Genomic DNA, 72,089 nt, shown 5'->3' with positions numbered 1-72,089 from the left:
AATCTCTTGTTCATTGCTCTGCTTGCAGTTTTGTCCTTTTATATAGTTCATTCTCTGCAAAGAGGTTAATTTAATGTTTTATGAGCATAAATCATATATTACTTTTCTGCTAAGAAACTGCTTAGAAATCTTCAATAGAAGGTATTCATGTCCCTGTTTGCTTGGGAGAGTCCTTGTTTGTTCCTATTGTTCTGAAATAATTATTAATTGAGCCTACTTTTTCTCTCAAAAGGTTCTGGTTTGGATGACAGGTTGTGTCGTTACCCTACTTCAATGGCTTCTCATTGCAATTCAAGTCAAGTAAAACACACCCTCCTCTCCTTAGCTTAGAAGGCCTGACCTCATTGACCTCTGCCTACCTCACTGACTTAAACTTTTTACTTTCATTTGATTAATTCTAGGAACACTGGACTTTTTGTATTTCAAACAAGGTCAAGCCAGTCCTTACTTGAGGCCTTTGCACTTGATTTTCCCTCTGCATAGAAAGCTTTTCTACCAGATCTTTACATGGTAGGCTCCCCCTTAGAAAAGACCTTTTTTATTACCATCTTTTAAAATCACCAATCAGCCCTTGTTTCCATTCTTATTAAACAGATCTTATTTTTTAATATAATTTTTATTTTTAATTGAACTTCTATTTATTTACTTTTCTGGTTAATATTTCCCTGATAGGCTACAGTTAACTAGAATGTAGTTGTCAAGAGCAGCTAATAGCTTTATTCCCAGAACTTAGCTTTAAACTAGTTCTCAGCACATAGTAGCTGCCCCATAAATATTTGTTGATTATATGAATTAGCTATGGAGACCCAGGAGCATAAATATGATGCCCTTTGTACAGAAACTTACTGTAGAATAAACTGATGCTTTGACTAAAGCAAACATTCCATGAATGATTCTATAAATTTTAGGCCACTAAGATCATATATTTGTAATTCAGTAAGAACCAGGTTAAACTTTGGTAAAGATAAAAATATACGCAGTGATACATTTTCATGATTTTGTTAAACAAATCTGTCAGCCTATCATGACTGTATGTTCTTGCAGTATTTAAAATGCTGCTGGGTTGAGGAAATCATACCCTCTCTTTACCACCAATTCTTTGATTCTATTATTATTATTATTATTATCAATTAGCACTCAGAAAAGGTCAAGTTCTTATACCTGAGATTCTATAAGTTTACAGATAAATCTTCACAAAATACATAGGTTATTTTCACTTCTATTAATTTCAAAAATCTTATTTTTCTACCTTATAATGAAATCAAGGCAAAAATCTTCTTTTTCTACCTTATAGTGAAATCAAGGCACATAGGAGTACTGGCGAATTATGAGGTTGAGTGGACATGGTGCAAAAACTTGAACTTGGTAGGAAACCAGCTTATCAAGCCAGAGTTATGCAACTTGGCTGTAGCCCATTAAGGAAGTCCATGAAATGGTGGTTCGTTTTGCCTTGGAGCCTCAGCATGTTTATTAAAAATATCAGTACAAGTCAATAACCTTTGTGTGATAACTTTGTAAAGTACTCAAAAATGGCCCAGCCCAGTCAATTCAAATTTCCTTTTCCTTTCCTTGTCTCCTTCAGCTAAATTCAGTTCAACACACATTTATAGAGAATCTTTCATCATTTTAGCCTGGTGCTAGATGCTGAAAACCAAAAATCAAGAGACTTCATCCCAGTCCTTAGGGATGCCTGTGTTTATAGGACATAATGTAACTATGGACTATAATCTTATTAAGATAATACTAAGTTCACTGAATTCTGTTCCCAGTTTCTAGCAAGAGATAAATATAGGGGGGCAGAGCAAGATGGCCGAATAGGAACAGCTCCAGTCTCCAACTCCCAGCGCGAGGGACACAGAAGACCGGTGATTTCTGCATTTTCAACTGAGGTACTGGGGTCATCTCACTAGGGAGTGCCGGACAATTGGTGCTGGTCAGCTGCTGCAGCCTGACCAGTGAGAGCTGAAGCAGGGCGAGGCATCGCCTCACCTGGAAGTGCAAGGAGGAAGGAAATCCGTTTTCCTAGCCAGGGGAACTGAGACACACAACACCTGGAAAATCGGGTAACTCCCACCCCAATACTGTACTTTAAGCAAACAGGCACACCAGGAGAATATATCCCACACCTGGCCGGGAGGGTCACACACCCACGGAGCCTCCCTCGCTGCTAACACAGCAGTCTGCAGCGATCTATCCGCAAGGCAGCAGCGAGGCTGGTGGAGGGGCGCCTGCCATTGCTGAGGCTTAAGTAGGTAAACAAAGCCGCTGGAAAGCTCGAACTGGGTGGAGCTCACAGCAGCTCAAGGAAGCCTGCCTGTCTCGGCAGACTCCACCTCTACGGACAGCGCACAGCTCAAGATCAATAGGGGAAGCAGCGGGGGCCGGTGCAGACGCGAACAACTCTGTCTGACAGCTTTGGGGAGAGCCGTGGATCTCCCAACACAGAGGTTGAGATCTGAGAACGGACAGACTGCCTGCTCAGGTGGGTCCCTGACCCCTGAGTAGCCTAGCTGGGAGACATCCCCCACTAGGGGCAGTCTGACACCCCACAGCTCACAGGGTGGAGTACACCCCTGAGAGGAAGCTTCCAAAGGAAGAATCAGACAGGTACACTCGCTGTTCAGCAATATTCTATCTTCTGCAACCTCTGCTGCTGATACCCAGGCAAACAGGGTCTGGAGTGGACCTCAAGCAATCTCCAACAGACCAACAGACAGTCCTTCTGACTGTCAGAAGGAAAACTATCAAACAGGAAGGACACCTATACCAAAACCCCATCAGTACATCACCATCATCAAAGACCAGAGACAGATAAAACCACAAAGATGGGGAAGAAGCAGGGCAGAAAAGCTGGAAATTCAAAAAATAAGAGTGCATCTCTCCCTGCAAAGGAGTGCAGCCCATCGCCAGCAACGGATCAAAGCTGGTCAGAGAATGACTTTGACGAGATGAGAGAAGAAGGCTCCAGTCCATCAAACTTCTCAGAGCTAAAGGAGGAATTACGTACCCAACGCAAAGAAACTAAAAATCTTGAAAAAAGAGTGGAAGAACTGACAGCTAGACTAATTAATGCAGAGAAGATCATAAACGAAATGACAGAGATGAAAACCATGACACGAGAAATACATGACAAATGCACAAGCTTCAGTAACCGACTCGATCAACTGGAAGAAAGAGTATCAGCGACTGAGGATCAAATGAATGAAATGAAGCAAGAAGATAAACCAAAAGAAAAAAGAAGAAAAAGAAATGAACAAAGCCTGCAAGAAGTATGAGATTATGTAAAAAGACCAAATCTACGTCTGATTGGGGTGCCTGAAAGTGAGGGGGAAAATGGAACCAAGTTGGAAAACACTCTTCAGGATATCATCCAGGACAACTTCCCCACCTAGTAGGGCAGGCCAACATTCAAATTCAGGAAATACAGAGAACGCCACAAAGATACTCCTCCAGAAGAGCAACTCCAAGACACATAATTGCCAGATTCACCAAAGTTGAAATGAAGGAAAAAATCTTAAGGGCAGCCAGAGAGAAAGGTCGGGTTACCCACAAAGGGAAGCCCATCAGACTAACAGCAGATCTCTCGGCAGAAACTCTACAAGCCAGAAGAGAGTGGGGACCAATATTCAACGTTCTTAAAGAAAAGAATTTTATACCCAGAATTTCATATCCAGCCAAACTAAGTTTCATCAGTGAAGGAGAAATAAAATCCTTTACAGATAAGCAAATGCTTAGAGATTTTGTCACCATCAGGCCTGCCTTACAAGAGACCCTGAAGGAAGCCCTAAACATGGAAAGGAACAACCGGTACCAGCCATTGCAAAAACATGCCAAAATGTAAAGACCATCCAGGCTAGGAAGAAACTGCATCAATTAACGAGCAAAATAACCAGTTAATATCATAATGACAGCATCAAGTTCACACATAACAATATTAACCTTAAATGTAAATGGACTAAATGCTCCAAATAAAGACACAGACTGGCAAACTGGATAAAGAGTCAAGACCTATCAGTCTGCTGTATTCAGGAGACCCATCTCACATGCAGAGACATACATAGGCTCAAAATAAAGGGATGGAGGAACATCTACCAAGCAAATGGAGAACAAAAAAAAGCAGGGGTTGCAATCCTAGTCTCTGATAAAATAGACTTTAAACCATCAAAGATCAAAAGAGACAAGGTATTACATAATGGTAAAGGGATCAATTCAACAGGAAGAGCTAAGTATCCTAAATATATATGCACCCAATACAGGAGCACCCAGATTCATAAAGCAAGTCCTTAGAGACTTACAAAGAGACTTAGACTCCCATACAATAATAATGGGAGACTTCAACACTCCACTGTCAACATTAGACAGATCAACGAGACAGAAAGTTAACAAGGATATCCAGGAATTGAACTCATCTCTGCACCAAGCGGACCTAATAGACATCTATAGAACTCTCCACCCCAAATCAACAGAATATACATTCTTCTCAGCACCACACTGCACTTATTCCAAAATTGACCACATAATTGGAAGTAAAGCACTCCTCAGCAAATGTAAAAGAACAGAAATTATAACAAACTCTCTCTCAGACCACAGTGCAATCAAACTAGAGCTCAGGACTAAGAAACTCAATCCAAACCGCTCAACTACATGGAAACTGAACAACCTGCTCCTGAATGACTACTGGGTACATAACGAAATGGAAGCAGAAATAAAGATGTTCTTTGAAACCAATGAGAACAAAGATACAACATACCAGAATCTCTGGGACACATTTAAAGCAGTGTGTAGAGGGAAATTTATAGCACTAAATGCCCACAAGAGAAAGCAGGAAAGATCTAAAATGGACACTCTAACATCACAATTAAAAGAACTAGAGAGGCAAGAGCAAACACATTCAAAAGCTAGCAGAAGGCAAGAAATAACTAAGATCAGAGCAGAACTGAAGGAGATAGAGACACAAAAAACCCTCCAAAAAATCAATGAATCCAGGAGTTGGTTTTTTGAAAAGATCAACAAAATTGACAGACCGCTAGCAAGACTAATAAAGAAGAAAAGAGAGAGGAATCAAATAGACGCAATAAAAAATGATAAAGGAGATATCACCACTGACCCCACAGAAATACAAACAACCATCAGAGAATACTATAAATGCCTCTACGCAAATCAACTAGAAAATCTAGAAGAAATGGATAATTTCCTGGACACTTACACTCTTCTAAAGACTAAACCAGGAAGAAGTTGAATCCCTGAATAGACCAATAGCAGTCTCTGAAATTGAGACAACAATTAATAGCCTACCCACCAAAAAAAGTCCAGGACCAGATGGATTCACAGCTGAATTCTACCAGAGGTACAAGAAGGAGCTGGTACCAGTCCTTCTGAAACTATTCCAATCAATAGAAAAAGAGGGAATCCTCCCTAACTCATTTCATGAAGCCAACATCATCCTGATACCAAAACCTGGCAGAGACACAACAAAAAAAGAGAATTTTAGACCATTATCCCTGATGAACATCGATGCAAAAATTCTCAATAAAATACTGGCAAACCGGATTCAGCAGCACATCAAAAAGCTTATCCACCATGATCAAGTGGGCTTCATCCCTGGGATGCAAGGCTGGTTTAACATTCGCAAATCAGTAAACGTAATCCAGCATATAAACAGAATCAAAGACAAGAACCACATGATTATCTCAATAGATGCAGAAAAGGCTTTTGACAAAATTCAGCAGCCCTATATGCTAAAAACGCTCAATAAATTCAGTATTGATGGAACGTACCTCAAAATAATAAGAGCTATTTATGACAAACCCACAGCTAATATCATACTGAATGGGCAAAAACTGGAAAAATTCCCTTTGAAAACTGGCACAAGACAGGGATGCCCTCTCTCACCACTCCTATTCAACATAGTGTTGGAAGTTCTGGCTAGGGCAATCAGGCAAGAGAAAGAAATAAAGGGTATCCAGTTAAGAAAAGAAGAAGTCAAATTGTCCCTGTTTGCAGATGACATGATTGTATATTTAGAAAACCCCATTGTCTCAGCCCAAAATCTCCTTAAGCTGATAAGCAACTTCAGCAAAGTCTCTGGATACAAAATTAATGTGCAAAAATCACAAGCATTCTTATACACCAGTAACAGACAAACAGAGAGCCAAATCAGGAATGAACTTCCATTCACAATTGCTTCAAAGAGAATAAAATACCTAGGAATCCAGCTTATAAGGGATGTCAAGGACCTCTTCAAGGAGAACTACAAACCACTGCTCAGTGAAATCAAAGAGGACACAAACAAATGGAAAAACATACCATGCTCATGGATAGGAAGAATCAATATCGTGAAAATGGCCATACTGCCCAAGGTTATTTATATATTCAATGCCATCCCCATCAAGGTACCAATGACTTTCTTCGCAGAATTGGAAAAAACTGCTTTAAAGTTCATATGGAACCAAAAAAGAGCCCGCATTGCCAAGACAATCCTAAGTCAAAAGGACAAAGCTGGAGGCATCACGCTACCTGACTTCAAACTATACTACAAGGCTACAGTAACCAAAACTGCATGGTACTGGTACCAAAACAGAGATATAGACCAATGGAACAGAACAGAGTCCTCAGAAATAATACCACACATCTACAGCCATCTGATCTTTGACAAACCTGAGAGAAATAAGAAATGGGGAAAGGATTCCCTATTCAATAAATGGTGCTGGGAAAATTGGCTAGCCATAAGTAGAAAGCTGAAACTGGATCCTTTCCTTACCCCTTATACGAAGATTAATTCAAGGTGGATTAGAGACTTAAATGTTAGACCTAATACCATAAAAACCCTAGAAGAAAATCTAGGTAGTACCATTCAGGACATAGGCATGGGCAAGGACTTCATGTCTAAAACACGAAAAGCAACGGCAGCAAAAGCCAAAATTGACAAATGGGATCTAATTAAACTAAAGAGCTTCTGCACAGCAAAAGAAACTACCATCAGAGTGAACAGGCAACCTACAGAATGGGAGAAAATTTTTGCAACCTACTCATCTGACAAAGGGCTAATATCCAGAATCTACAAAGAACTCAAACAAATATACAAGAAAAAAACAAACAACCCCATCAAAAAGTGGGCAAAGGATATGAACAGACATTTCTCAAAAGAAGACATTCATACAGCCAACAGACACATGAAAAAATGCTCATCATCACTTGCCATCAGAAAAATGCAAATCAAAACCACAATGAGATACCATCTCACACCAGTTAGAATGGCAATCATTAAGAAGTCAGGAAACAACAAGTGTTGGAGAGGATGTGGAGAAATAGGAACACTTTTACACTGTTGGTGGGAATGTAAACTAGTTCAACCATTATGGAAAACAGTATGGCAATTCCTCAAGGATCTAGAACTAAATGTACCATATGACCCAGCCATCCCACTACTGTGTATATACCCAAAAGATTATAAATTATTCTACTACAAAGACACATGCACACGTATATTTATTGTGGCACTATTCACAATAGCAAAGACTTGGAATCAACCCAAATGTCCATCTGTGACAGACTGGATTAAGAAAATGTGGCACATATACACCATGGAATACTATGCAGCCATCAAAAAGGATGAGTTTGCGTCCTTTGTAGGGACATGGATGCAGCTGGAAACCATCATTCTTAGCAAACTATCACAAGAAGAGAAAACCAAACACCGCATGGTCTCACTCATAGGTGGGAACTGAACAATGAGATCACTTGGACTCGGGAAGGGGAACATCACACACTGGGGCCTATCATGGGGAGGGGGGAGGAGGGAGGGATTGCATTGGGGAGTTATACATGATATAAATGATGAATTGATGGGTGCTGACGAGTTGATGGGTGCAGCACACCAACATGGCATAAGTATACATATGTAACAAACCTGCACGTTATGCACATGTACCCTAGAACTTAAAGTATAATAAAAAAAAAAGAGATAAATGTAGAAAAAAAATTAAATGATATTTTTCTCCCATTTTTATTCCTTTTAGATATGAGTCACAAGACAATCTTAATATTGGTTTATTTATTTGTCCTTTATTGTTAATTAATATAATAAAGGATTAGAATAGGAAAATGGAGAACAAAGGATATAAAAATCTAGATTATTGGTAGGGAAATTGTTCTCTTAGTGGGCAGTCAACCATAAACATGATTTGGAGGAATAGAAAAATGGATTTTTATGGAACAGTAACTTTTATTGCAAAGTACACATAATCTATTCTGCTTGATGACTGAAGATTTGTCTACAGAATTCCAAATATTGGTTTAAAAACATAAGGCAGGCATGCAGTTATCTCTTAAAGTGTAGATTTTAAGGTTGTGGAAAGCAGTAATTTAGATAACTGACAATTTTAAGGATTCTAAAATTTTAAACTAGAAACAACCTTAAATATCTTTCAGTCTAATGGATGAGTTTACAACCTGAACAGCTTAAACAAATTATCCAAAATCTCACTGTTAGACAGTGATAGAATCTGAAGTAGAACCTACTGACTTGCTGCTTACTGTTTTTACATTTTAACTAATTTACTTGGCTATTCAAAATGTACTCTTATTTTCATGTGTAGTTTTACTATTCTACAGCTCACACCTATGCGAAATTTGCTAAAAGTCTTGCAAGAAATGCCCCTGACTTCAATGAGATACGTGTTTGACAGGTATTAGTAGATAATTGCTTTTTTTTTTTTTAAATAGTTTGCTTATTTTAAATGTAAGTGTTCTGAGTACAATGGACAACATAGGAATTAGTAAAATTTTTATTTTTTACAGAATAAAGAATGTGGCAATAATAAGAATACACAGGAAAAAAACCAACTTTTTTTTTTTTTTCCAAATTACTCATTCCCTCCACAGTCTTAGCAGTCAAAGTGAAGGGTTGTCTTTGTTGCTTTATGTTTTTCTTGATGAAAAAGCAAGAAGTTTATGGCAAAATTTTGTCAGTCTCCTTGCAGTAGAAAGGAAAGGGCCAATGCCACCCTCTTGATTTACCCAATATTATAGCTGTTATTGCTCCCGTTAGTCCTGGATAAAACTCAGAAATTCAGGAAATAAAGAAAGTATCGTTCAATTACATTACTGTAGAATTCAGACCAATAAGCGTGAGACTTGCAGACTGAGAATAAAGATATTAGCATTACTACTGGAAGTATAGATGACCCTCAATAATATTCTCTTAGTATATGAGAACAGAAAATAAAAAAGCAGAGTGTGCTCGATTGAGAACAGCAGTCTACAAAACAATGTCTGAAAGAGATGGACCTATCATGTCCAAGTTTCAATTCACTGATTCCTCCTTTGAATGGAATAAGAAGAAATCTTTCACAATTTTATGAATTGTGTAAGTTACTCATCTTCCAGGAGGAATATGTGAGTTGGTGGAAATACAGACAGACAAGCATTCACTCGATGCTCAACAAGCCAGTGAGTCAAACACAGATGAGCTGAGATGAGAAGCAGGAATAGGACAGGAAGGTTTCCACATCACATTTCAGCTCCTCAATCGGGTTCTCAGCTTTTTAATTTTATTTTATTTATGCTTTGGTGACCAGAGGACAAGATTTTCCATTGTTCTTCCTTTTTGCCCCCCTCCTTTCTCCTTCCTCCTTTCTCCTCCTTTGTATTTCCCTCTTCCAACTTCCCCTCCTCCTCCTCCTCCTTCTCCTTTCTCTTCTTTACCTTTTTATTTAATTGTGATAAAATACACACATCATAAAACTTACCCTTTTAGCCATTTTAAGTGTACAGTTCTGTGACATTAAGTACATTCACATTGTTGTGCAACCATCACCACCATACATCTCTAGAGATTTTTCACATTTTTCATATGGAACTTTTGATTGTGGTGACAGCATCACAGATATATGCATATCTCCAAAGTCATTTAATTGTCTCCATTAACTATGTCCAGTTTTTAAAATATATCAATCGTATCTCAATACAGTTTTAAAAATTCAATAAAACACTAACTTTTCATTCCCTCTTCCCATCAACTCCTGATGACCATTATTCTACTTGATCCCCATTTTCAATAATACTTCTTGCTACTACACATCTTAATTTTCAATTTTTTAAAATCTAGTTTGTGCTAAATAATGCAGAAATACTGTTACCTTGTGTTCCTTTTTTTTTACATGATTGAGTAACATGTCACAAGTACATTAGCCATTTTTTTCATTTTTGTGAAATAACTAAGTTTTTAAAATATATATCAGCTTTATGAGATACAATTAATATATCATATAACCTATTTCAAATGTATAATTTAATGGCTATTAGTATATTCAGAGTTGTTACAATCTATTTCAAGTGTAAAATTCAATGGCTGTTAGTATATTCAGGTCATTGCAATCAATTGTAGAGCATTTTGACCACTGCAAAGAGAAACAACATACTCATTGGCAGTAATTACACAGTTCTTCCCACTTTCCCATCCCTAAATAATCACTAAAATACATTCTGTCTCTATAGAGTTTTTTGTTACGGATGCTTCATATAAATAGAAAACTAAAATATGTGGTGTTTTGTGACTGGTGTCTTTCACTTAGCATATGTTTTCGAGGTCCATACATGTTTAGCACATATCAGTACTTTATTTATTTATTTATTTATTTATTTATTGAGAGAGAGTCTCGCTCTGTCACCCAGGCTGGAGTGCAGTGGTGCCATCTCGACTCACTGCAAGCTCCGCCTCCCGGGTTCATGCCATTCTCCTGCCTTAGCCTCCCGAGTAGCTGGGACTACAGGTGCCCACCACCACGCCCGGCTGATTTTTTGTATTTTTTAGTACAGACGGGATTTCACCGTGTTAGCCAGGATGATCTCGATCTCCTGACCTCGTGATCCACCCACCTTGGCCTCCCAAAGTGCAGGGATTACAGGCGTGAACCACCACGTCCGGCCACATTATTCATTTTTATTACTGAATAATATTCCATTTTATGAATATACTACATTTTGTTTATTAACTCATTGGTTTATGATTATTTTGGGTATTTCCACTTTTTGGTTAATATTTATAATGCTGCTATATTAATTCATTTAAACCTTTATGTGTAGTCAAACACTTTCATTTCTAAGAGTGGTATTCTTGGGTCACAAGGTCACTCTATGTGTAGCTTTGTGAGAAACCTCCAAACTGTTTTCCAAAGTAGGTAACCATTCTGCTTCACAGCACTCAAGTCCATCTGTTCCTGACATTAAGTTTATGCCATTCTTTTATAGCCTGTTTAAGATAGTGTCTATTCACAACATTTTAATTATAGATTTATTTCAGAGTTAATGGGATACTAAAATAAAATTACTAAATTTTGATTACAGACTGCCTTGAGAGAGTTGAATCTCAGTAAATGTGTAATAGTTTCATCTGGATATTTGATTTAAATGATTCAATAGCAGTGAGCTAAAATTAGACCTTCCATACTTGGGGATACAATGATAATCTCAAAACAAATATCTTAACAGAATTCTTGTATTCTCTCCTGGCTAGTTCTTCTGTACATTTTGCTTAATGAAAATAAATAATATTATTATTCATTTATTTTTTCAGGAAAAATACTCAGAGAAATTTTGTGCATATAGTATGTTATAGGACTGAAGAATGCATAATCATGCACCCATGTTGAACCTCTTTCATCAAAGTCCCAGGTGATGCTATAGTTGCTTCCTAGATACTTTGGGGTCCTTGCACTGGCAATCCACTACCAAAGAAAGGAGTTGTATATTGGTAAGGGATATTGACCCACGTTATCACATGCACAAAATTCATGGAGTCCATGAAGGTATTCAGGCAGTCTTACCCTAAAAATGGTGGATTGGGCAAGGTGATGAGGGCAAAGAAGGCTAACTCAGATTCCCAATTTGTACAAAATACCTGTGAGGTTAGAATCCTGGATCTTATAGGAAATAAGAAATATAATGTCATTAAATTACCACTAAGGAGCTAGTTGGTTTCCTCAAGGGATGGGACGATATCAGCATTATTTTCTGTTGCTGCTACATGCTTTAAGGCCTACTAATTGCCTCCCTAGAAAGGGAAGACAAAAATATTTGTATTATTGAGCATGAATTACTCAGTACTTCCTGCCTAACCTGAGCACTTAGGTTGAAAGAGAGTTCCCAGACATTATGTTAAAATTGTTTGCAGTAAAATACCTTTGGTGTAAACTGGGTCCATAAGTGGTAAAGCGATATTGAACAAATACCAACACTTGCTACAAATATTCTATATATACTTCAGCTTGTTAAATATACTTTTCAAGATTTGTATACTCTTAACTTTATGTTTGCTCAATCTACCACAAATTGAGAAAGCTACATTGAAATCTTCCATGATAGTGTGATATTTTTCATTTCCTTCATGTGTCTCTATCAGTTATTGCTTTATATATTTTGAGTGAATTGTATTAGAAAATACTGTTTCAGAATTTTTATATTTTAATGGTGACCATTTCTTAGACCATTTTCTGTCTTTTCACTTTCAATGTTTCTGTGCCCTATTTTAAAGTGAATGTCTTGCAAAAAGCATATATAAAAAAAATCATGTATGACAATCTCTGTCTCCTAACTAGCAAGGTTAGTTCTTTTACATCCATTGTGATAATTCATATATACCTTTTCTTCCATTTTACTTTACATTGCTTAATCTGTCTTGTTTTCTCTACCTTTTAATTATCTTTTATTTATTTGAAAAAAAATGGGCATTGTTCCTCCCACTTTGCCCCTTTTGTACTTTTGGAAATTTATATATAGTATGTAGACTTAGCATAAAAAGTCTGATATTAATATCTTAACTGTCTCTTAAGCAGTACTTACCTTGGAATGATTTTATTCTGATCATGCCACTCCTGGATTACATTCTTCTGCAATCAAGAATATTTTCTGATATGCTGTCAGTGAAAATTATATATTATTATTTTTACAGACCTTTTTGTAGAGATTTACCTATATAACTAATGATATTTTTTGTTCATCATTTGTTTAATCATCTCAGTCCTCCTTCTGGAATCATTTTCTTTCTTCCTAAGTGGTAATCCTTAGAAATTACTTTATTCAAATTTCTTGGCAGTAAGCACTCTTACTATTTATTCATGTAAAACCTCTTTTATTTCACCCTTATCCTTAAAAGATATTTTTAGTAAGTACACCACTTTAGGTAGACCATTGCTTTTTCACAGCAGTTCAAACATATTATTTTAGTATTTTCTGCCACCCATTATTGCTTTTGACAAGTCTGTTGCCAATATAATGGACTCATTTACGGATGGTCTAGCATGACTATTTTTTCCTTGATCTCTTCTTCACTCTCTGTTCTATTAAAATTACTATGAGTTACTGAATACTATTATTAAACTCTTACTATGTACTATGCTAAAATATTTATATCTTTTGTATCATTAGTTTTCACAAAATCCCTATGATTTACTATTATCAGACCCATTCTTCAACTGAGGAACTGAGGTACGAGGTGTTAAATTTTCAGGGCTATGTAATTATAAAGTGGTGGAACAGGTATGGGATCTGTGTTTGTTTGATTCCAGAAGTTGCACTCTTAAACGACTTGCTTTCTTGAGGTGAATTTTCACCTGCACCCTCTCACACATACTCCATTTAAACTTCACATGAGACTTAAAAATGATAGGTGTTTCTGATTATGATAATTTATGTGTGACTCAATGAATATCTCCTAGTAAACTAAGAGTTGCTTTTCACAACTATGCTCTTAGGAGTAGAGTCAGATGGAGACTGTCAATGGCATCATGCTGTAGAAAATTTACCATTAGAATTTTACATCTGCTTTAGTAATTTAATTTTTTAAAAAGTGTACAATATATTTAAATATACTATCATGTACTTGCAAAGTTTTCTATGTTTGTTTGGATATATTTTTGCATTTTCCAAAGAGACTCAACTAAAAATATACTTTTTATTTTTAAAATTATATTTTAGCATGGTGTGGCTTTAAATACTTGATTCCTTGTCTCAATATTTTTTGGCTTCATTTAATAATTATTTACACAACTTTGGTATTCCATTTTGTCCATTTAAAATTTTTTCATAAATTTTTCATATATTACTTTATATATTTTAGATACTTGTTTTATTCAGAACCTTATATTTATACTGTATCTAGACTCCCAACATACTAAATAATTTCATTGTCTAAACCTGTTTTGTTATTTTTCAAATTTTGAACTTCAACTTCAATTTGATCAAGCCACATATCATATGAGCTTTGAACTGATATGATTTATTCTTGGAGAAATCTGTATTCATATTACTAGATACCCAATGGTTATAATTAATTATATTGTTTAGAAGTCACAACTCTATAACTGGAATATCTATTCTATGCAAAATATATATAACCACTGGTTATGAATCATTACACACTCTCCTTCATCTTAAACACTGAAGTACTAAAAATTCTCCTTGAAGTGTTGAAATGTCTCCTAAATAAGCATAGTTTTGAAAAGCAACTCTCAATGATTTAATCAAACTTCCCCAATTATATCTTGAATGAACTATTGCCATAGATCCCTAATTGGTTTCCTTGTTTGAGTCTTCCTACTGTAACCAATGCACAAAGCAAAATCCTAAAAATATCTCCATCATAAGCCCATTTTAAAAGACCTCGGTTGCCCTCATGTTAAGCGTATATTTATATTGAACTTTGCAGTCTCACCCCAAAATAACTCCCCTCAAACCTCTTAAAATATTCCTTCCAAACATCTAGCAGTAAAAACACATTAAACATTTCCCATCTCCTGGATATATCATTACTTTAATAGGTTAACTCCCACATTCTGTCACTTTTTGGTTCTTTCGTCCTCTTCTTTATTTGACCCATTTTTACATACCTTTCGAGAGCTGGCTCAAAGTTTACTTTCTTAGTGACATCTTTCTGGACACTCCTAGATAGTATTCCATATTCTTCTCTATGTTTCCAAAGCAGTCATCACAAAGTATTATCATAACATGTGCCATACTTTGTTGCAACTATACACTTACCTGTCTTTCTCCAATGGTTGATAATTCTTTGAGGACAGGAGCCATATCATAGTTACCTTTGAATCTTTTGTATCTAATAGTTTGCCAAATAAATTAAACATGAAGAGTGATCAGGGTTTTATGGTAACAGTTTTTGTCAGATAATAATCATGCCTATTGTGATCTTTATGTTTTATATATACTGCCTTTGAATTCTTTTTCAGCATTAAAACTATTATTTAGGGAAGTGTCAATGGTATGAGCTGGCTTAGGTGTTCTCTACTGCATCATCCCATGACATCTTGAATTTCTCCTGTGACAGCACATTTTCAACTTTATTGATTTTACACATATTATTGTGTGCTTGCCCCCTAAACTATAACTCCATGAGAGCAGGTACCAATTCTGTTTGGTTTACCAATCTGTCTTTGGGGATTTGCACAGTGACTGATAATTAAATTCCTTTATCAGTGAATGAGTTTATAGACACTGAACTCAAGTCATAAGTATGGGTTTCATTTCTATCTCAATTATTTCCTAGTTCCTGTGATGTCACTTTCAGATTCTCTGAAATTCCATTACTTTATGTAAATGAGACAAAAATACCCACTTATATTAGAAGGTCTAGAAAAATCAGGAAAGAATATATTTATTTTAAAACTTCAAAAAATGGAAAGATACACAAATACAAAGTATTTTTAGTTTTACAAAAATAACTGCCATAGAGGTGAGTTCAGCACAAATGAGGCTGGTGCCTTTTTGTGTAATTATAAATCATTTATCTTTACTGTAAAACTTTTTGATACACACATTTTTGACACTAAGCTTCAGGAGTGACAAATAATCATTCTTCTCTTCCAAAGTGAGTTCTCGATACATAGAGAAAACTGCAAAAAAAAAAAAAAAAAAAAAGTTAAATTAAGATATAAATTATTGATAAATCTGACTTGGAAAATGTGGCTTGAATCAAAGCCAAAATTAAGCTTTCTTAATCCTTAAATTGCCAAAATAATAGGCTTATGCGACGATTTTAATAAATACATCAGACATAAGGAGGGAAAGCATAATTCCTGAGAATAAGTTACTTCCAAAACAGATTCCATATAAGGTGTATAAGCAGGTACCCAGTTCCTTCTCCCAGTCTCACCTATGCTCTTGTTGAGAAATAGATTTGGGTAAGAAAAAAGCTAGAAGGTTTTTTTTGTTTGTTTGTGTTTTTCTGTGTTTTCTTTTTTGGGAAGAAAAAGAAAATTCTTATTCACCTAGGGAAACATGAAAAATGAAGAATAAGAACTTATTCCGTAATACTGCCAAGCTCTTTGCTCTCTTTATTGGACATCCTGCTTCTACTTTCAGAAGTCGTCATGACTCATATAAAAACTGATATTTTATTAGATTTTTAGTAGGTGTTTTCTGAAAGGTCCTTCTACTTTCAGAAGTCCTCATGACTCATATAAAAACTGATATTTTATTAGATTTTTTAGTAGGTGTTTAGTAGGTGTTTCTGTTTAGTAGGTTTTAGTAGCCTCTAATAGTGTAAAATATATTAGATAGAAAAAATGTTATTCAAAGTAAATACAAGTTTCTACTGGTTCTTCAATTTGAACATTTTTATTTATTTATTTATTTATTTTTGACAGAGTCTCACTCTTTTGCGCAGGAGCTAGAGTGCAGTGGCGCAATCTTGACTCACTGCAACCTCTGCCTCCAAGTTCAAGCAATTATTGTGCCTCAGCCTCCTGAGTAGCTGAGACTACAGGTGCCTGCCACCATGCCCAGCTAATTTTTTTGTATTTTAGTAGAGATGGGGTTTTACCATGTTGCTAAGGGTGGTCTCGAACTCCTGAACTCAGGGAATTTGCCTGCCTTGCTGAGTGCTGAGATTACAGGCATGGGCCACTGTGCCCGGCCTAATTTGAAAATTTATTCTTATTCTAATGTTCAAGTCAAATAATTCTCAGACATATGGTCCCATACAGTTCTCTACATCTTATGTGAAGATCTTTTGAGAACATCAAATTACCTTAATCCTAAAATAATGGTTTAGAAAATGATCTAAAGTTAAAAATCATAATGCCCCCTTCCTGACCAAACATCTAGGCAAAAATTAAAATCCCAAAACATGATGCATTTATTCTTGCCAACAGTTAGGATATTAAAGTCTAACATTAGTAAAATCTAACAGATGTTAAGAGCACAGTTGTTTTCTAACTAACTTTCATTCGTTAGGAATCCTGTGTAGAACAAGTGCAGACATAACATTGAAACGTGGGCTGTCATTCACAGAAATGGGTGGAGTTTCTCTACCATGTCTAAATAAATTAATCCATTCCAGATAATTTCATATGTTTTATTTGTTCACAAAGCAATTTCCATTCTGCCTTAAGTCCTGTGTCTCTGATGCAGGCCAATGGGCCAATGTTGAGTTGAACCTGGGACACAAGTACACAGACACTACCCTCTCCTACGAGAAAGAACTACCAACCAGTGGAGATTTTAGCCTAACTTTCTCCAAATTCTCTGATTCTTCTGTTTCAGTTATGTCTAAAGGCATCTTTCAGTAGGTTCTTACACATTGGGGATCACCATCAGCATAACTCCTGAGGCAAAGCTGCAGTTGATATAACTGAAGCTTATGCTTATATGCACCCAGTGAGGACCAAGACCTCAGTCACATGTTCACAAGATTTCTGAATAATCTTTATACTTCAATAATAGAAAACTATGCCTCTTATTTTCTACTATATTCTTTTTGTAGAAGTGAACCGTGACCCCAGTGAGCCATTTCTGATTTTGGTGCTTGACTCCTTCCAAGAAGATTCAAATGATTTTTTTAAGGGTTAAGTTATATTCCTGACTTTCTGGATTTGAAGTTTTTGCTAAATTTGAAGGTCTTTTTTCTTTTGCTTTATCTTTGTTTTTGGACCCAGACTTTTTTTTTTTCAAAAGCGTTACACCACATTTTATGTTACAAAGTCTCTGTAGTAATAGGAATGAAAGTAATGAATTGGTTCTCTCTAAAAGTTAAGTCCATTGAAATAAATTGTGTTGACTTTTACCTCCTTAAGTTGGATAATATTACCTAGAAAATACTTCCTTATGATATCAATATTGTAAACAATCAATCAGAGTTAAGCAGATAGTATTGAAATCATACTTGTATAGCAAACAAAAGCCAATATAATCTCTGGATTTTCATATTTTTGTTTCAACTGCTACCTCATAAAACTGTACCATTTAAGAAACTACAAAGTTAAACTATTTACTGTAATTTATTAATAATATTTATCTGTGTCAAAATGATTAATGCAAAGCAGCTTTATCAAAATCATTGGTTTGACCTCTATATAGGCTATATATCATAATCATAGCTAGTTGTTGTGAAAACATTTATTATTGAATATAAGGGGCCTTTGGAAACTGAATGTAAAAGGATCAGTGCAATTACATCACTATTATAGGAAAACAATAATTGAAAATACATTTCACACTGCTTGAGTCTTCATTCCATTATATTGCTTTATAAAAACAAATTAAAACAAACTCTTATTAATGTTACTCATTTATGGTTCTGTATAAATGATACAAAAATTCCTAAGTAAGAACAAAGATAAGGAAATACATTTTCCAGGTAAATATAAGTACTCCTGTATAAGAGCTATTTGATTGATTATATATTTACCCTTACACATATTTTCAATAATCATGATCCTAATTATATTAATTCCAATAGCTACGGTTAAAAACTTCAGCCACGTATGGTGGCACGCACCTGTAGCCCCAGCTACATGGGAACCTGAAGCAGGAGGATTACTTGGGCTCAGAAGTTCTGGACTGTAGTGTGCTGTGCCAATCAAGTGTCTGTCCTAAGTCTGGCATCAATTTGGTGACCTTCTGGAGGCAAGGGACCACTGGCTTTTTAAAGTAATGGTAAACCAAAACAGGTTAAAAATAAAGCAGATCAATGCTCCCATGCTGTGTTACTGCATCCCAGCCTGGGCAACATACCAAGACCCTATGTCTTAAAAAATAAAACACAAAAGTTAAAACCTTCAAAAACATTCTAGTCAAGATGATCCTGAGAATCCAAATGTAATCAACCACCTGCAACTCCAAACAAACAGCAATGATAGACATATCTGTTTAAATGCATTTAAAAGGCATAGTTGTGTATAAAAGCAAGCTGTACATCTCCAAACATGAGGAATGCAACACAAAAAGAACAGTGCCTGACACCTGAAGCTATATGCTTACTGGGCTCTTGGAAATGGGCACAGAGGTAGATGGTCTGGAATAGTTTTTCCCCTTCTGAGTAACAGGAATGCAAAATAGGCCATACATATCAGGAGATCAGAGAAAAGCTAAAAGTAGAGCTGGTGACTGGGTTTCCATTCTTCCAAATCTCCATGGAAAATATTCTGAAAAGAGTTGAAACTGTTGCCTAGGTCTGTAGTTTGAACTTCTACCTGAAGCAGTGGAAGAAAGCAGAGACAGCCACACGACTAGAATCTAAGTGAAGCTGGTAAAAAAAATCAATCAAATCTCAATTCCCACATGACTGGGGCAGAGTCATAATGATAAAAACTCTTTCTAACATCAGCCTTCCAGGTTGCTAGGTAGAGAAAAAACAGCTGCTGATTGCGGAAGGGATAACTATCTGTCAAAATGAGACAAAAATTAAAGTTTTAAAGCACAAAAGGAAAAATACATGTGATATATTTGATAAAAGTCAGTCCCAATTTGGTCAGCAAAATTTATTCTTGAAGCAACATGAATAATAGAGCAACCTTAAAGGATTTACAAATGAATATTTCTTTCATAGAATCCTCATGAAAATGTAAAATGGTACAGTTACTTTGAAATGGGATGCTTTATTCTATTGCGATGACTATCTTGTTTTTGTTTTTTGGGGTTTTTTGTTTTGATACGGAGTCTTACTCCCTCACCCAGGCTGAATGCAGTGGCACACTCGGCTCACCGCAGCCTCTGCCTCCTGGGTTCAAGGGATTATCCTGCCTCAGCCTCCTGAGTAGCTGAGATTACAGTTGTGCACCACCACACCCGACTAATTTTTTTGTGTGTTTAGAAGATATGGGGTTTTGCCTTGTTGGTCAGGCTGGTGTCAAACTACTCATGACTCTTTTTCTGTATAGTGTTGATTTATCTTTTTAAGAAAGGTCAAGTAGATAAATTGGTATATTCATTATCCTTTAAAAACTAGATAAATTCATATAACTAAAATTTCTCATTTGAATTATTCATTTGCTAACATTATATAGTATACCCTATATTTTACCACTGGGAATTAGAATAATTTTCCCCATGATGTCTCAAATTTGTTATGAATATCTTACATTTATTTATTAAGATAGGTAGGCAAGTCATTTTACTGAATGTTGGGAAACAAAATATTACTGTCTATATTCATTATACAAATATATGTATGTTGCCATCAAACATTCTTTAAGCTTACAAACCTAAAAGAGTTTTAGAAAACTATATTTTAAATTAATTTTTAAAAATTTACTTTTACTGGGATGGGCGTATGGTATAATAAAAGCATAGCCAATAATGAATAAGGTGCAAATATTTGATGAAAATGGGTAAGATAATGTAGATAATGGTAAACACTATACTATTCACTGAACACATTGAAATAGGTGAAATTACCATTTACAGTCAGAGGTTATTTAGTGTTAGTTATTAATACTATTGAAAATTTTAGTTTGAACTGACTCAATAAAGAAAAACTACATCCAAACTTAAATGTACAGAGAATTTATTATTAAACATTTTTTTCTCTAACCTCATAATCAGGGGGAAATGAATAAGGAAAGAAAATACTATTCTTAATGGCATGCTGGATAAGAGAGGGTTTTTAATACTGCTTTCTAGGGAAGAGTTTAGCATAACAAGTCAAGTCTTCTCCCATTTTTCTGTAGGGACATGGCTAGAATATGTTACATTATTCCTGAGATCCTTTTCCTAGTATATAGTCTCCCCTTACCCACAGTTTTGCTTTCTGAGATTTCAGTTTCTGGGATGAACTGTGGTCCAAAAATTATTAAGTGGAAAATTCTGGAAACAAACAATGCCTAGTTTTTAAATTGTGCACTGTTCTGAATAGCATGGTGAAATCACGGACCATTCTGCTCCATCTCGCCTTGAATGTGAATCATCCCTTTGTTCAGAGTATCCATGCTGTATACTCTACCCGTCCATTAGTCACTTAGTAGCTGTCTTGGTTATCAGAGCTACTGTCGGTGTATCACAGTGACTGTGTTTAAGTAGCCCTTAGTTTACTTAATAATGGTCCCAGGGTGAAAGAGTAGCGAAGTTGGTATATTGTTATAATTATTCTATGTCATTATTATTGCTAATCTCTTACTGTGTCTCATTTATACACTATATTTTATCCCTGGTAGGTATGTATAGGAAAAAACATAGTATATATAGAATTTGGTACCATCCGTGGTTTCAGGCATTTACTGAGGTTCTTGGAACATATTCCCTGTGGATAATGGTGGGGATGGGGTTACTATGTTCACTCACTGTAAACAAAACCATCTTTCTCTGACCATTTCATGAATCCTCCAACTTTCTTGGTGAACACCCTTTTAAATTCCTGAAAACTTTGCTTCCTGACCCTCATCTACATCTCTTGACTTACTCTATTATTTATAATTCTTATCTCTACCTCTAAGCTTTTACGCGTATATTTTATATTTCCAGTTGCCCGGATGTACATTTTACTTTGAGTGGACAAGCTCTGATAATTTACATTTATATAACTGAAAGTAGACTTCGGTTCCTGTTAATATGGCAGAATAGATAATCCCTAAGTTATCTTACTGCAAAGTATGGGTAGATGATTGATAAAATATAACAATTATAATTCAAAATGCATAGCTGACTGGCAAAAATGGTAGAAAAATGGGCCAAATATCAAGAGAAAGCTGAGAAACAGCTTTAATCATGAGGTGTGGATACTCTGTTTTGGTTTTCATGTGGAGATGGGAAAGGCTGCTTTGAGTTTACATCAGATTGTGAATTAGAATGAAACCAATGCATAAAGCTAGGACTTTTGAAAAGCTGCATTTTCCATGACAGGGTACACTAGAAAACTCTTCTTTGCCATCTAGGATACACTCTCAGTGGAAAATCAAAAAATTCCCTAACAATTAGTGCAATGGTCTGCCCCTAAAGTGGTGTTGGAATACTAACATACATAAAGTCTAATAACATTTAAGCAGATAACTTAATATGAAGAGCGGCCCTGAGATGGCAATACCTCCAAGGGATTAGTAGAAGCACATGCCATATGACTTTGCAAACACATACCTTAAGCTAAGGTGTCAAAGTATTTCGACTAAACATGAGCCTACTATCAAAAATTGTAAAATAAAAGCAGATACAGAGTTCTATGAGCAATAGAAAACGGCACCAAAGAGAAGTCATAATTAAATAATTAAACACATAAGAATGGAGAAGACACAGTAAATAGGATCAGACCAGTTTGAAAAAGACCCAATTAAAACACCTAGAAATGAAGAAATTAAATCAATAAAATAAAAACTGAATAATTTGGTTAAACAGAAGACTAGACACATCCAGAGAATGAGTTAATATAAATCAGAAAAAAAGTATCACTCAGAGGCAATACAAAAGAAAAAATTTAAAAACATGTAGAATAAAAAATAAATTTCTATACATATCAATGAGACCTCCAGAAGAGATAATAGTGATGTTATGGCAGATGGCACAATTGATAAGACACTAACAGTGAACGTTACAGAACTGATTATTTTGAATTGGCTATCTGAGAATCCACAGATTTAGGCAGCACAAGAGTAAAATTGAGTAAAGAGTAAAATTGAGCAACAGTAAAATTTTACTAATAATTTATCTGAGCATAAAATTCCAGCATGACAGTTATTTTATCTATTACTTGAAATATTGTCTTTTAAATTGTATTGCCATTGGTATATCTATCAAGTTGTTAATTGTCTTCTTGATTTTCAGCTATTAAGACCTCTTTATTTATACTGTTGCTATTTTGTTAACGTACATCTATGTATGATTATTTTCCTATAAATTATGATTTTTTTATTTCAACAATTTAGAATACTTATTTAACTGGATTCTCATGTTATTATCACTATTCATAAATTTATTGCCATTCTAAAAGTTGTCACTTTATTAGTAATACAATATTTCTCTTTGGCTGTTTTTTTTGTTGTTGTTGTTGTTGTTGTTGAGACGGGGTCTTGCTCTGTCGCCCAGGCTGGAGTGCAGTGGCCAGATCTCAGCTCACTGCAAGCTCCGCCTCCCGGGTTTATGCCATTCTCCTGCCTCAGCCTCCCGAGTAGCTGGGACTACAGGCTCCCGCCACCTCGCCCGGCTAGTTTTCTCTTTGGCTGTTTTTAAGATCACCTTTTGGTCTTTAGTTTTCTGGAATTTCACTTTGATTTTAAAAAGAGTTTTAGGTTTTTAATTTAAATTTAATTATAATTCAAATTAATAATTTTATTATTTTTAAACATGTACTCCAATGTAAATTCACATATCCAGGAACTTTTACTGAGATGCTGGATTTTTATTTTCATGAATACTGAAAAACATCCAATAGTGGGTTAAGTAGTGCTCCCCACAATTCATGTTTACTTGGAAGCTCAGCAGTACATCTACCGTTTGATCCAGCAATCCCACTGTGGTTCCAAAAGAGAAGAAGTCATTATATGAAAAAGACACTTGCACACATATGTTTATAGTACCACAACTCACAATTGCAGATATGTGGAAGCAACTTAAGTGGCCATTCACTAATGAGTGGATAAAGAAAATGTTGTATACTTTCTTTACAGCATGGAATACTACTAAGTCATTAAAAGGAATGAAATAATGTATTTTGCAGCCACTTGGATAAAGCTGGAGACCATTATTCCAAGTGAAGTAGCACAGGAATGGAAAACCAAAAACTGTAAGTTCTCACTTATCAGTGGGAGCTAAGCCGTGAGTACACAAAGGCATACAGAGTGATATAATGGACTTTAGAGATTCAAAAGGGGAAGGGTGGAAGGGAGACTAGGGATAAAAAACTACACATTGGTACAAAGTAAGCTACTTGGGTAACAGGTGCACTAAAATCTCAGAATTCACCACTAAGTAATTCATCCAGGTAACAAAACAAAAAACAAACAAAAAAAAACTTGTACCGCAAAAGATACTGAAATAAAAATTAATTTAAAAAAGAATGTGAGAATCATTTAAAATAATATCTTTGCAGACATTAATTAGTTAAGGACTCATGATGAAACATCCTGGATATAGGAGTGGCCCTAAATGACTGGTGTCTTTATAAAGAGAAGAGAACACAGTGAGACACATAGAAAAATGGCCATATGAACACAGGGTCAGAGATGGAGTTTTGCTGCCACAAACCAGGAAATACCAGGAGTAGCCAACTGGAACCTAGAAGGGGCAGAGGCTCTCTCCTAGAGGCTTTGGAGGGAACATGGCCCCTCTGGTACCTTGATTTCAGATTTGTAGCCTCCGGAAATGTGAAAGAATAAGTTTCTTTTGTTTGAAGTCATCAACTATGTTGTAATTACATGGCAATCAGTACACATTCCAACCAGCATTTTAAAAAATCCTGTTAAATCTATGGTGATGGATTCTAATTAGACATGTTTTAAACCTTCACATTCTGCTTTCCCTGTATCTTAATACATCTCCTTATTTATTATTATCTCCTTATCTTCCTGTGATGCATCCTATCCTTCAGATAAATCTTTCAGTTCATTTACTCTTCATTCAGCAATGTCTAATCCTGTTTAACCTGTCTTTTCACTTTTCAAAAAATTTCAATCTTTATGGTTTTCATGGATTTTTAAAAATGCCTATTTATTGCTTACGAAATATACTTTTCCTACATATATGTTCTAAATTCTGTATCTAAAAGTTCTGCAGTTTGGGGGTACCTAATTCTGTTATTCGTTATTCATTTTTTGTGATCTAATGGCTTGCCTTATCATGTGCCTGTTTTTTTTTATTAGCTTTTTGCTTGCCCTTAATCTGTGGGACATCAAGTGACTATATAAAAAGGAAAGCTTCCCTCAGAAAAATATTTCCTTCTGTTGATATCCAAGGAGCACTACTGCCTGGTATGACTTTAGGCCTACCCCGGGGTCCTTGCTCAGGGCAAATTTCAGGCTTACTTTCCTCAAATTAGTATTGTTAAAGGCTCAGTGTGAAGATTACAATGTATAGCATATATATACATATATATATACACACACACACACACAGATACAGTATAGATAGATAGATAGATAGATAGATAGATAGATAGATAAATAGATAGATAGAATCTAAGGAGATTCTTATGTACCCCCATGTACCCATAAATGAATTGTAGTCCTCACTAGTTCAGTTGTTATTAGTTGTAACTATGTAACCAAGTATAGAATTGGTCGCAAGTATACAGGAGGTGTTTTATTTTAGAAACCCTTGGATATAATTTAACATGTTAATAGAATCAATGAACAAAAATAAGTGTGACCAACTACAAAGAAGAAGGGATATTATTTAGTATATTGCAACACATGTTTATAGTGAAAAATCTTATTAAACTAGAACTATAAAGGAATTTTCTTACCCTACTTATGGCAGCTACTCCAAGTCTACAGGAAAAATTATCTTTGTAAGAATGGTAGATATGCATTTCATTTAAAGTTGCTATAGTAGGCAGACTTCTAAGATGACTCCTAGTGACCTTCAATATGCTATAGCCCACTCTGCTTTGAGTGTGGGTGGGAGTTATGACTACAGAGAGATATCACTCCCATGAGTCTGTTAACTTATTTAGTAAACGGGAAATTATCTTTGGTGGAACTGACCTAACCAGACAATGCCTTTAAAAGCAGAATTTTCACCTGCTTGTCACAGAAGAGGAAGTTACAGAGATGAACTTTAGTGAGCCTTAATGAAAGCAAATATCCATATTATAAACTACCTAAACAAAACTCCACCTAAACAAAACTCCAGCCACACTGTGCTCAGATGTTTGACCTGCAAAACCTGTGAGATAAATTTGTGCTGTGTCAAGCCACAAGGTTTATAATAATTTATTACACAGCAGCATGAAAATGAATATAATAAACTTATATCTGTATATCGGCGATCCCAATTTGTTCAATTCTTTTCTATACCCAAGGTTTACTCTGGGACTGTAGAACTTTCTGTGATGATGGAAATGTTCTATTTCTGTGTGGTACAATATTACAGCCACTTAACTCATGTGGTTATTGAGCACTTGAAATGTGGCCAGTAACTGAGGAACTGAGTAGTTAATTTTACTTAAATCTACTTAATTTAAATGTAAATAATCATATGTAACTAGTGGCTACTATTGAGGACTGTGCAATTCCAGCCAGTGCAGTGAGTAAATAAAAATAAGGCAAAGTCATAATTCTTATAAAGAAAGTAACACACTTTTATACTGATAGGACTGCTTATGTAGATGATCAAAAAAAACCGAGATGCAAACTTTTGAAACTACTCAGGGAGTTCTGCAATTTGCTATATAGATATAAAACAAAGATGCAAAAAAATGGTGTTTCTGTTCACTAGTAAAAATTCAATAGTATTGAAATTTTGAAAATCCTGGCTTTTAGCAACCATAAAAATTAAAATCAAGGTTGGGCACAGTGACTCTTGCCTGTAATCCTAGCATTTTGGGAGGCTGGGGTGGGCAGATTTCTTGAGCCCAGGAGTTCGTGACCAGCCTGGACAATATGACAAAACCCTGTCTCTACAAAGAATACAAAAATTAGCAGGGCATGGTGTTGGGAACCTGTAGTCCTAGCTACTCAGGAGACTGAGGTGAGAGCATCACCTGAGTCTGGGAGGTCGGTGTTGTGGTGAGCCACGGTTGTGCCACTGCACTCAAGCCTGGGTGACAGTGAGACTCTGTCCCCACCCTCCAAAAAAGTATTAAAATTATAATCTATATTTAAATCTAGCTAAATATAATAGCAGTATCTTATATGAAATATCGTAAAGAGTTTTGAAGAATATGAAGTCAGACTTAAGTGGTGAGATATATTCTTTCCTGAATGGGAAGCCTCAATACCACAAATATATCTCATTTCCCACAATTAATCTATACATTTAACATAATCCAGTCAAAATATCGGCAAGGTATTAGTAGATTTTAACAAGTGATAGTACTATAAATACTTATTATGATGTTATAAAAATCTAAATATTATGGTGTTGATGCAAGGGTAACAAATACAGGGGCAGGGGAGTCACTCACAGACAAAAAATCTTTCTTAATACAGAGGTGGCTTTGAACATGAGTCAGGAAAATATTGACTGTTTAATAAACGGATAATTGGCTATCCATATTAAAAAGCAGAAAATTGTACCTCAACCTCATGCAACATGTTATACAGAAATTTTGGCTTAACTCCCACATTTCATAATTAAATTTAAAACAATACAACCAAACGATATAAAAATAACAAGAAACTCTATTACTTCAAGGCAAGGAAGAATCTCTTAGACAAGATATACAAAGTACACACCCCACAAGAACAGAGTGATAAATTAGACAATAAAATTGAAAACATCTGTATGACCAAAGACACTATAAACAAAGTAAAAACCCACCCACAGTGAATGAGTCAGTGAATGAATGAAACCTGTATCACAAATATTTACATAGGTAACCAGTAACTCTGAGTTAATAAAGTAAGATGCATAATGAAAGGTTTAAATACATTTTGAACATGTATAATCAATACTTTATGGAATCACACAAATTTAATGAAGGTATAAAAACATAGACTGTAAACATGAAATAACTTTAGACTTATGTCTGCCTTTAATCATGGGGGGTGGGAGTGAATGGGAATAGGGGGGTTCAAAGACATCTGTATTATTTCTTTATATGAAAACTGTAAAAACAAATATGGCAAAATTACAGCATTTGTCAAGTCTATATGCTTAAAAGAGGTAGTCACATTAAAAATTCAGCCTTTTCCAGGTATCTCCACAGCCAATAACATATCTATTCTTACAATATTGTTTGACAGCTTGGGATCTCTATTCTGGTATGCTTTCATTTACTTTTATATTTTTCTCTATTTTCATACGTAAATTGGTCTTTACATACTGTGTCTGATCATTGTATTTCTTTCCCATAATCTATGCTAATCCTTCTTCAACTAATGCTGGAATATCTACAAGTGTCTTCAGTTTTTCTACTTTCAGTAATTACTGTTACAACTCAAGCTCCGTATGACTTCAAGAATGCTTTTCCTTACAGAGCATTTATACCCTACTAATTATGAAATAAATTTATGGCACCTCTCATTGTCCATGTCTTGAATTTAGAGTCAGTCATTTAGTGTATTCGTTTTAGACACTGCAAATGTAAATGCTATGCATAATTTTCTATTATTTTCCTAACAATTTCTCTTGCATAAATTTCTCTCCTATTCTTTCCTACCAAATTACGCCCATTAATTCCTGAACTGGCCAGAAATAATTTTATTCTAATCCAGCTTGTTCTGTATCCCATCTCATTTAATGAATGAGTCACCTAATACGGGTTAAGCACTGGAGCCATAATATGCATATGCATGGTCCTCATTCTTATTGCAAACTTCTATTGCTGTTTGTTCAGAAGGTCTTGCTTTCTATCAATGAGATGCTATTGATCTCTCGTATATGTCTTAGATCCCAAATCAAAGTATTAGTTACTTCAACACTCTAAGTTTTTCTATCCTTTTCTCTATACCCTCACTCTGTCATCCACTTTTTAAAAGTATATACAATTAACAAATCATTGATAATTGACTTAAATCTAATTCATCTTCTTATGTGTATCATACTTCATGTGCTTTGGAAAGTAAGTGCAGCGAAGTAGATCTACTAAGTGGCTGAATCATGACTCATGTTCAGCCTCAAACCTCACCTGGGGATCTACCTACCTAGTATTTGTTACATTTGTAAGCTTGAAACAGGGTTTAATATTAAAAATTCAATAGGCTGTCTTGCCCCAAGTTGGTCCTTGGCTAATAATAGACCTTTCTTTGATTCCTCCAATTATGAGACTGGTTGAATTGTTGGGACCTCTGGTCTAACACTATTTAATTCACTTTTATTGTTTGCCTTCACTCTTACATGTAAACCATCTGGCAAGAAAACATCCACCTTAAGCCTTCATATCATGGGACAGATCATGTAAGCGGACTAGCTGTATCTAAAATTTCTGCTTTCATGAAGATCCATCTTTGAGATTTACACCTTAGAATATCATTATCATTAAATTCTACTTAATATCTTAAATTAACTTTTACTTAATATCTTAAATTAACTTCAACCTGCATTCTAAATAGCCACTGAGCTCTCCTATTTGTACTTAGACAAATGCTAACATAACATTGCTTCAGAAAAAAAAAAGTATCTGCTTCCCTGTCATATTTTATTCACTGTCTTCAGAGCCCATTTCATTTCACTACTGACTAATCATTAAAAAAAAAAACTCAAAGAACAAAACACATGCTCAGCAGAGCCTAAACGTTTTCAAACTCATTGCACAAAGTATAGGACCCTGAGAGAAGGTATCACACCAGGTGGCAGCTGCAGAGCCAGCATCTGGGCTTCACAATAATCACCTTGTGTGAATCACAGCAGAGAAAGAACAGCATTACCAGATGAGGTGAGCCTCAGACACTTCCATCTGTTTTTCAAACTGCACTGTGTTTATCAGGGTTGCAGTTTGTGACATCTAGCAGTTTTTCTTATACTTCATGTGTCTTTGAGATGAGAAAAAGAAAAAGAGAGACAACAGAAAGTATCATTCCTGACCAGCGAAAGACATTTGTGATTAAATTGCTGTGTCTTTAAAGTCTTCATATCTTGTGTACATGGTTGAAGGGCAAGAATTTGAAGATGAAGTGTTTCTAAATAAATTGATTTTCTTATTACTTCTATAGTATATAAATGTGCTGAGCTGTTGTTATTGTTATTTTTTAAGACTGTCACAGATACAAGTTCTTAAATACTTACATCTAAAAACATGTATACACCCTATACTGTGGTAAATCAATAAGGTAAGTCTGAGTGAAATTGTTTTGAAGATATCTCCAAAAAAATCCTCATATTCTAGCAGGTATCCAGACAAAATTTTAGTAGTTTATGTCAATTTAAACCCCTTTTCAAGAGCCACTTATTCCTGTGAGTTTTTGACCAGTCTGCAACGACTGTACAATGTGTTAGTTCAATAAAAGAAACTGTGACTATCAAATTTGGATCCGAGAAGTCAATATCTTTGAAGTTTGGGTGTAGTAAACAAACATGTAATCTCAAGGGGCCATAAAATCTTTGATAATTATCAAATTATATTGATTTTATATGCACTGAATGTGTTAAAATGCCAGCAATTTTTCATAGAAACATCTTAAATTCGAATTTAGGAATCTATGAAGATTCAGGCTCTGCTAACTTTCCATAGCACCCTTTGAGATCGCCTCCTCTTATTAAATTTCATGCTGTATTTACATGGGGATGCAAGAAGAAAATTGTTTTGCTTGGGAAAATTGCCCATATCAGGTTTCAAATTGGAACATTGAAAATAACACTGATAGCAAATGTGTCCCTGACTTTGATAGTGCAACCAAGAAAAAGTGAAGAACCTGGAAAATTCTAATATAAGCACATATCAAAATGGAGATCCTACTCCTCCAACAGGAAGGTGTTAGTTATTGAGACACTTTTAAATAGAAAAGGAAGTATTTTCAAACCAGATGCCTTGATGTTACTGGACAGTGCTTGATGAAAGAATATTGACAGATCTATAATCTCCAAATTTCTTGTTGTTTTAATCATTGTTGTTATTTATTTGTTGATCATTTTAACATTTATTCTGGGCCGGGCACAGTGGCTCACACCTGTAATCCCAGCACTCTGGGAGGCTGAGGGGGGCGGATCACGAGGTCAGTAGTTGGAGACCATTCTGGCTAACATGGTGAAACCCCGTCTCTACTAAAAAATACAAAAAAAAAAAAAAAATTAGCCGGGCATGGCCTGTAGTCCCAGCTACTCGGGAGGCTGTGGCAGGAGAATGGTGTGAACCCAGGAGGCGGAGCTTGCAGTGAGCCGAGATTGCGCCACTGCGCTCCAGCCTGGGCGACAGAGCAAGACTCCGTCTCAAAAAATTATTCTTTTAGTATTAGTTAGCTTGAACTTTCCAAAGTACGATTCCACTTTTTTTTTTCTTTTCTTCTCTCCTTGTAACATATAGCATATTTGTTATTTTACTTACAGGGAACACCAAGTAGAGTAAGAGAATATGACTGATGTCCTTTATTACTATCCTTGTCTTTATAAGTTTTATCAGCACCAATTGACTGTCTTAAGAGCTCTAAGATGTTCACTAAAAGAAGTGTTGATTGTGTGAGATTCATTGTCCGGCTTATTCTTTGAGAGGAACTCTTTTTTTCACTTGGGATTAAAGGATCTTTCTTTCTTTCTTTCTTTCTTTCTTTCTTTCTTTCTTTTATAATTATACTTAAGTTCTGGGATACATGCGCAGAATGTGCAGGTTTGTTACATAGGTATGTACTTGCCATAGTGGTTTGCTGCACCCATCAACACATCATCTACATTAGATATTTCTCCTAATGCTATCCCTCCCCTTGCCATCACTGGTCATTAGACAAATGCAAATCAAAACCACAATGACATACCATTTCACGCTAGTTAGAATGGCGATCATTAAAAAGTCAGGAAACAACAGATGCTGGAGAGGATGTGGAGAAATAGGAACACTTTTACACTGCTGGTGGGAGTGTAAACTAATTCAACCATTGTGGAAGACAGTGTGGTGATTCCTCAAGGATCTAGAACTAGAAATGCCATTTGATCCAGCAATCCTATTACTGGGTATATTCCCCAAGGATTATAAATCATTCTACAACAAAGACACATGCACGCGTATGTTTATAGAGATAAACTCTTTCAGGTTCCCAAGCTTTGCTTTTCTAGTCAACTCATTAGGACAAATCAATCACAAAAAACACCTTTGTATGTCAGCAAGTGCTTTTCTCCTTAATGGACTGGTGCTTTCCTCCTGTGGCCTCTTGCTTTCGAATATATTGCTGTTTGCAATACTTTCCTTTATTTCCTCGCTTCTACTACCTTTCATTTCGCTCTCATCCTTGCCCATTTAAAAATTAAGGAACTTCGGGTTCAGATTCTAGGGAAGGTGGGTAAGTACACTTCACCCAGTTTCTCCCACTGAAACAACCCCAAATTCCAGACAGAACGCGTGGAGCAGCAGTCCGAGGCCCTAAAAAGCACATGGTAGCAGTTGTATTGGACATTAGAATTTCAAAATTCAAAGTTCCGTGAAACTGGTGGTAAGTTTACAGTGTTTTCTTTCTGCCTCTGGTATTACCCAACGTGGACTAAAAACAGCCCCAAATCTGGAAATGCATGCCAAGCACAGATAGAAAGAGGTCCATGAGAAATATGTTCTCCAATCTGAGGAGAAAGAACCTACTGAAGGTTGGAAAAAATGAAAGAAATGGTCTGCTTTGTTTAACTTTTTTTTCCTTCTCTCCTGTTCTAGCTCCCAGGCAGCTGTGATGGGATGGCAGCTGCACAGTGATGGCAGTGGCTGCCAGGCAGGCCCCCACAACTCTAAGAAAGGAAAATTCTACTCTCTGGCAAGAAAATCTGGGGTCCCCAGAGCATGAAGCAAATTTCCATTTTTCCCCCTCCCTCTGTCCTCCCACCTGTTTGGTCCTGAATACAAATACGCTTTTTGGAAGTGTCTGGAAGAGCTAGAAGTTAGGTTTCTGGAGAGAGGACAGAAAAGGGTGGCCTCAGGAAGGTAGAAGGTGTTGTGGAGGTCACAGAAAGAAGAAAGATCAACAGAAATCCCACAAATTGTGTGGGAACTCCTCAACTCACCTCCAAACTGCATATTCATGCATCTCACCCTAAATATCATATCAAAGATTTTGGAAACTGAGCCCAGGGTAGGCTTCCACTCACTGTTTGGCCACTGGGGGGCACAAATGTGGAGTGATCTAAACAGTACAGCAAATGCTCTGAAGACTGAACTGAGGGAATAAGAACCCACAGAAAGCAAACTGTGGCCTAAACCTCTACCTAATCATATTGCCTGATAAAAAGCAAAAAATCAATATCCTCTTCAGGATTTAAATGAGGCTCAAAGTCTGATAACATAATATTAAAAATATCTATAATTCGGTTTCAAATTACCTTGCCTACACACAACCAGGAAAATCACAGGGGAAAATATAATCACAAAATGACACAGATGTTGGGATTATCAGACGAAGGCCATGAATTAGCTATTATAAACATGCCCCACCCAACTAACAAATGACAAAACCAAGACCTGAACTCAGCTCATGCCGTTATACATTATGTTCGTTATCTTCTTCATTCCCAATTCAAGATAAACTGTCTCAGAAGTACAGAGTCAGTGTGAAAAACTAAGCATGAAGCTAATGCCTAAACTGTATTATTAAGAGAATAAGGCTGAGCAACTAAGGGAAATGCATTTGTTATAGCCATACAGGTCCTGTCATAAGTACTTTTTGATATAGTGATTTTATATTTTTCTGTCAGTTTTTGGGACATTGCACATTAAAAGAGGATTTACTAATAAATTTACAAGTTAATTAAATTAGAGTACACACTTGTATTTGGAATGATATAGTTGTGTTTAGTATAAGTCATAGAAGTCGTGTTTGTCCATTTTATTCTCTTACAGCAGGAACTAGCAGCCTGTGCCCCAACTCTGTCTGGTGGCCCATTTTTACCCAATATGAGAGATAAGAACTCTTTTTTACGTATTTAAAGAATCTTTAAAGAGAGGAGGATGAGGGGGAGGGGCAGGAGGAAGATATGGAGACGGAGAAAGGTGAAAGAAGTCTTCATAAGTACGGTATGTGGCCCATAAACCCTAAAGTATTTAACATCTGACCCTTTACAGAAAACCTTTGCCAACCCCTGGTCCAAAGAAATGGAAGCACCTTGATAGGAACAATTTCATGTTTTTCTGTTTCTTTCTAGTGTTTTAAATTCATGTCACAAGGGAGCACCTAATAAGGACCTGACCCACAGTGGACATTCAAACAGTGACTATGTGAACTAATCGGTGGGTACATGGTTGGCTATCTGCCTCCAGCATAGCAAAACAAGTCAGCTTCTTGGATACCTTTTATGGGAGATAATATGGCTATCCAAATGTTCACCACTCCCTCACTTACACCTGGCGCCCACTCATGGGAGATATATAATCCCACGCCCCAGTGATGTTGGGCTTTGACATGTAACTTGCTTTGACCAAGAGAATGTAATCCGACAATAACACATGCCACATTGTATCAGAAGCTGTGAGAGTTATTTTACGTTTCTGTCAGTCACCTTTAATTTCTGCCTTCTGCAATTTTGAAAGTATGTTGTAGTAGTGGCTGATATTTCCGCTTGGATACTGCAATAAGAAAACACAAGGAGACAGGCCAAGCACAATAAAACCAACCAACCAAATCCAGAAATGTTCAGCCAAACTGAAGCTGACCCTAGGCATTCATATAATGGGTGAGAACTACAAAGCGTAAGCCTTTGAGAGTTTGTGGTTCTCTGGCTGAAAGAAAAGTTGATTGACATACTTCTATAAAACAAAAGATTCAGAAGGATCTAATGGATTAGGTTTTAGTATATCATTGCAAATCATAATGAATTCTTACATACAGATTTTTTTTAACATAATAGGAAGAGTAGCTATTTATATAACTCATGTTTACAAGATGATTTCATATTTTTAGTTCATTTTCTGCTGTGTAGAAATGTAATGGCTATAATATGGTGCCCTTTCATGCTCATCAAGCACTATTTTATCTCACTAATGAAGGACAAAAGTGATGGATATATGTTGTTACTAGAATAAAAAGGCACCTTACACTCAAGAAAATTAATGTATTACTGTGATAACTTTGCTGTCTATTAAAAATGAATCATTCTTGAATCAGAATTTCTTTACCTTGGAGGTTAGTATTTCACTCTTACAACAGTTTAACTTTGTAGAAATATGACTAGAAATTAAATGGCATAAAAACTGAGAAACAAATTTATACAGAAAAGATTTATAATTTATAATGAGTTGTGCCAAGTAGCAAATATTTTAACCTCAGTAAAGGTAAGTGTGAGATCAAGAAATTTGTAATCAAAGGTGGTTCATCCTATAAAAATAAAAGTATACAGGAGAATACTGATGAGAAGAGAAAATTAAAATATCCAGAAATTTTCATGTAGCTTATTTGAAGTCACAAAATGTGACAAAAATACCATAAAATAAAATGTGTAATTCAGGGCTCCAGAAATGGCCATGGTGCTGATAGTTGACAGCTGTTGTTTTTGCCTGCCCAGCACTCTCCCACTTTTTAATGTTAAGAGAATTCTAATTCTGTTTTGGGAAACATCCTCTCCTCTTTCACTTCAGCAGCCCTAGTGCTACCATGTCATTCCTCTTTTAAATGTGGGCAATGTGAGCCCAGTAAATCAGAGTTTCATATGACCCTCGCCACAGGCATTTCTTTAGGACTGGTATCTGAGCCAAGAGAAGATACTCAGAGCAGATAGGAATCTGAGGAGTGAGAGAAATTTTCTTCAGCTATTAAAGTTGGTAGAAGATAGCAGTTAAGATGGGAGCAGCCGGTGTACATCTGGTCAGCAGAAATGGCAAGCCAGCCTGAGAACTCCAGTAACACAAAGGAAAGCAAAGATCAGAGAAAGCAAGGGACAGAACAAGTTCTGATGATGCCATATAATCCCACACCCTTCCAAACAGCATATACCTGATTTTTTAACCTTGTTTTCCTTTCTCTTGCAATTTCAGTACCTGAAAGATATGGTGCTCCTGGGGGCAGTTGAGGCATTTCAAGATGAATATTTTACAATTAAACTTTCCCTTCACGTCTGTATTTCAGTAAACCCATAAAGAACGTATTTCAGAAGTGGTTGAATTCTTATGATGTTTCTCAATTTAAGTTTCGTTTTTGCAACCATGTCCTCTACAGGAATTCCAGCAAATGGCTGGCAGTGAAGTTTGGCGTGCAAACATATAAGAACTATATCTGAAAATCTCCTTTGAATATAGATTGATCAAATGATCAATCTCTATTTTTTAATTTAAAAAAGCAGGCTATATTTTCAATATAAAAAGAGTTTTGTTCATCTTGTAAATTTTTTATTTTGGGAAAAAAGTCAAACCTACAGAAAAGTTAGAGAAATTTTACTATAGGCACAATGCCACCTGTACCTTGCTAAATTTAGACATTAAATTTTTCCCAAAATTATTTTCTTTCTCTAAAAACATACTTTTTTTTTCTTTTGCTGAACAATTTGAAAATAATTTGCAGGCACTTCATAACTTCTCTGACAAATATGTTAGCAGGACTCTCCTAAGAATAAAAGCACTCGGCCGGGCGCGGTGGCTCAAGCCTGTAATCCCAGCACTTTGGGAGGCCGAGACGGGAGAATCACGAGGTCAGGAGATCGAAACCATCCTGGCTAACACGGTGAAACCCCGTCTCTACTAAAAATTCAAAAAAATTAGCTGGGCGAGGTGGCGGGCGCCTGTAGTCCCAGCTACTCGGGAGGCTGAGGCAGGAGAATGGTGTGAACCCGGGAGGCGGAGCTTGCAGTGAGCTGAGATCCGGCCACTGCACTCCAGCCTGGGGGAAGAGCGAGACTCTGCCTCAAAAAAAAAAAAAAAAAAAAAAAAAAAAAAGAATAAAAGCACTCTTCTCTATAACTACTATACCAATGTTGCATCTAAGAAAATTAACACTAATTCTAAAATATCACCTTATATACTGTCCATCTTAAAAATTCACTAATTGTTCTAAAATTATCTTTTAGAATCTTTTTGTAAAACTCCAGGATGCAATTCTGGGTTGTAAATCGAATTTGGTTATGTCTCTTTAGTTTCTTTTAATGTTGAACTGTCCCTTATCTTTTTTCTCGTTATATTGAAATGTTGACCATTCTAGGCCTCTGGTCTTTTACAATGTGTTCCATTCTTGTTTTTTCTTGTGTAAATTCAGTTTAACAATTTTGGCAAGACTAGTACACAGTTGCTATGTATATTTCTTGTTGTTTCACATTAAGAACATTATATCAAGTTGTCCTACCACTGATGATTCAAAGTTTGGCTGCTAAATCTCCAAATCATAAAGAAAAATTGTTTTCTATTAGTAATTAATATTATACTTGTGTGATAATATTATACTTGTGTGATAGGTAGGAAAGGCCTGTTTTCCAACAATCCACCACACAATGGTTTTAGCATCTGTTGATAACGCTTGCTCAGAGAAGGCAAGGGACAGACCAAGTTCTGATGATGCATTTTTGTTTTCGTTTGAATAAAGTTCATTTTTAGAATTCAATCATTTTTTCCATATTTGTTAGATGTCCTTTATATATAAAGATAAAGATGAGTTTACTTCCATCCCTCCATCTTCTTCATACTCAAACACATAACCATTTTCATTATTTTCTGTGTATCTTTTCTGTGTGTGTGATGTATTACATGTTATACATTTTAAATACATATATAATAGAGAATGTTTGTACACATACACACACACACAAATTTCTTCTGTGCTCATTCACAAACATACCATAGTATGTATACTTTTTTAAGCTCCTTTTTTCACTGAACAATGTATCTTGGAAATACTCCATAAAAGTTAATAGCTAGTTATCTGTTCATTGTTTTATAAATTATTTAATCTGTCTTCTATAGGTGGGCATTTTGTTTGTATCCAACATTTGTTATTTTAGTTAATGCTGCAGTGAATAACCTTTTGCATATATTGTTTTGTTATTTGCAGGAAGGTATATACAAGCAAAGTCTTAGAAAGAGGATTTCTGGATCAAAGTGTAAACGCACCAGCAGCTTTGTTAGATATTGCCACATTGTGTTCAACAAGGGTTTTACCATCATATGTTCCCATCAAAAGTTATGAGTGTCTGTTTTCCCAAAGCCTAGCCAAAAGGATATGTTTTCAAGGCACTCATTTTCTACTAATCTGGTAGGTAAGAAATAGCATAATGGTGTAGTTTTAATTTGCATTCCTATTATTATCAGTGAGTTAGAGTGCCTTTTCACATGTTCAAGGACTATTTTTATATATTTTCTCTAAACCTTTCTTTTTTAAATAATTTTCCTATGCTGTTTTCACTTTATTTTCAATAACTTTTTAAGTGAAAGATACTAGCATTTTATTTTCTGTGACGTAAGTTGCAGATATTTTTGTCCAGCCTGTCTCTTAATTTTTCTTAGTTTTATCATGAATTTTAAAATTTTTAATGAAGTTGCATTTATAATTTTTATGTAGCTGCTTGATAGTGAATCATAATTAGAACTGTCTCCACACACGTTATAAAGAAAGCCAAGCCTGTTCCCGTTTAGACTGTTGACCCAAGTAAAGTGTTTTCACACTCTACTAGATCAATAATGGATCTAATATTTTTATTTTCTAAAATATTATCCAGTTTTCCCAACACTATGTTTTAAAAAAGCTATATTTTTTCCAGTAGCCTAAGATAACATATATAATATTCACTAAATCTTCATTTATATTTGAGTCTATTCTGAACTTTCCATACAATGTTGTTAACCTGTTAATATATTTTTGAATCTGTATCATGCTGTTTTGATTACAGAGACTTTATAGTATACTTTTTTAAAATAGACTTTATTTTTAGGCTAGCTTAAGGTTCACAGCAGAAGTTATAAAGATTTCCCAGATACTACCTATACCAACAGATGCACAGCCTCCTCCCTTATCAATATCCCCTATCAGAGTGGTACAATTGTTATAATTGATGAACCTAAACTGACAAATCATTATTACTCAGAATCCATAGCTTACACTGAGGTTCACTCTTGGTTTTGTGCGTTCTATGGGTTTAGAAACGTTTATAATGGTATATACCCATTCTTATAACATCATACAAAGTAGTTTCACTGCTCTAAAAATCATCTGTGCTCCAGCTATTTGCCTCTCCCTCCTCCTAAACCTTGGTCTTTTTATTATCGCCACAGTTTTGCCTTTTCTGGAATGTCATATAGTTAGAATTATGTGGTATCTAGCCTTTTTAGATTGAATTGTTTCATTTAGTCATTTGCGTTTGAATTTCCTCAATGTCTTTTCATGGCTTGATAGCTCATCAAAAAATAAATAAATAATATTTTATTGTCTAGATGTACCTATTTTATTAATCCATTCACCTACTAAAGTAAATCTTGATTAATTTCATGTTCTGAAAATTATAAATAATTGTGTCTATTTTAATATCTGGCAGTACTACCTAACTAATTGCACTTATTTTTAAATGTTTACTTAAATATTATTTCATGTTATTTCTTCTAGATAATATATAAATTAAATGTAACACTAACAAAAATGAAAGAATCAGCATATATATGGATGTTGAGACATATCCACGAACAAATAATTCTTGAATCCAAACAATTGTTCAAGTTTGGTCTTACAGAGTGGTTTGGAGATTCTTATAGGTTTAAATACTTCTAGAAAAGATTTAAGTTAATTTAAGCACGTTACTATTTTTATTGTTATTATATTTTTAAATTGTTTTCTGATTATTTTTTGTTTATATAAGGATTATTGATTTTTTGTGTGCTAACTCAGAAGTTTTGTTCTTATACAACAGCTATTGCAATCCCTATAATACTCTCTTTGTTGAAAAAAATTTACTTCTGCTATTGCGTTCCCTTTCTTTCCTAAAATGAACTTACCACCGACACAGTGATTCACACCTGTAATCTCAGCTGAGGCAGGAGGATCACTTAAGTCCAAGAGTTAGAGACAGGCCTGGGCAACAGAGAGACCCCATCTCTTATAAGTAAATAAATAAATAAAATAAACTCATTTTCTCCCTGGTACTTATTTTTTTTATATCTACCTTATAATTGAAAACCCATAGATCACAATCACTTAGTGCTCAATAAGAAAAATGTATTCAGTGCATGATAATCGTGTGTATTCAATTCCATTATTTCCATAAGCTAATTATAAAGTTGGACATATGTATCTCTGATAAAATAGTGACCTCGGTGGCTGGCGCCTGTAGTCCCAGCTACTCGGGAGGCTGAGGCAGGAGAATGGCGTAAACCCGGGAGGCGGAGCTTGCAGTGAGCTGAGATCCGGCCACTGCACTCCAGCCTGGGTGACAGAGCAAGACTCCGCCTCAAAAAAAATAAAAAAATAAATAAATAAATAAAAAAATAAAAAAAAAAATAGTGACCTCCAAGTGTAATAAAATTTAAAATGCTTTTTAATAATTATTTGATAAAATATATAAGCTTAAATGAAAAATTAATGTTCTGTTCAAAAATCACACATTTCTAATAAAATCCATCCTCAACCTGCAATTCTATGAACATACAATGTTTTGTATATGCACAACCATAGCAAGTAGAAACCATGCAGGATTATTTGAGCAGTGCTGAGAAGATAAGCTTTGCCCATGTATCTGACCCCTAACCTTCTTAAGCTTCAGACTGAAAATCAGATTTAGAAGTATTATTATGTCTAGTTATCTTCATTAAATACACATTACATGCCTCATTAGCCAGGGTAAGCTTTTCAGATTAGTCTTTTCACCACTTTGGACCTGAAGACGTGAGGTCTAGGGCACACCATTTTCACAAGGGATAATGGTGACATAAGCTGGATGCTATATTGCAGTCCAGGAGATTGTGTGTTGTAGCTCTAGTAAGACAAATAAAAATAAATGTTGATTTTTAAGGAATTTATTTGGGCACAAATCTTCAAGGCACATAAACCACTTTGGTTGCTGAGATACTGTGTCATAATTTTTGAGTGTGTATTGGTCCTGAAAAAAAAGAATCAAGAAATATGTATTCGACTGGGTGTGGTGGCTCACACCTGTAATCCCAGCACTTTGGGAGGCCGAGGCAGGTGAATCACCTGAGGTCAGAAGTTTGAGACCAGCCTGGCGAACATGGTGAAACCCTGTCTCTACTAGAAATACAAAATTAAATGGGCTTAGTGGCGCACACCTGTAGTCCCAACTACTCAGGAGACTGAGGCAAGAGAATCATTCAAATCTGGGAGGTGGAGGTTGCAGTGAGCCAAGATCGCACCGCTGTACTCCAGTCTGGGTGACAAGAGCAAAATTCCATCAAGAAAGAAAAGGAAAGGAAAGAAAGGAAAGGAGAGGAGAGGAGAGGAGAGGAGAGGAGAGGAGAGGAGAGGAGAGGAGAGGAAAGGAAGAAAAAGAAGAAAGGAAAGAAGGAAAGAAGAAGGAAGGAAGGAGAGAGAGAGAAATAAAAAAGAAAGAAAGAAAAGAAAGAAAGGAAAAGAAAGAAAGAAAGAGAAAGAAAGAAAGAGAAAGAAAGAAAGAAAGAAAGAAAGAAAGAAAGAAAGAAAGAAACAAAGAAACAAAGAGAGAAAGAAAGAAAAAAAAAGAAAAAGGAAATGTGGGTTCTAAACCATGAATACTGACTTAGCAAAAGAACTCTGAAAGGACTTTGGACCTTTCATATTGGTCTCTCTCATAAAGTATGGGGTATACTTCTTGGGAAAGAAACCACTCTTAAATGGAGAGCAGCAAGCCACATTAATTATTTCCAATAATCTGACCCATTCTTAAGGGACAGGTGTACTGAAGGTATCTGGGTGCAAATCATGTTCCCTTTTCTGTGAATGCTCTCTGACATCAGAGGCAGTCACCAGTTATGTCAAATGTAATATGTATGGCAATAACTACATTTCCTGATATATGAACCAAAACATTGGAAAACTGGACTATAGGGAGGGTCAGGGACAAAAAGAGGAAAAAACATGGGACAGCAGAGCAGAGCAAAGTCCAGGGTCAAAGCAGAATTCCCAAGAGGACTCAGTCCTTCCCTTTAATATGACTTTGCCTATTATATTATAAAGAATTAATTTTTTGTGATTATGAAATCCAGAGTCAATTTCTGTTGCAAATTCATACAATAAGGACAGTGGTAAACGAAGCACACATTCTGCCGCTTTGATTGACCTCAGTCTAATTCATTCACTTCTTTAATAAGTATTTTGGAGAAATACTAGTATTTTCCAAGCTTTGTGCTCAGCATTGTTGATAGTGGTGCACAAATAGACACAGTCTTCACTTTTATGGTATTAGCAATATAGCGAAGGAGACAAGGATTTAAGAAACAACCAATGGAGAAGTGTAAATAGCATAAAATATATTTGGTAAAATAACAGGTATCATAACAATGTATAGCATGACTAATAGGTTAAATTAGTGGTTTCTAAAGATGTGAAGTGACATTAAATTGAAGATTGAATGATGACTAGGAAGTAGCCAGGTGAAGAGTAGGGATAAGAGTATTACAGGCAAAGAGAACCACACGAGCAAAGGTTCTGAAGCAGGAGTGAGTGAGGTACTGGTGCTTTGGAAGGTTGATATGTCTGAAACATATTAATCCAGGGGGAAGTGTAGTCTGAGATCCAGCTAGAGATGCAGTCAGGGGTAATGCTATCAATAATAAAGATAACCAAATGAAAAATGTATTCTAAATTCAATGTTAAATCACTAATAACTTTTAAGCCAGTTTGGTGGCTTAACAAACACTGAAATAAGTTATTTCTATATAACACATTTAAAACCTAAAGAAATCCTGATGTGTAATCCTGGAAGTAGAAACAAAAGTATAGATCATCCTAAGCAGGAGATGATTTGGAATGGAGAAGAAACCAAAAAGAATATAGTAGTTAGGTGGACCTGCATGTGCAGGCAATGGTTGAACCAAGAGCCTCAAGGCATACATTTGTCATGAGAATCAGTAGCACTGGGCATTTGGTAAAGTGATCTGTGGCTTAATAGTGCCACTGTAATTACTTAGACATGAGCCAGTTGTCACCATGGCCTAGCAGAAAGTCCTGGTTCAAAGAGCATGTAACATTGCTTCATGAACACTGTGAGATAGTCTCACCAGAAAACTTCCAAAATATTGGGAAACATCTGAGACTATTCTCAGATTCTGGTATTCTGCAGAGTAGGTGAGTACAGAGTAGAGGAAATTTAAGTCAATTAATTCTTAACTAATGTGTGTAGGAGTAGGTGGAAGGATATATATGATTTATTAAGTTATCACTTTTCTTTTTCTTAACTGTAAACTTCTGAGACAGTCATTTTCACTATAATTCTGAAATAACACCCTAAAAGATCTAGCTGTAGCTTTCTAGCCTCAGGAAATTGTTCCATCATATAGAAGGAAAGTTGGAATGATGGTATATGGAAATATCTTTGAATTAACACTAATGTAGAAAAACATTTTTGCATGAATAAAAAACTACTCTTAGTAATAAATTATTTCCAACATATCACATTTATCACAAAATACCTAGACTCTTGCAATGGTCTTGCAAGAGAATTATTAAATAAATATTTAATTCTTGTAAAGAATTTGTAACCTATTATCCAAATGTCAAGAAGGTCCTAAGAATGTTAACATTGGGGACTTACCCAGAGTGACTCAAATCATTTCCCAAACAATTAAAAAAGCAGAATTGAGAGAAAGAGATTACTTTACTCCCTTTATTAAGGAATTTGATTTTTCTTATTTTTCATAAAGCACGTTAAAAGTGAAAGAGAAAAAGAATTGTAGTCATATATTAAACTCAGTATAGTAGTGTAATTGCTCTTAATGGCAACATTTGCCCTTCTCTAACAATGTCTCATTTTTTTTTTAGCATTCAAGTTGTAAATATAAGTGACTATCCAGAATATTATTTAGTTAAAGGAATATAATATGCAAGATTATAAGATCTCTATACAACTTATAATACTTTTTCCCATAAAACTATTAATCTGTTTTTTATATACATAAATATGTGAAATATATATATACACACACATATATATATGTGAAGAGTCTTTAGGTATACTTCAAGCAATTGTCAGAGTAAATGGAATCAAATAAAAATGTATTATCTTCATTAATACTTATTATTAAATCTATTTTTAATGAAACTAAACTTGCTTTTTACACTATCAATGTTTTTGTAATAGATTAAGCGTACATCTCTATTACTGATTGATTACTTGTGTGCATTACAGTGTATTTAATGTTAGTGTATTTAATGTTAATGGGGAGAAAAACCCTACACTATATCAATCATTACACTTATAAAGATTGACTATACAGATTTTGAGGATTCCTAAACGACCTCATTCTTTAAAATGTGCTAATTTTGTACTTAACCACTGACAAACTACTGCAGGCTGGATTTTGCATTCAGGTACTCTTGAATCAGGCTGGATTTTGCATTCAGGTACTCTTGAATCAGGCTGGATTTTGCATTCAGGTACTCTTGAATCAGGCTGGATTTTGCATTTGGTTACTCTTACATTCAGGTACTCTGGTACTCTTGCTTCTCTGTTCAAGCTATAGGCGGTTGTAATTTTTCTGAAATTTCACTGCATGCGTAGACTTCTATGCCCTAAAAGACAGCACCTGGCTGCTTTGCACTACATGAGTAGCTCACTCCCATTTCTCACATACAGAACACAATAGGACACTTGGGGAGTTGAAAATTGATAAATAGACACTTAATGAGAAAAAAAATAAAGAGAAACTAGTTTCGAACACTGTCAACAACATGGAAGATAAGACCTAATCTCAAACTTCAATGGTCTTAGTTTCTAATGTAATGAATCTGTCAAAATGAAAACAAAATAAACATACTAGAACAAGAAATTCAGGTGATAGATGTTACTGATTCATGTTAACTTATCTTGATCATGTAATGCCTTATAATTTGCATCAGGATAGTATTCTGTGAATATGCATGCTGGCATAACATATGCTCACGAGGTTGCATGGTGTATATTTTATATTTTTATTTGAATCCTCCAATAATCCTCTCAGTAAAGAAATAATAGCAACTGGAAAATATTCATCTTTGTTTACTGTCTCTGTGACATACAAATCCCCAGTGTCTGTGACAATAAATGTCAACATAGAAACTGTGCATATTGCATGAGCACTTACCATAAACTAAGAAGTTCATATCAATTCTTTCTTTTGATCCTTATCTTAGTCTTATACATTGAAGCACTTTCATTTCACATGATAGGCTTCAGGTTATGAGAGATTACATGGCCAGAATTTTGACCAATGTGTCTATCCCCTAAGACTTTGTGCTTAACCATCTTCATATCGCTCCCCCTACACACTTCTGCTGCACTGTCATAAGAGGTTTTCTTAACAATCTGAATCCAATGCAGGTCTCAAGTCTTATTACCTTAATTTTTAACTAAATTTCTTTTGATTGGCACCCAAAAGAGAGAACTGAGTTCCCAGAGTAGTGATCATTTTAGTGCTAGCTTTTAACACTTGAAAACTATCTACATGTCTTTGAGCTTATTTAAATTTCCATTTAGTAAATATATTAAAGTACACAGACTGGAACTATGATCAAATTAATTATTAATCTGACATTTTTTTCAGTGGCCTAAAAACAACTGGGGATTTTAACACCACATCCTCAGTTATTTCTGGATGTCTCTCAAAACCCAGAACAAAAAACAGGTATTGATTGCCCTTCATGTCATCTCTTTTCAAATCACATTTTTATCTTTTAACACACGTGAAGGCTTACCAGATGAGGCCTTTGCCAGCATTTAGCATCAATACCTTTTTGCAACCAATTTGAAGCTCCAATACATCCATCTTCTTTGCACAATATCTCTTAGTATTATAATAAAGTTATTAAGATCTGTGGTTTCCTGAATGTATCCATCATCTAATTTCAATTTAGTTTTTCTGGTTCTGAATTACTGCTTTTAAATGGCCCTTTTGGAGGCAAAGAAAGATACACTTTAAAACTATTTACTATTATCAAATTATATACTCATCTGTAAGGTTATCTCTATAGAATGTTCAATGTCTGGATTAAAACACAAAGGAAAATAAATCTAATATGATTTTGAACATTTAAATTTCATTGCTTTGTATCTCAACCAGTGATATATGGTGACATGTCATTACAAACTTGGATGATATTTGGTGTTTGTTAGTTTATTCTTTATAACAGAAAAATGTGCGTATATATTCAATCTCAAAGTAAACTTAATTTCATGAAAACCTTGTGGAAGTAAATTCTAGTTATTTCCTAAAAGTTGATAAAGTCATTTCCATGCCATTTGATATTTACAGTTATCTTAGCTGCCTTCTCCCTTCAGTTCCAAAAATCGAAGTTAGTTTGACTTTATAATATATTCAGATGTATAGACTATAGCAAATAGTTATATTTAAAAAAGAAAGTCATTTTTTAAAACATTGTAAGTTAAAAATGCAGAGATAATATACTATGAATTATTTGGGGGTTTATCACGAAAAAAATGATACCACTATACACTTACTAGGGTGATAAATTGAAAAAAAAAAAAAATACTAGCAATACCAGTATACTGACAAGGATGTGAAGCACTTGGAGCTCTCATACATTGCCAGTGGAAATACAGAGTGGTACAACAACTCGAAAAGTAACTTCTTATAAAGCTAAATACACACTTACTTAATGACCCAGCAATCCCACCTCTGAGTAGTTACACTCAAGTAATGAAAACTTACATCTTTATGAAAACCTATACATGAATATTTATAGCAGCTTCCCTCCTAATTGCCAAAAAGATGGAAATGACTCAAATATTCTCTAACAGATGAATGGACCTGAGAAGATAAGGAAAACCCATCATTATCTTTCTTAAGAGTGAAAAGATACATGGACCAGGGCTTTTTGTGAGAATCAGCTTCTTTTGTATTTTAAACACCTACGACCATCAGTGACATATTTGTGCAGTTCCTGACCTCAGTAACATTCAGATTCTCTGTAAACTAGCAGTGTACCTGGGATCCAGCCATTTTATTAGCTTTGTAGGTACACAGATTCTTTTTTTTTTTTTTTTTTTTTTTTTTTTGAGACGGAGTCTCGCTCTGTCGCCCGGGCTGGAGTGCAGTGGCCGGATCTCAGCTCACTGCAAGCTCCGCCTCCCGGGTTCTCGCCATTCTCCTGCCTCAGCCTCCCGAGTAGCTGGGACTACAGGCGCCCGCCACCTCGCCCGGCTAGTTTTTTGTATTTTTTAGTAGAGACGGGGTTTCACCGTGTTTGCCAGGATGGTCTCGATCTCCTGACCTCGTGATCCGCCCGTCTCGGCCTCCCAAAGTGCTGGGATTACAGGCTTGAGCCACCGCGCCCGGCCGGTACACAGATTCTTAAATTAATGCCTGTCCTGTCTGAATAGCCACAGTGCTTATTGCTTTTCTGAAAAAGTGCTGCTCTAATAGAAGAATGCATTACCTTCACTTTACAAATGTGCATTCTGAGCCATTGAACATTTCACAATGAGTAGAGGTAAAGACATGATAGGATTGTAAAATCAGTACTCATAATCATTCTTTATCTCCAGAATTTCTGCTACTTTCCGCAGGAGAATGCTGCTTTAAAAAAATCGTGGAGTGGCCTATCTTTAGCCATTTTCCTTTGGGTAGCACAATATGGATGTTGGGTCATGCATATAAGAAAGACACTCATTTCCCTCTATACTAATGGTACAAGACAGCTTTATGAGAATAAATAATAGAGATGGACCTTTTTGAAGATCTATATGTAGGTCATAGAATACTGAATGGGGTCACAAATTATGTCTTACCCTTGACAGAGATCACTAGAAATAACATATAAGATGACAAGAACAAGAAATTATAACTTTGGTAATATCAAAGGAGATTGGGCAAAAAAAGTCTTAAGGTGACTTTTAGGAGATAGGAAGTAACCAGATTACAAATTAAATAACTAGACATCTACATGGAGTTGAGAATCTTCATTGGCAAATATGATTTGAGAAAAGGTCAAACTGGACCCAGTGCGGTGGCTCATGCCTGTAATACTAGCCCTTTGGGAGGCCGAGGTGGGTGGATCACGAGGTCAGAAGATCAAGATCATCCTGACTAACATGGTGAAACCCCGTCTCTACTAAAAATACAAAAGAAATTAGCCGGGCTTGGTGGTGGGTACCTGCAGTCCTAGTTGCTCGGGAGGCTGAGTGCCACTGCACTCCAGCCTGGGCGACAGAGCAAGATTCCGTCTCAAAAAAAAAAAAAAAGGTCAAACTGAGACACTGATAAAAGGGAACAATAGGGTCATTTGCAAAACTCAACACATGCAGTGGACTCCCAGGAAAACTGGGTATGCAGAAGGAAATGTTCCGCCAGGTCTCATGTACCACTTTAAAAATAAAATAAAACCAAGAAAAGAGACAAACTACATGAGTGGGTTTCACAGATTGAGTTTCAAAGGCACTGTGAGTTTCTATATACAGTTTACATATGTAAAATGTTTTATTTTGTTTTTCTGCTAAATTAACCCTCAGTATAATATTTTGACAAAGTGCTTGTGTCATATTCAGGTATTCTCATGAATATACAACCTTGAGGGAATTTCTTTTAGAAAAGAATACTCTTGAAATGATGTAAAGATTTCTGGAGAAATATGTTTCCCACTATGCTTTTGTGAAATCATATTGTATCAGGCCGGGCGCGGTGGCTCAAGCCTGTAATCCCAGCACTTTGGGAGGCCAAGGCGGGCGGATCACGAGGTCAGGAGATCAAGACCATCCTGGCTAACATGGTGAAACCCCGTCTCTACTAAAAAATACAAAAAACTAGCCGGGCGAGGTGGCGGGCGCCTGTAGTCCCAGCTACTCGGGAGGCTGAGGCAGGAGAATGGCGTGAACCCGGGAGGCGGAGCTTGCCGTGAGCTGAGATCCGGCCACTGCACTCCAGCCCGGGCCACAGAGCGAGACTTCGTCTCAAAAAAAAAAAGAAATCATATTGTATCCTCTTAATCAAAAAACTTGAATTAAAAACATAAATTCTTAAAAATTATTGTACAAGAGATTTGTGTTTCAGCAGTATTCATCAAGAGTGATTTTATAATCTATGTACCTGCATCTACTTTGATGAAAATGAGTTTATTCCTATTTTATAAAAGGAAAAACAAAATTTTAGAGATTTTAGGCTTCTATTATAATAAACGTGAAAGTTTTAAATTTCCCATTTTTGTGTTATGTATTTATATATTTCTCATAAGAACCAAAAATTAATTTCAGTTTTTCATACACTCATTGGTTTTCAAATTTCTTTATACTCAATATTTATTAAATATCTCATTTTTATTAAGTGCTTTAATATAACATTTTAAGAAATAAATAGAAATTCACCAAGAGCAATTTGAAATAGCCCTGTTATCTGTATATAGCAAATGCTGTATTTTGCTTTCACTTTAAAACAAATGTTAGAAAATTAAATCGAATATCTGTTTTGAAATATGCTCATAAACAATTTTATGTGTTTAGAGATTTTTTCACAAATTTCCTAATTAGGTGGCAACTATATTGATGGATAAAAATACCTACAATGGAAAAAAATAATTTTTTTTGAATTTAATATTTGATCCTACAGAAAACAATACACAGAACGCAATGTGAATGGTATCTTCATCCCAGAGCTCAATAGCAAAATTGGAAATACGTTTAAAAGGTTGAGAAATCAAAAGATAAACTAATTTCATATATTTCAAAATTAAAGATAGTATTTCTAAGAAATCCAGGAGTCAAAAAGCACAGTAGAAGTTAAGATGCTAAAAAATAAATAGCAATGAAACTATGATATATTAAAAACTTAAGAATAAATACAAATAGTAATTTGAAGGACAATTTATAACCTTAAATGCAGCTATTTAAAATAAAAATGTTTGAAAGACAGAAAATTACTGACATCATAATTCAACATAAATGTAAGAAAGATAAGCAGAAAAATACATTAAAAAAGTAAATAATAGGCAGAATACAACAATAAATGAAAGCAACAAAGGTCTATGAAAAAGACTGATCAAATAAAGTTTTGGAAAATTTAATAAAAACAACAAAAATAATGATGCTAAGAGATAAGGCACAGATAATAATAACAGCTTGTATTTCACATGTATTAACTGATTTAATTTGCAACAACTTACAGAGTAGAGAGAGTCACTGTTCTCAATTTATAGTTGCCCAAAGTCACCCAATTGGCCAAGCTCCCACAATGAGCCAGAAATTTGAGTACACGGAGTCTATCTCTAGTGCCTTTTTGCTCAGCAAAATTGTTTTATTTCACTAGATAAACAGTATTTGTTTCTGGATACTTTTGTAATACAATAATATGATAGAATTCGTGCTAATAAATTTGAAATTTTAAATAAAATAAACTCATAGTCAGTGAATGTATCATGTCTGATTCTACTTTCATGAGAAGTTTTTCTAAGAATTTTTATCTTCCTTTCCCCTTTATTCAACTTCTCTAGGCAAGCTGGGATAATTTGATTGATAATTGTGGGCAGAATAAATGGTACACGGTCAGCTCAGTTCCTCCCAATTCCTTTGGAAACTGGCTGACCAGAAGAGCATTTGTTCCTCACTCCTTTGAGCAGTGTGGAGCTAGGGGTTTTCCTTCTGTGTTCATCAGGGTCAGTTTGGGTGGATATGCTGACCTCATTGTGGATTTCAGTATCAGGGAAACTGTCGGTGTGCTCCCCAACCTAACCTTCAAAATCATCCTCGTCAGCAATAAGAGTGACACTGTTTTCCATCGACCTTTATCTTTTGTTTCATCTTTCAATTTCTTAAGAACATAAAGGGATGAGGTAGGAAAAAGGAATCTTATGTATCCTCCTCAAATATCAAGATCTAGTGCATGGGGAGATAGCAGGAAGTGCAATTTTGCAAAGGAAAGATAACTTGTGCAGATGAAGATTCTGGCAGTCAGGACATGCGGCTTTAAGCATTGGAGCACCGCTGTATCACAGGCCTTTGACCTTGGCAGTTTGCTATGACCTGTGTTGTACAGTGTGACTGCATTACCAGGTGTGTGGCTGAATTTAACTTCAATTCTTAGGTCTTCTGGAATTTTCCCTTTGTGTCACTGAAGCTTATGGTGGATGGCAAATTAGAATAAGAATCCAGACATACATAACTCTTCGCTAACCTCTTTTTTTTTTTTTTTTTTTTTTTCTTAATGGGCCAAACAAACACAGTTCTATATGCAAGTTCTGCTGCTTCATGCTGGAATATCAAAGGAAACTGCCCCTGAAAGAGAGGGCTATGTTTTCCACTGCTTCCTATGACTGGTAGACACATACCTTATTCTGGCAGTCAGGATTAAAAAGTTTTATTCCGGCAGTTATAAACTACATCTTTTAACCGCATTTTATAAATAAAAGTGATATTTTGATCTCCCCTTTATTCATTTATGTATTTGATTTATCAATTTCTGCAAAACTCAGTATGAAAGAGAGCTAATATATATTCATCACTTTGAATTCAGAAATCTAGTATATAGGCTGAAATTCTGAAATGTGGACAAGAAGTGGACTTGGGAGTACATTAAAATATAGGGAAACAAAAGCTCATTGCACGGCCAGGGCAGGGGAATTTAGGCCTTGGCAATATTTTCCTAAAGGTAGGACAATTGGAATTTTAATCCTGTTGAGGCTCTGCAGTATATCGTTATTTTGCTGAATTAATATACCATAGCCCTCAGCAAAGACACTGACCTCATCAAAGTGCAGACTATTCTGTCAGCAGGCACTTTGTATTAGTTGCTCCAAATCCTTTTCCTATTTTACTTTTTTCTGAACTGTCTTCAGGGTCTAATTCTTATATTTTATCCATAGTTTCAAATGTCACTTTCTACCACAAGCCGTTAAGTTGATTTTAGATTTGTTAATTATAAAAATGTTGAACATTTCAAAAATGAAGCCTACAGCCTAAAAGAAGGATAGGTTTTACACTAGAAGTCAGGATTAGAGGAATGAGGCCCCTTATTGTGAAAAAGGTATGTAACTGATCAACACACTTCAATGATCACAAAGCCTAAGGTTAAAGAAAAGGTTAACAAGACTTGCACATGAAATGCGCTGTCTCCTGGAATCAAGATTATCCAGAAAACTAAGGAAAACCTGGAGTGGGTTTGAAAACATGTTTGCCATCAGAACAGGAATAATAGAAGAATGAAAACAGAATAAAGTATGGTAGACTGATTAAATTGGGAAAACATAGGTTTCTTTTGATTATAGTCTGATAAAAATGGTAAAATAAAAACTTAAAGGACTGGAGAATCTGAAATAAAAAGGAAAACAGTATCTACCCCAGTTTGTGCTAAATGGATTTTCAGGAGAGTGGTTATTAGTTCAGAAATAGTTCTTGGTATCCAGTAAAATCTGAAGGAGAAAGAGGTATGGATACAGAGAGTGTACTGGAATGATACTCTCAAAAGACTATGACAGTCCCTAATAAGAGCTGTATAAATGCTATGACTTAGAAATTAGAATGGCTAAATAATATGGTTAAATTAAATTTCAAAAGACATGAGCCGAAAAGTTGAGGAAGATCAGAATAAAATACATAATGAATTACTGGGTGTATTTCAAGGTATTGTAGCTATCTGGAGAGTACTGTTACTATTTGAGAAATTTACCATATTTAAACTCTGAAAGAGTATAACAAATATAAATCATATTAAGAGGGAATCTGGGGTACAATAATAGGGCAAAATCTAGCTGGTTGAGATGTTAGTTTGATCAGAGTCCATCTACTGAGTGGATTTATTTATCAATTAAAAAGAATAGATGGATGATACTTGTTTGAACAATGCATTGTTTTTGGAAGACTCAGAGCTCAATGACATCCTACATCTTACCTTTAGAGAATCCATAATTTAAAATCTAGATATGCCTTAAGAAGTCAACATCTTGCTACGATGCAAAAGAGAAAAATGGAAAAAGCTTGTATCAGCGAACCATACTTATTCCATCATTGTAGACATAAGGAAATCTTTAAGCAGATTAAATGACCAATAGTTATATGAAAAAATGCTAAACATCACTAAGGCAGAGAAATACAAATTAAAACTATAATGAAATATCAACTCACAACTACTAGGATGGCTAATCCCAAAAAGACAAGAAATAATTGTTAGAGAGGATGTGGAGGAAAGAAAACACTTGCATGCAGTTGGTGAGAATGTAAATTAGTATAGTCATTATGAAAAACATTATGGAAATTCCTCAAAAATCAAAAATAGAAGTACCAGATGATCCAGCAATTTCATTTCTTGGCATATGTCTGAAAGAAATAAAATCAGTATGTCAAATTGATATTTGCATTTCTATATTCATTGCGGAGTTATTCAGAATAACCAAGACACGGAATCAACCTAAGTGCCCATCAATGGAGGAAAGGATAAAGAAAATATGGTGTATAGGCAAAATAGAATACTATTCAGCCTTAAAAAAAGAAGAAAATCCTGTCATCTGCGAAAACATGGATGAACCCAGAGGACATTATGCTAAGTGAAATAAACCAGACACAAGGAAAAACGATGCATGGTCCCACTTATATGTGCAGTCTAAAAACATCAAACTCATAGAAGCAGATAATAGAATGGTGATCCAGGGACTGGGACAGGAGTTGGGAGATTGGGGAAATGTTGGTCAAAGGACACACAATTTTAGTTAGATAGAAGGATGAAGTCCAGGAGATCTATTGTAAAACATGGTAATCATAATTAACAAGGTACTGTATCCTTGAAAATTGCTAACACCATAGATTTAAACTGTTCTCACAAGACACAAAAAAGTGATAAGGTAATGTATGCATTAATTAGCTTTATTTAGCCATTCTGCAATGTATGCGTATATCAAAATATCATACTGTACACCATAAACATATACTTCCTTTTTAATTAAAAATAAACTATTTTGAAAAATATTTTTTTAAAGAGGCAGATTAAAGTGTAAGGACACTGGTTAACAATTTATTAGAGGCATATCTCAATACAACAGAAAAAGATACAGAAGGAATACAAAGGCTGGGATATTTGGAAGCCGGGGTAAGCAAAGGAGCACACAGAGTGCTTTTGGTCCTCATGTGCTTTTAGGGACACTGGCTTCAGAAGCATCAACTACTGCCTCTCTGCAGAAATCTTCCTAGAGTGAAGATCCTGTTGAAATATGTGGGGATGAAAGGGAAATCATCATCTAGTAGGGTGAACACAACAAGAGTCCTACCAACAGAGGAATGAAAACTCCTTTGTCATTAGCTACATACCACATTCAAGTCAGCAAGAGTTTTGAATATAATGAGTAAGAAAGAAAGATACCTCAAGTAAGATCTGAAAACAGGGAATGTCAATAATGCAAATTTCTAAACATTGCAGATATTAAGTAATGTCTCAGTTACCAAAGACAAGATGTATACATTGATTTTCCCTGTATGTTGGGTAAATAAACCACTTGTTACATTTCTCCTGATTGAATTTAATATCTCAATGAGTAGACTCTGGATATTAATTGAAGCTGAAACTCAAGTCAAGCTCCTTCATTAGACACCACGAGTTAGTGCTATCACCCTTGGCAATGTTAAGCGTTGGTTTCTGGGAATATCACTTTGTTGGGGTTAATTGCTTTAGGGGACGTATGTTAATTGTTTCCTAAATTTGGTGATAGTGATTTCAATGCTGTGATAATCTCGTATGTTCTATAAATGTGTTGGATTCTGCAAAAGTGAAGCACATCAGAAGTCTGGCATTGAACTAATTCTCCTCCTCAAGACAGCAAGGAATCTCATCCATTCCCATGAAAGGCAACCCAGGCTGTAGCTTCTGAAGAAACTTCAACTCCATCCAGCAATTAAGAGCCCCTCTTGATAAGAGTGAGAAGGATAATCAATTGTAAGGATCTATAGATGTTTTATACTCAAAGGGTGAGTTAGTGTGATTTTAAATTTTAGTTACACTGGACTTTAGTATGCAAGGAAATTTAGTATTTTGACTTTAGTTTTTCCAATGAAACTTTGTAATTGGAGAAAGAAAGTTTGCAATCATTTTTTTGGCCCTTCTGTCATTGGCATTTTATTACTACATTGTCTTTATACTGTTCATTGATTTTGCTGAAGAACTATAATGTGATATGTTAAAAGCATGACTATACTTAATTTGGAATGGGAAATATATTCAGTAATAAATTTGCAGCTTCCAGTGCAGAATAATCTTTAAGTTAACTTAAGTAATATGTCCGTTTCAGAGACCCATATTTTAAACTGTTCTGAAGATATATTCTATGGTGTATTAGTCAATTCTCACACTGCTAATAAAGACATACCCAAGGCTGGGTAATTTATAAAGGAAAGAGGTTTAATTGACTCACAGTTGAGCATGGCTGGAAAGATCTCAGGAAACTTACAATCATGATGGAAGGGGAAGCAAACGCATATTCTTCACAAGGAAGCAGTGAGGAGAAGTGCAGAGAGAAGGTGGGAAAGCCTCTTATAAAACCATCAGATCTCGTGAGAACTCACTATCATGAGAACAGCATGGAGGTAACCACCCCCATGTTTCAATTACCTCCCATCGGTCCCTCCCATGACACTTGGGGATTATGGGAACTATCATTCAAGATGATATTTGCATGGGGACACAGCCAAACCATATCACTAGTGTTTCCATGTAGATCCACAAAAGCTCTGCAGGATTTTGACAGAATAGCTTTGTGAAGACGCAAGGTAAAACCGTCCTCATGCAAGTTGTGGATCTCCAATCCAAAGGGAATGTCTATGCCCCAGGTTGCCTGTTGATTTAATGATTAAACTTATTGGCTTAACCAAAAAATTAGAGTAAGAATTCTTAAGGTTCTAATATTATTAGAGAAGTTTACAAATAATATTTCAAATTATACTGTAATAAGTCAAATGTCCTTGCTGAAATATTTGAGAGTAGCCATTAAAGAATATTGCAAGGGAAGTATATGACTAATAAGTAAACAGAAATATGTATGTAAATGCAGGAAACAAAAATAGCAGAACAGTAAACAGCTAGATCAAATAGAAATATAATGATTAGCATGGTGTGATAAAACAAAATAGGTAGGTAATAACATCACATGTAAAAGGATTAAATACTACAAGGAAAAACTATTACCATATTACTAAAAAAAAACTATGTGCAACTTACTAGAGATACACATTTTATAGGAACACAGAAAGTTGACAAATAAAAAGAAAGATGGAAGAAGATATACTATGCACACACTAACCTAATAAAGTTAATGTGACTGTGTTAATATCACTCTAGACTTTAAAGCAAGATGAATTGCTAGGGATGACAAACTTTTTGTAATGATAATAGAGGCTTAATGACTTATTTGCAAAATAGATGAAGTGAAATAACAAGATCTTAAAAATAGACACATATATAATTACATTGTGAGGCCTTTACTTATGTCTTTCATTAGCCAATAGAAGATGCAGACAAAAAAATCAGTAAACATATAAAAGATCTGTAAAATACAATGAACAAACTAAATGTAATATTTATTAAAAAATGCATTCAACCACTGCCAAATACACATTCTTTTCCAAATATTCACAGAATATTAACCATAATTATCATATGCTAGGCAATAAACACAGTCTTCAATAAATATCAGATATTGAAATCATTTAGAGGATGCTCTCTTACCACAATAGAATTAAACTGCACTTAAATGATCTAGAAATGCATTAAAAGAACTAGAAAATCCTCAACTGCCAAATATTAAACAAAGCACTTCTAAATAATCCACAGTTCAATGATAAAATTAGAGTGAAAAGTGGAACACATTTTAATCTATATAAAATTTAAGATATGACTTCTAAACTAGTAGGATACAACTGTGAAAGAATCATCTATTTATGATATTGACTACTTCCCATGAAGAAAACTCTAGCCGAAATGCCTTTGCTAATCATTATTTTCCAAATTTGTAAAGAAGAGATAACATGAGTCTTTCATAAACTATTATAGAGCAAAGAGAGAAGAATGAACAGTTACTAATTATTTTTACAGGGCTAGCTTAACCTTGATTCTAAAATATAATGAGAATATCCCAAGAGAAAAGCACATATATACACATCATATGTGTATATACACCCATATATATATAAACAGACACATATTTCTGCAGATATATATTCTAGTGTACTTATGTGGAATACATATAATATATATACCTATATATTTATTTATTTTGTTATTTCATGTCTATCTTTCCATTCTAAAGAATCTCTAATATATATTCAGAAACAAATTAGAAAGATGTTCTAAAAGACTAATATAATTTCTAAAAATCAGAAATAATGTTCACCAAAAGTAAAATACATAAATACATTTTAAAGTGTACAATTTTATTAAATAAAATTTATTAAATAAATGTGTCAAAATGGTTAAATCACAAAAGCACAATGCTGATTGAAACATGTTGCTGAATATGTAATGCATAAAAATATTTTCATTAATGTGCAAGAAAATGTCATTCTTTGGTGAATCCTTATTTATGTGAAAATTATAAATCACATGAAAATATTGATGTGAACACATTCATCAATGTAGTTATTATCTCTGTAGAAAAAAATTAAATAAGAAAGTATGGGGCAGAAAAATGAATTGGCCAACATCTGAATTGTTGTATTTTAAACAAACCAAAAAAAGTTCAACCTCTGAGAGCTGCAGACAAAGAAATGACCTACCTGCTTGTCTCCCAACCCCTCAGACCACCACCACCAAAAAGGACAAAAAAGCTTGCAGTGAGCTGAGATCCGGCCACTGCACTCCAGCCTGGGCGACAGAGCGAGACTCCGTCTCAAAAAAAAAAAAAAAAAAAAAAGGACAAAAAGAAAGAGAAAAAAGTCCAAAAGAATCTAGACTTCAGTGTAGATAAGGTTGTCACTGGGCAAGAATCTTGTAAACCATCTTGACACCTCTAAAATGGACAGAAAATAAATCTGTACAGTTATTACCAAAAGATCAGGAAAGAAAATTCAACATATCTCAACTGATGAAATCCCACCGTCATCCTCTCAAAAGATCATAAATCAGTTCCCAAAATATAAGACAACACTTGAAAACTAGTCAAACATATACTCAAACAAACATTTGGGGATAGGAAAAAACCTTGGATCAGAGTATTTAAAATTATAGAAAGAGGTAGATAAAAGAGGAAGAAATAAAAATGGAGTTATGTCAGAAAAAAATGAAAAAAAAAGGCAAAATTATCTCAGAAACAAAAATAGATTGCAAACTGCTTGAATGAAAAAATTTAAGTGAAAATGTAGTGAAGAGAATTGGAGAAAGGCAGGATAACAAGAGATAACAATTTTCTTTTTAAAAAAGAAAAATAAGTGAAATGCTTTTGAAAGGAATAGTAGAAAATAAGAAAAAAAAATTACATAATCAGTATCCCTTAAGAAGATTTAAAAAATGGAATATAACGTATCCCAAACTATAATCTTAGAAATATTTCTAGAAATAAAAGAAAACCTGAATGTATGCATTTAAAGGATCTATGAGACACCTGGGATAATTACTTCAAGGCTAGTTATAGTAAAACTATTACACTTAAAAGATGAAGAAAAAAATTTCTTATGGCCACAAAGAGACATAATCAAATAATTGCAAGGACAAAATAATTAGCCTGGTATGAACATTTTATAGAGTAGCATTTTCAAAAAACTCAAATATAGTATGAATTACAAACTACATCTAGCTATGTAATATAGTATGAATTACAAACTACTTTTAGCTATGTAGTACAGTATGAATTACAAACTGCAAGTTGTCTTTCAAGTGTTAAGGTTATAGAAATCAGTTTCGGGCATACAGGAGTTTAGCGAACTCTGCATCCATGAACTCTCCTTGAAGTGCCTAGTAGAGCAGTAATCTGATCTGCTTATGAAAATAAAGTTTTGTTGGAACAAAGTCATGAATACTAATTTATGGGTGTCTATGGCTGCTTTTGAGCTACAATAATTGTATTAGCCAGGATTCTACAGAGAAACAGAGCCAATAGCATATATATATATATATATATATATATATATATATATATGAAGATTTAATACGGGAATTGACTTACGTGATTATGGAAACTGAATATTCCCATGGTATGCCATCTGCAAGTTGGAGAACTGGGAAAGCTGGTGGTATAATTCAGTCTGTGTCCAAAAGCCTGAGAACTAGACTAGGAGCTTCAATGTCTGAGGGCAGGTGAAACTGATGTTCTAGCTCAAGAAGGCAGAAAGAGAATTCACCCTTCCTCTGCCTTCTTGTAGTTTGGACCCACAAAAATTGGATGATGCCTGCTCACATTGGTGAGGGTGGATCTTCTATATTCAGTCTACTGATTCAAAGGCTAATGTCTTCCAAAAATACTCTCACGAACACACCCAGAAACAATGTTTTGTGAGCATAAGCTAATTCGACTAAGCCATCACTAGAAAAACTTCCAGCAAAAGTAATGATGGGGTGGAGACAACACTAAAAGACTAATGCACAGATGTCATATGTTGCACAAATTAGAAATAATGCAGCTAGATGTTAGGAGGAGAAGGGAGAAAAGGTAGAATAAATTTATTGATTAGATAACATTAAAGGATACCATAAAACTGACAAAACTGTTAGTAAATATTGTATAAGATGACAGAAGAATAAGATGATTAAAGAAGGTAAAGTACAAAGGAAATTACTATAAAAACAAAAACCTTCCTAAATACCATTTTTTCCATAAATTAAAAAGAAAAAATACATTAAAGAAGGAAATAGAGCTAATTATCACATAACGGATACACTTAAAAATTTAACAGAGTTCAGAGTAAACATTTCAGTTGCACCCATAAATGTAAATAGGATTGACTTCATCCATTTAAAGGTCAATCTTTCAACTTGACTAATGAAGTACGACCCAACCAGATGCAGTACATTACATACTCATAAAAATAATGACTCAGAAAGGCTAAAAAAAGAAATGATGGACAGACGGAAACAATAAAAGAGCAGTGGTAGTGTTCTAACATCAGAAAAGTAGCATTCAAACCAAAAAGTACCAAATGTGATCAAAAAGTTTACTATTTAATGCCAAGAGCCAAAATTCATAAAACATATTCATAAATATATATGCAGAAAATAAAAGTGCATCCATCTTTATGAAGGATAATTATAGGAGATAAAAGGAAACATACCTAGAAAGAGAAGAATGATGAGACTTTGCTGCCCCACTGTCAGTGTAAAACAGACAAATGAATAGCTGTAAGTACTAAACAACGTAATGAGGTAGATCCAATAGATATATAAAGCTTTCAAACTCTAATAATGAAGGATAGATCTTATTCTCAAGCATCATGGAATAATCACAAAAACTGAACACATATTAAGTTGCAAAAAAAATCACTAAGTTCTACAAAGTAGAAATACTATGAAAAACACACTCAGATAGCAATGCAGTAAAATTAGAAAGTATTTTTTAAGGGTCCTTTTACATTTAAATGTAAATGTCTTCCATTAAACAACTATTGGGTAAAACGAAAAATGCAGGTATAAATTACAGAATTCCTGGAAAATAGCCATAGTGGGAACACTACATTTAAGAATTTGAGATGTAGTGAAACAGCTATTTAAGAAAAATTCATCCTAATAAACTCTTTATCTGTAGAAATAAAAGAATAAAATAAATACATGGTTCAAAATAAAAATAGAGAGGAACAAAGTAAATCAAAGAAACCATATAGAAGGGCATATGAAGAAATAAATAAAATAGAATATGAAAGCTGTAGACCTAATTAAAAAATCAAATTTCTGTTATTAAAAATACTAAACTAATCTCATCAAAAGAAAGATAGAAAAACCCCAATACAGAAAAGAAATGACAACAAGGAGCTATCGGTTGAAATAGAAAGGAAATTATTAAATATGAAGGACAACTTTTTAGACCTCTATAAAAACAAATTTTAAAATTTAGACAAAATGAAGAATTCCTAGGTCATACTGGCATCATTTAAAAAAAGAATGCACAGACAGATTTTATAGACTAAGTAAAGAAATTTGTTATGTTACTACTACATAAACACACAAAAGGACCAACTCTGATTATTTTTACAGTGGATTCCAGTAACTTTTCAAATTGATTGTTCCAATACTCTCAAAATTGTTCCAGAGTATGGAAAATAAAGCAATACTTTCTCATTGTTTTATGAAACAAGTATGACATTGACACAGAAGTATAAAGAAAATGTGGTACATATATACCATGGAAGACTATGCAGCTATTAAAAAGAATGAGATCATGTCCTTTGCAGGACCATAGATGAAGCTGGCAGTCATTATCCTTGGCAAACTAACACAGGACCAGAAAAACCAAATGCTGCATATTCTCACCACATAAATGGCAGCTGAATGATGAGAATGCATTAACACACAGAGGGGAATAACACACATTGAAGCCTATCAGAGGGTAGAGGGTGGGAGGTGGGAGAGAATTAGAAAAAATAACCAATAGGTACTAAGTTTAATACCTGGGTGATGAAATAATCTGTACAATGAACAAGCCCCCATGACACAAGTTTACCTTTGTTAACAAACCTGCACATGTACCCTTGAATTTAAAAGATAAAAAAATAAATGAATAAAAATAAATAAAAAACTTCAGGCTAATATCATCTATAAATATTGATGTAAAAATACTAAGTAAAATGTTAGCAAACATAATTGAACTCCACATTAAGACGAGTTAATGGGTGCATCACACCAACATGGCACATGTATACATATGTAGCAAACCTCCACATTGTGCACATGTACCCTAGAACTTAAAGTGTAATAATAATAAATTTTTAAAAAGAAAATAGTATACCTAAACCAACTATAACTTATTCCAATAATGCAAAGTGATTTGAAATTAGGAAATCCATCAGTATTATGTGAATGTAGATCTAAGGTAAAATTTTATAAAGCTATCTCCACAAATGATGTAAAAGCCTTCTGCCATTCTTGATAGCAATATTAGAGAAAAATGGAAGTCAAGGAACATTTTTAAATACAATAGTTCCTTAATATTAGGAACATTTTTAAATACAATAGTTCCTTAATATTAATGTAAGTATCTTACTTAATGTGCAGCATATCTGCAAAAATCAGGAAGAAAACAAATATATGTGCTATTTTCTGAACAAAAGATTTTGCTTTGCAGTTATAAGAGAGAAAAAAATGAAAAGCATAACTTTTGATAAGAAAGTAGTAAAAGGATCTCTATTTGTAGATTATATATGAAAAACATGAGAGAATCCTTGATGAAACTGAACCAATAAAATTCAACAAGAAAGTAGGATATCAAATTAACATATTTAAATTAACAGCATTCATATACACAAAAAATGACAAGCTACATAATATAAAGTTAGAAGGAAATCCCATTTACAATAACAACAAAAATGAAGTAATAGAAATAAACTTAATAAGAAACATACAAAAATATTCTCAAGAATTGAAAATTACATGAATAAATGGAAAAACCTCTTTTCTGAATGGAGGAAAATATGTATCAGTTCTCTGGCCAGGCACAGTGGCTCACGCCTGTAATCCTAACACTTTGGGAGGCCAAGGTGGGCAGATTATGAGGTCAGGAGATTGAAACCATCCTGGCTGACACCGTGAAACCCCATCTCTACTAAAAATACAAAAAATTAGCCGGACATGGTGGCAGGCGCCTGTAGTCCCAGCTACTAGGGAGGCTGAGGCAGGAGAATGACATGAATCTGGAGGCGGATCTTGCAGTGAGCCGAGATCGCACCATTGCACTCCAGCCTGGGCAACAGAGTGAGACTCTGTCTCAAAAAAATATATATATATATATTTAAACATATATAAAAATATATTTTATACATATTTATATTTTATATATTTATATATTATATATAAATATATATTAAATATATTTATATGTATAAAATATATATATCAGTTCTCCCTATGTTAGTTTGTATATTAAAAAGTCAATAAAATATCACAAGTGTTTTATGGTTTTAAATAATTTGATACTAAAATTCATATGAAAAAACAAATAGAAAAACATAGGCAGCAAAATACTGAAAAAGAAAAACTACAGAAGGGGACAAACCATATCGGACATTAAAATATATTCTAAAGCTTCCATAATTCAGTCAGTATTTTACTGGTACATTGATAAACATATAGAACAGCAGAATAGAATGTGTAGCCTCAAAATAGATGCAAATGCCTTTGGAAATTAAGTATATGATGATGGTGTTAATTCAAATTTCTGTGGCAAAAATAAACATTTTAATAAATGGTTCTGGGAAAACTGGATAGTCATTTGGTAAAAGATAAAATTAGATCTATAATTTACACTGTGCCATCCAAAGAGGATGAAGTGAAATGTTTAGAGTTGAAAGGAAAAGGAAACAAGAAAACAAAAACAGCAACAACAACAACAAACAAACAAAAAAACCACTAATTTAGAATTCTATCAAGTAAATTATCCTTCAAAAGTAAAGGAGACATAGAGACTTTCTTCAAAAAATAAAAAAGGAGTGAATTCATTGCCGGCAGAACTGCCCTCAACTAAATGATAAAAGGTGTTCACCAGGGAAAATGAGAATTACATAGGCCAGAAATACAGATCTATGTAAAGAAAGGAAGAGCATCAAAAAAGAATAAATCAAGGTGTATAAAATCTTTTGTTTTCCTTAACTGATCTAAAATATCTGCTTTTAAATGACAACAGAAGCAATGCATTAGATGATTTGCAGCATTTGGATAAGTGAATATGGATGACAGCAATGTTATAAAGGTTAGAAAAGAGGAACTGGCAATACTTTGTTATAAGGTATCTGCACTAAATGTAAAGAAGTAAAGACTTACTGGAAAGTGGATTTATATTACTTGTTACTGTATATTGTAACCAGTGAAACAAAGCAACCAGTGAAACATTTTCATGAAAATGAATAATTGAAATGAAATAATGTAAAATGTTGAAATAAAACCAGAGAATGCAAATAATGTAATGAATAAAAACTGTTGTGTTAGGTATCAATCTAACTATATCATTAATAATTTTGTATGTGAATGGTCTAAACACACCAATTAAAATACAGATATTGTTAACTGGATACAAAAAAAAAGAGTTAATTATTGTGTAGTCTAAAGTAAAGCTACGCTAAGTATAAAGACACAGGTTAAAAATAAAGAGATATACTATGCTAATGGTAAATGAAACAAAACTGGAGTAGCTATATTAATTTCAGACAAAGCAAACTTCAGAACAAAGGAAATTATTAAGGATACGAGCAGTATTACATAATGATAAAGGGAGTAAATTCTCCAGGAAGACACAGCACTCCTTATCATGCATACTCCTTACATCAAAATACATAAGACAAAATCTGATATAACTTAAAGAATAAATAGACATATCCACACACAAAAAAACCATATATTGAAGTCCTTATAATGTGACCTTATTTGAAGTCGGGGTATTTACACAGATTAGTTAATTAAAGTGGGTATTAATCCTTTATGACAAATATTATTATTAAAAGGGGACGTTTAGGCACAGACATGCACAGAGAACATCATGTGAAAATGAAGGAAGAGATTAGGGTGATGTACACAAGCCAGAGAAGTCAAAGTTGCCAGCAAATTACCTAGAAACTGAAACGAAGGCATGGAGCAGATTTTCCCCAACATCACTCAAAAGGAACCCTGCTGGCACCTTGATCTCAGACTTCTAACTTCCAGAACTGTGAGATAATTAATTAAATTCTGTTGTCTAAGACACCCAGTTTGTGGTTCTTTGTTGTAGTTCTAGCAAACTGATATGAAGATCTTTATGTGGAAAACTAACCATAGCTCTACATACCATTAAAATAGCTAAAATCCAAAAACTTGACAGTATAAATGCTGGTAAAAAAAAAAAAAAAAAGCAATTGTTGCTGGTACTAATGCAAAATGGTACAGCAACAGTGACTTTGGATGAGCGTTTGGCAATTTCTTATAAAACTAAACATAATCTTAGCATATGATTTAGCAATGTGTGCTTGAATTCTTATCCAACTAATTTTAAATCTTATGTCCTTATGAAATGCCACACAAAAATGTTTATAATGGCTTTATTAACAATTCATAATTTTCCCAAACTGGAAGCAACCAAGATGGATTGCAATAGGTGAATAAGCATCCATTCTGTGAAATATTAATCAACAACAAAAATAAAGTTGCTTATTTTATTATATTTAATATATTTGTATATTTATATTATACAAGAAGATACGGGTGAACCTTAGCTACATATTGTTATGCATTGTTAGGTTTAAAAAGTTGTTTTAAAAAGGCTACATACTGCATAATTCCAATTATATGACATTCTGGAAAGGGCAAAACTACAAAGACAATAAAATGATGAATGGTTGCTAGAAGATTTGGAAGACAGAGGAAGGTTGATTAAGTGAAGGATATGGAATTTTTAGGGCAGTAAAACTATTCTGTATGACACTATAATGGTTGATACATGACTTTTTGCATGTGTCAAAACCCATAGAACTTTATGACATGGCGAATTCATTTTAATAATTGCAACCTACAAAAAGTAATAATGATCCAGACCTGGTGGCTCATACCTAGAATTCTAGACTTTTGGAAGTCAAGGCAAGAGAATTTCTTGAGGCCAGGAGTTTGAAACCAGCCTGGGCAACATAGCCAGACCCTGTCTTTACAAAAATAAAATAAAATAAAAATTCAGCCTAGTACAGCAGTATGTGCCTGTAGTCCTAGCTACTCAAGAGGCTGAGGTGGGAGAATTGCTTAAGCCCAGGAGTATAAGGCTGAAGTATGCTGTGATCATGCCACTGCACTTCAGCCTGGGTGACAGAGTGAGAACAGGTCTCCAGGAAAAAAAATTAAAAAACAAGAAGCAGAAATTACACAGGAGATTTGCAGATCATAGAAAGAAACACAGACTGAGAAAATAGAGTCTAACTGTATTACAAACTATTGACCTAAAAGAGGGGGATTGGGAGAAAAGTGCCTAAGACTAAGGGCAAAAACAAACTGCATACAAGCACTCATTCTACTTTTTTTTCTCTTTTTAGAGACAAGCCCTTGCTCTGTTCCCCAGGCTGGAGTGCAGTGCTGTGATCGAAGCTCACGGCAGCCTCAACCACCAGGCTCAAGTGATCCTCTCACCTCAGCCTCCCAAGTAACTGAGACTATAGGCACACATCAGCACACTGAGCTAATTTTTAAATTTTCTTTTTGTAAAGACAAGGTCTCACTCTGTTTCCCAGGCTGGTCTAGACCTCCTGGACTCAAGCTATCCTTCCAGAGTGTTGGGATTACAGACACTAGCCACTGCATCTGGATACACTCTACTCTTTTATCAAGTTGTTTCACACAGCAGTATAGGTTAACAATCCTAATATCACTTTACTGGTATACTGAAATTGAACAATTAAGAATGATGAATAATGAGAACAAATTTTCTCACTGCTGGATTGTTATATATTAGGAATGAGAGGGGCTAGAAAGATTCATGTAGTAATAGATTAGTGTTGGAGAGATCAATATAAACTTATATTAAGGTTAATATAGATAAAGCTGGTTACCTATGTGTTTTTATACTGAACAATATTCACACTTTTAAATTTTCCTGCTCTTTCAGTCAAAAGGACCTAAGAAGACTTGATAATTAAATGTATTGTGGCAATTCTTGGTGGAAATTGTGGGGTTTTAAAAAAGGAATTGAGGTAAAAACTAAATAAAATTGAATAAACTATGGACTTAATAATCATATGTTAATATTGGTTTATTAATGCCAACAAATGTAATATAATAATTTAAGATATTAATTGATATGGTTTGGCTGTGTCCCCATCCAAATCCTACCTTGAATTGTAACTCCCACAATTTCCACATGTCATGGGAGGAACCCAGTGGGAGGTGATTGAATTATGGGGGCAGGTCTTTCTTTTGCTGTTCTCATGATAGCGTCACAAGTCTCACAAGATCTGATGGTTTTAAAAATGAAAGTTTCCCCACACAAGCCCTCTCTCTTTTTGCCTGCTGCCATCCATGCAAGAAGTGACTTACTCCTCCTTGCCTTCTGCCATGACTGTGAGACCTCCCCTCCTATGTAGAACCGTAAGTCCATTAAACTTATTTTTCTTCCCAGTCTCAGAAATGTCTTTATCAGCATCTTGAAAATGGACTAATACAGTAAATTTGTACCAGTAGAGTGGGGCTCTGCTGAAAAGATACCTGAATATGTGGAAGCAACTTTGGAACTGGTAACAGGCAAAGAATGGAACAGTTTGGAGGGCTAAGAAGAAGACGGGAAAATGCAGGAACGTTAGGAACTTGGTGATTTGAATGCTGTTAAAAGAATGCAGTTTTGAAAGGGAAACAGAGCATAAAAGTTCAGAAAATTTGCAGCCTGATGATGGGCTAGGAAAGAAAAACCCACTTTCTGAGGAGAAATTCAAGCTGGCTGCAGAAATTTGGTAAGTAACTAGAAGACAAATGTTAATCACCAAGACAATGGAGAAAATGCCTCCAGGGCATGTCAGAGATTTTTGCGGCACCCCTCCCATCACAGTCCTGGAGGTCTAGGAGGAAAAAATGGTTTTGTGAGCAGGGCTCAAGGTTCCTGTGCTTTGTGCAGTCTAGGGACTCGGTGCCCTTTGTCCCAGCTAGTCCAGTTGTTACTAAAAGAGGCCAAGGTACAGCCTGGGCCATAGCTTCAGAGGGTGCAAGCCCCAAGCCTTGGCAGCTTCCACATGGTGTTGAGCCTGTGGGAGCACAGAAGTCAAGAACTGAGGTTTGAGAACCTCCACCTAGATTTCAGAGGATGTATGGAAATACCTGAATGTCCAGGCAGAAGTTTGTTGCAGGGGTGGGGCTCTCATGCAGAACCTCTGCTAGGGTAGTGTTGAAAGGAAATGTGGGATGGGAGCCCCATATGGAGGCCCTTCTGGGGCACCACCTAATGGATCTGTGAGAAGAGGGTCACCATCAACCAGACCCCAGAATTGTGGATCCACTGACAGCTTGTATCGTGTGCCTGGAAAAGCCACGGACACTCAACACCAGCCCATGAAAGCAGCCAGGAACGAGGCTGTACCCTGTAAAGCCACAGGGGCAGAGCTGCCCAAGATGATGAGAACCCCCCTCTTGCATCAGTGTGTCATGGATGTGACATGGAGTCAAAGGAGATCATTTTAGAGCTTTAAGATTTAACTTCCCTAATGGATTTTGGACTTGAATGGGGCCTGTTTGTAGCCCCTTTGTTTTGGCCAATTTCTCCCATTTAGAAAGGCTGTATTTGCCCAATGCCTGTACCCCAGTTGTTTCTAGGAAGTAACTAACTTGCTTTTGATTTTACTAGATGATGGGTTGATAGGTGCAGCAAACCACCATGGCACATGTTTACCTGTATAACAAACTTGCATGTTCTGCACATGTATCCTGGAACTTAAAATAAAATTAAGTTAAAAAGAATTACCTGACACTGATGAAACTGAATAATTTATAAAGGAAGAGATTTAATTGACTCACAGTTCAACATGGCTGGGGAGGCCTCAGAAAACTTACAATCATGGCAGAAGGTGAAGAGGAAGCAAGGCACCTTCTTCACAAGGTGGCAGGAAGGAGAACTGCTGAGTAAAAGGAAAAGAGCCCCTTCTAAAACCAACAGATCTCCTAAGAATTCACTCACTACTGTTAGAACAGCATGCAGGAGACTGCCCCCAGGGTTCAATTACCTCCACCAGGTCTCTCCCTTGACACGTGGGCATTACGGGGATTACAATTTAAGATGAGATTTGGGTGGGAACACAAAGCTTAACCATATCACCAAGGAATTGTTCCAGATTCTACAATCTGGAGACATGGCAACTACATGCAATTTACTATCCTGGATTTATCATTAGGTTAAATCTGAATAAATTATATAGATTAACAGTGTTACAGACTGAGTGTATATGTCCCCCAAAATTCATATATTAAAGCTCTGACCCCCAGTGTGGCTGTATTTGGAGTAAGGAAGTAATTAAGGTTAAACGAAGGTGTAAGAGTAAGGTCCTGGTCAATAGGATTGGTGTCCTTAAAAGAGGAGATGCCAGAGAACTTTCTGTGTGCATAGGTACTGAAGAGAGGACACATGAGAACACAGCAAGAAGGTGGCCATCTAAAGTCCAATGGGGAGCCCTCATCAGACACTGTGCTGGTGCCTTCATCCTGAGTTTCCTAGGCTTCCAGATGGGATAAAATAAATGCCTGTAGTTTAAGTCATCTAGCCTGTGGTATTTTGTGATAGCAGCTTGAGCAGACTAATGCAAATAGTTATTAAAAGTATGATATCAGGGTATTGTATCAATTAGTACCAAGCACTAACATTTAAGTCTGGGTATTATTTTAGTGACTTTTTGTGCTGTTTAGGGTATATTTTTAATACTTTATCAGAGACCATTTATATGTGGAACAATTTTCCCTTCCATGAGTCTCTCCCTGATGTTCCCACTCCAGATGATGAGGCAAGGGACTGAAAACCAGGAGATTAATTACAAGTCTTCATAGAGAAAAAATATATCCTCACTCTCTCCTGTGTCCAGAAATCAGAACGCTATGAGTGTGGCTGCTATCCAGTTAAGAAATGGAAGTAAACTCTCTGAAGAAATTAAAATTCCCCAGAAAAAAAATCTTCAATGTAAAGAGCACTCCTCCCAGTTCCTCCACCCACATTCCAAATGACGTTACATTGACGATGATCCCTGCTCTGGTCATGGAGTTGTAAGGATTTGAGCAATAATCTTCAATTCCTTGGCTCTCAATCTGTGTGCAAAACTATATCAAAAGAGTGATACTGAGAATAGCAATATAAAGTAGATAGGGTGGCTTAGAGTCTTTGATCAAGTGAGGCACCACGTCTTATCAAAATGAATGTTTTATTCCTTTTTCCCTTGCCTTTGCTTTTTTGTTATAGCTCATATCATGGTTTATATTCAAAACTTCATAAAAGGATTTGAGTTCTGGGCTATTTTTTGTTAAGTATGATTGAAAAATGTCATATTCATTTTGACTCAGTTATTCACAGTTATGGTAAGCTGTTAAAACGATGAAGGATTTTTAAATCTTTTAAATGTTTCTGTGTCTCTCTGTCTCATTTTCTTAATCTATAATATGGTGATAATAATAGTATTGTAGGGTTGGGTGAATTAATTGACATGATCCAAGGCAAATGCATAGCACTACACCAACAAATAAGCGTTCAATGAAGGTCAGGCATTACTGTCATTGTTTGTTATTACTATTTCCTTTGTTTTTTAGTTATTCAATGAATCATGTAATTATTTCCTAAACTAATGTTGAAAACACACGGTTGGGGTACCAATCTCTGAGCAGTTAGAAATCTGCATATAACTTTTGACTCCTCAAGAACCTAATTACTAATAGCTACTGTTGACTGAAAGCCTTCCTGATAATGTAAATAACCAATTAGCATAAATTTTGTATATGTATTATATATGTATATAGTCTTATAATAAAGCAAGTTAGAGAAAAAATATTGTTAAGAAAATCATAAGGAAGAGAAAATATATTTACTATTCATTAAGTGGAAGTGAATCATGAAGTTCTTCATCTTTATAATCTTCCTTTTAAGTAGGCTGAGGGAGGAGGAGGAGAAGTTGGTCTTGCTTTCTTAGGGTGACAGTGGCAAAAAAGTCCACATATAAGTGGGTCCATGCAATTCAAACATATGTTGCCTAAGGGTCAACATGGTTACATTATGTCTGTATTACGTTTGTCAACTTAATTTAAATTTTGAAAATACACACTATAACATAAAGTGATAAATTACAAAGAACACTCTAAATTTTTCATCTTTAAAAATGTTTATTTTTGAGGAATAACATGTTAGGTTTTTTTGCTTTGAAATGTACCTTGTAAAATGAGGGTGTTCCTTACTAATATTAAGAATAGAATAGGAGTAAATGATGCTGTTGTGAAATAAATGTACTCTAGGATATTAGAGTTCATTGTTAGCTTACATAAAATAAAAATGTCAGCAAACTTAAAAGTTCAATTTATAGACTTCCTTGTTTTATTGTATTATCTTTCTCATATCAAAGTCAAACCTTTGTTTATTGTAACCTTTATGTTTTATTGTTTCTGGCAAATTAAATAGATTATTCTGACAGACTTAAATGTTACCACTTCATATTTCTGCTATTATCCAAACACAGCTGTTTTCTTTAAAGGTATCTCCCAATAATCGCTGCTGACAACATGTACAAGTGCAATTTGTACTGCAATCTTTTCAGCGTTCTCTTAGTAAATGAATAGTATCTTAGTTACAAAAGGTGAATAAAACATAGCAGTGCATAATATTTTAAGTTTGTAGGAATTATTAAATACTTGAAGAAATTTTGGACTTGTCATTACATGAACATAAAGAGTCATCTGAAGGCATAAAAAAAAAAGACAGGAATGTGTGTTTTCATTTTACCCATTGGCTATTGCTAAGAGTCTTTGTTTTAACCAGAATGTGAGTTTTGTTCTGCTCTGTTTACATCCTGGAAGGTTCATCCCTCTGGTGAATTGCATTGCAATACTGGCACAGAATGACCAGGGTATTTGTGTGCACGTGTGTGTGTGTGTGTGTGTGTGTGTGTATTTCCATAATATCAAAATACCAGCATTAATAACAGTATTTGATTTAAAAGTACCCACAATACACACACAAAAAGCTAAAACTAAATATATGATCCTAAGACAAATATGTGTTACAAATCAAAACTTACATAAGTAAATATAATTATCTATATGTATAATATAAACATAATATAAATCAAATACAGAAAGATATAAATATAGTGTAAAGTATTAATTATAATACGCATTAGTGAATATATATAATTCGAATATATTATCATTCTATTATAAATTAGTAGCAGATACATACCTAAAATAAGCAGTAAAAGTGTGAGTAATTTATATATAAAAT

Source organism: Trachypithecus francoisi, unplaced genomic scaffold (assembly GCF_009764315.1).
Source record: "Trachypithecus francoisi isolate TF-2019V2 unplaced genomic scaffold, Tfra_2.0 Lachesis_group15, whole genome shotgun sequence".
In the NCBI taxonomy this organism is placed as follows: domain Eukaryota; kingdom Metazoa; phylum Chordata; class Mammalia; order Primates; family Cercopithecidae; genus Trachypithecus; species Trachypithecus francoisi.
This window is presented reverse-complemented; position numbering follows the sequence as displayed.